This window comes from Papaver somniferum, chromosome 4 (genome assembly GCF_003573695.1).
Source record: "Papaver somniferum cultivar HN1 chromosome 4, ASM357369v1, whole genome shotgun sequence".
Lineage (NCBI taxonomy): Eukaryota > Viridiplantae > Streptophyta > Magnoliopsida > Ranunculales > Papaveraceae > Papaver > Papaver somniferum.
In genome coordinates this window covers 83,542,834-83,614,922 of record NC_039361.1, presented here as the reverse complement: position 1 = coordinate 83,614,922, position 72,089 = coordinate 83,542,834, and the positions used below count along the sequence as shown (strand labels likewise).

General features: G+C 38.8%; 2 protein-coding genes across 6 annotated transcripts; one reads left to right on the top strand and one right to left on the bottom strand.

Moving 5' to 3' along the window:
- The first annotated feature begins 32,034 nt into the window (after window positions 1-32,034).
- LOC113276054 lies at window positions 32,035-40,594 on the top strand. Of its 3 annotated transcripts, none has more exons than XM_026525648.1 (5): window positions 32,035-32,866; window positions 36,121-36,171; window positions 38,151-38,786; window positions 39,206-39,503; window positions 40,327-40,594. In XM_026525648.1, the coding sequence occupies exons 1-5, from the start codon at window positions 32,288-32,290 to the stop codon at window positions 40,356-40,358; spliced, it is 1,596 nt and encodes a 531-aa protein (XP_026381433.1). In that variant the 5' UTR covers window positions 32,035-32,287; the 3' UTR covers window positions 40,359-40,594. The 3 variants fall into 3 exon arrangements, with proteins under 3 accessions (XP_026381433.1, XP_026381434.1, XP_026381435.1); XM_026525650.1 differs by lacking the exon at window positions 32,035-32,866 and adding an exon at window positions 33,865-34,638; XM_026525649.1 differs by lacking the exon at window positions 36,121-36,171 and having other exon boundaries at window positions 32,036-32,866.
- Window positions 40,595-40,656: 62 nt separating this feature from the next.
- On the bottom strand, window positions 40,657-48,579 carry LOC113276053. Of its 3 annotated transcripts, none has more exons than XM_026525644.1 (14): window positions 45,478-48,579; window positions 45,278-45,406; window positions 44,978-45,166; window positions 44,831-44,880; window positions 44,048-44,721; window positions 43,642-43,854; window positions 43,345-43,458; window positions 43,066-43,205; window positions 42,752-42,967; window positions 42,292-42,567; window positions 41,999-42,149; window positions 41,764-41,897; window positions 41,426-41,512; window positions 40,657-41,323 (listed from the first exon to the last, which is right to left on the bottom strand). In XM_026525644.1, exons 1-14 carry the CDS (start codon window positions 48,193-48,195, stop codon window positions 41,237-41,239), a joined length of 5,178 nt encoding a protein of 1,725 aa, XP_026381429.1. In that variant the 5' UTR covers window positions 48,196-48,579; the 3' UTR covers window positions 40,657-41,236. The 3 variants fall into 3 exon arrangements, with proteins under 3 accessions (XP_026381429.1, XP_026381430.1, XP_026381432.1); XM_026525645.1 differs by having other exon boundaries at window positions 41,999-42,146; XM_026525647.1 differs by having other exon boundaries at window positions 43,066-43,199.
- Window positions 48,580-72,089: the final 23,510 nt, after the last annotated feature.

Sequence of the window (72,089 nt, the reverse complement as noted above, 5' to 3'; positions counted from 1 at the left end):
GCCTGGAAAAACAGTACTGGTGTTTCGGAATTTGCACGTCTCAATACCAAGAGGAAGGATGTGTTGAGGCAGTATGCCTAGAAACACAGCTGTGGTGTTGAAGAATTTGCACGTCTCAACACTAAGAGGAAAACGTGTTGAGGCAGTATGCCTGACAACACAATAGTGAGTGTTGAGGAATTTGAATGTCTCAACACTAAGAGAAAAAATGTGTTGAGGCAGTTTGCCTGGCAACACAATGGGGAGTGTTGAGGATTTTTCACGTCTCAACACTAAGAGGAAAAATGTGTTGAGGCAGTTCGCCTGGAAACACAATGGTGAGTGTTGAGGAATTTGAACATCTCAACACTAAGAGAAAGGATGTGTTGAGGCAGCATGCCTGGCAACATAGTATTGGTGTTGAGGAATTTGCACGTCTCAACACCAAGAGGAGGTACGTGTTGAGGCAGTTTTCCTGGCAACATAATGGTGAGTGTTGAGGAATTTAAACGTCTCAACACTAAGAGGAGATATGTGTTGAGGAATTATGCCTGGAAACACAATGGTGAGTGTTGAGTAATTTGAACATCTCAACACTAAGAGGAAAATGTGTTGAGGCAGTATGCCAGACAACATAATAGTGAGTGTTGAGGAATTTGAACGTCTCAACACTAAAAGAAATGATGTGTTGAGGCAGCATGCCTGGCAACACAGTAGTGGTGTTGAGGAATTTGCACGTCTCAACACCAAGAGGGGGATGTGTAGAGGAAGTTTTTCTGTCAACACAATGGTGAGTGTTGAGGAATTTGAACGTCTCAACACTAAGAGAAAGGATGTGTTGAGGCATCATGCCTAGCAACACAGCAGTGGTGTTGAGGAGTTTGCACGTCTCAACACTAAGAGGAGGGATGTGTTGAGGCAGTTTGTCTGGAAACACAATGATGAGTGTTGAGGAATTTGAACGTCTCAACACTAAGAGGAGAGATGTGTTGAGGCATTCTGCCTGGCAACACAATGGAAAGTGTTGGGGAATTTGAACATCTCAACACTAAGAGGAAAATGTGTTGAGGAAGTATGCCTGAAAATAAAATGGTGTGTGTTGAGGAATTTGAACGTCTCAACACTAAGAGAAAGGATGTGTTGAGGAAGAATACCTGGCAACACAGTAGTGGTGTTGAGGAATTTGCACGTATCAACACCAGTAGGGGGATGTGTTGAGGAAGTTTTCCTGGAAACACAATGGTGAGTGTTGAGGAATTTGAACGTCTCAACACCAAGAGAAAGGATGTGTTGAGGCAGCATGCCTGGAAACACACAGTAGTGGTGTTGAGGAATTTGCACGTCTCAACACCAAGAGGGGGATGTGTTGAGGAAGTTTGACTGGCAACACAATGGTGAGTGTTGAGGAATTTGAACGTCTCAACACTAAGAGAAAGGATGTGTTGAGGCAGCATGCCTGGCAGCATAGTATTGGTGTTGAGGAATTTGCACATCTCAACACCAAGAGGAGGTTTGTGTTGAGGATGTTTTCCTGGCAACATAATGGTGAGTGTTGAGGAATTAGAATGTCTCAACACCAAAAGGAGAGATGTGTTGAGGAATTATGCCTGGAAACACAATGGTGAGTGTTGAGTAATTTGAACATCTTAACACTAAGGGGAAAATGTGTTGAGGCAGTATGCCAGACAACATAATAGTGAGTGTTGAGGAATTTGAACGTATCAACACTAAAAGAAAGGATGTGTTGAGGCAGCATGCCTGGCAACACAGTAGTGCTGTTGAGGAATTTGTACGTCTCAACACCAAGAGGGGGATGTGTAGAGGAAGTTTTTCTGTCAACACAATGGTGAGTGTTGAGGAATTTGATCGTCTCAACACTAAGAGAAAAGATGTGTTGAGGTATCATGCCTAACAACACAACAGTGGTGTTGAGGAATTTGCACGTCTCAACACTAAGAGGAGGGATGTGTTGAGGCAGTTTTCCCGGAAACACTATGATGAGTGTTGAGGAATTTGAACGTCTCAACACTAAGAGGAGAGATGTGTTGAGGCATTCTGCCTGGCAACACAATGAAAAGTGTTGGGGAATTTGAACATCTCAACACTAAGAGGAAAATGTGTTGAGGAAGTATGCCTGAAAATACAATGGTGTGTGTTGAGGAATTTGAACGTTTCAACACTAAAAGAAAGGATGTGTTGAGGCAGCATGCCTGGAAACACAGTACTGGAGTTGAGGAATTTGCACGTCTCAACACCAAGAGGAGGAATGTGTTGAGGCAGTATGCCTGGCAACACAGCTGTGGTGTTGAGGAATTTGCACGTCTCAACACTAAGAGGAAAACATGTTGAGGCAGTATGCCTCACAACACAATGGTGAGTGTTGAGGAATTTGAACGTCTCAACACTAAGAGGAAAAATGTGTTGAGGCAGTTTCCCTGGCAACATAATGGGGAGTGTTGAGGATTTTTCACGTCTCAACACTAAGAGGAAAAATGTGTTGAGGCAGTTCGCCTGGCAACACAATGGTGAGTGTTGAGGAATTTGAACGTCTCAACACTAAGAGAAAGGATGTGTTGAGGCAGCATGCCTGGAAAAACAGTACTGGTGTTTCGGAATTTGCACGTCTCAATACCAAGAGGAAGGATGTGTTGAGGCAGTATGCCTAGAAACACAGCTGTGGTGTTGAAGAATTTGCACGTCTCAACACTAAGAGGAAAACGTGTTGAGGCAGTATGCCTGACAACACAATAGTGAGTGTTGAGGAATTTGAATGTCTCAACACTAAGAGAAAAAATGTGTTGAGGCAGTTTGCCTGGCAACACAATGGGGAGTGTTGAGGATTTTTCACGTCTCAACACTAAGAGGAAAAATGTGTTGAGGCAGTTCGCCTGGAAACACAATGGTGAGTGTTGAGGAATTTGAACATCTCAACACTAAGAGAAAGGATGTGTTGAGGCAGCATGCCTGGCAACATAGTATTGGTGTTGAGGAATTTGCACGTCTCAACACCAAGAGGAGGTATGTGTTGAGGCAGTTTTCCTGGCAACATAATGGTGAGTGTTGAGGAATTTAAACGTCTCAACACTAAGAGGAGATATGTGTTGAGGAATTATGCCTGGAAACACAATGGTGAGTGTTGAGTAATTTGAACATCTCAACACTAAGAGGAAAATGTGTTGAGGCAGTATGCCAGACAACATAATAGTGAGTGTTGAGGAATTTGAACGTCTCAACACTAAAAGAAATGATGTGTTGAGGCAGCATGCCTGGCAACACAGTAGTGGTGTTGAGGAATTTGCACGTCTCAACACCAAGAGGGGGATGTGTAGAGGAAGTTTTTCTGTCAACACAATGGTGAGTGTTGAGGAATTTGAACGTCTCAACACTAAGAGAAAGGATGTGTTGAGGCATCATGCCTAGCAACACAGCAGTGGTGTTGAGGAGTTTGCACGTCTCAACACTAAGAGGAGGGATGTGTTGAGGCAGTTTGTCTGGAAACACAATGATGAGTGTTGAGGAATTTGAACGTCTCAACACTAAGAGGAGAGATGTGTTGAGGCATTCTGCCTGGCAACACAATGGAAAGTGTTGGGGAATTTGAACATCTCAACACTAAGAGGAAAATGTGTTGAGGAAGTATGCCTGAAAATAAAATGGTGTGTGTTGAGGAATTTGAACGTCTCAACACTAAGAGAAAGGATGTGTTGAGGAAGAATACCTGGCAACACAGTAGTGGTGTTGAGGAATTTGCACGTATCAACACCAGTAGGGGGATGTGTTGAGGAAGTTTTCCTGGAAACACAATGGTGAGTGTTGAGGAATTTGAACGTCTCAACACCAAGAGAAAGGATGTGTTGAGGCAGCATGCCTGGAAACACACAGTAGTGGTGTTGAGGAATTTGCACGTCTCAACACCAAGAGGGGGATGTGTTGAGGAAGTTTGACTGGCAACACAATGGTGAGTGTTGAGGAATTTGAACGTCTCAACACTAAGAGAAAGGATGTGTTGAGGCAGCATGCCTGGCAGCATAGTATTGGTGTTGAGGAATTTGCACATCTCAACACCAAGAGGAGGTTTGTGTTGAGGATGTTTTCCTGGCAACATAATGGTGAGTGTTGAGGAATTAGAATGTCTCAACACCAAAAGGAGAGATGTGTTGAGGAATTATGCCTGGAAACACAATGGTGAGTGTTGAGTAATTTGAACATCTTAACACTAAGGGGAAAATGTGTTGAGGCAGTATGCCAGACAACATAATAGTGAGTGTTGAGGAATTTGAACGTATCAACACTAAAATAAAGGATGTGTTGAGGCAGCATGCCTGGCAACACAGTAGTGCTGTTGAGGAATTTGTACGTCTCAACACCAAGAGGGGGATGTGTAGAGGAAGTTTTTCTGTCAACACAATGGTGAGTGTTGAGGAATTTGATCGTCTCAACACTAAGAGAAAAGATGTGTTGAGGTATCATGCCTAACAACACAACAGTGGTGTTGAGGAATTTGCACGTCTCAACACTAAGAGGAGGGATGTGTTGAGGCAGTTTTCCCGGAAACACTATGATGAGTGTTGAGGAATTTGAACGTCTCAACACTAAGAGGAGAGATGTGTTGAGGCATTCTGCCTGGCAACACAATGAAAAGTGTTGGGGAATTTGAACATCTCAACACTAAGAGGAAAATGTGTTGAGGAAGTATGCCTGAAAATACAATGGTGTGTGTTGAGGAATTTGAACGTTTCAACACTAAGAGAAAGGATGTGTTGAGGCAGTATGCCTGGCAATACAGTAGTGGTGTTGAGGAATTTGCACGTATCAACACCAATAGGGGGATGTGTTGAGGAAGTTTGCCTGGAAACACAATGGTGAGTGTTGAGGAATTTGAACGTCTCAACACTAAGAGAAGGGATGTGTTGAGGCAGCATGCCTGGCAACATAGTATTGGTGTTGAGGAATTTTCACGTCTCAACACCAAGAGGAGGTATGTGTTGAGGAAGTTTTACTGGCAACATAATGGTGAGTGTTGAGGAATTTGAACGTCTCAACACTAAAAGGAGAGATGTGTTGAGGAATTATGCCTGGAAACACTATGGTGAGTGTTGAGTAATTTGAACATCTTAACACTAAGAGGAAAATATGTTGAGGCAGTATGCCAGACAACATAATAGTGAGTGTTGAGGAATTTGAACGTCTCAACACTAAAGAAAGGATGTGTTGACGCAGCATGCCTGGCAACACAGTAGTGGTGTTGAGGAATTTGCACGTCTCAACACCAAGAGGGGGATGTGTAGAGGAAGTTTTTCTGTAAACACAATGGTGAGTGTTGAGGAATTTGAACGTCTCAACACTAAGAGAAAGGATGTGTTGAGGTATCATGCCTAGCAACACAACAGTGGTGTTGAGGAATTTTCACGTCTCAACACTAAGAGGAGGGATGTGTTGAGGCAGTTTTCCTGGAAACACAATGATGAGTGTTGAGGAATTTGAACGTCTCAACACTAAGAGGAGAGATGTGTTGAGGCATTCTGCCTGGCAACACAATGGAAAGTGTTGGGGAATTTGAACATCTCAACACTAAGAGGAAAATGTGTTGAGGAAGTATGCCTGAAAATAAAATGGTGTGTGTTGAGGAATTTGAACGTCTCAACACTAAGAGAAAGGATGTGTTGAGGAAGCATGCCTGGCAACACAGTAGTGGTGTTGAGGAATTTGCACGTATCAACACCAATTGGGGGATGTGTTGAGGAAGTTTGGCTGGAAACACAATGGTGAGTGTTGAGGAATTTGAACGTCTCAACACTAAGGGAAAGGATGTGTTGAGGCAGCATGCCTGGAAACACACAGTAGTGGTGTTGAGGAATTTGCACGTCTCAACACCAAGAGGGGGATGTGTTGAGGAAGTTTGACTGGAAACACAATGGTGAGTGTTGAGGAATTTGAACGTCTCAACACTAAGAGAAAGGATGTGTTGAGGCAGCATGCCTGGAAGCATAGTATTGGTGTTGAGGAATTTGCACGTCTCAACACCAAGAGGAGGTATGTGTTGAGGAAGTTTTCCTGGCAACATAATGGTGAGTGTTGAGGAATTTGAACGTCTCAACACTAAAAGGAGAGATGTGTTGAGGAATTATGCCTGGAAACACAATGGTGAGTGTTGAGTAATTTGAACATCTTAACACTAAGGGGAAAATGTGTTGAGGCAGTATGCCAGACAACATAATAGTGAGTGTTGAGGAATTTGAACGTCTCAACACTAAAAGAAAGGATGTGTTGAGGCAGCATGCCTGGCAACACAGTAGTGGTGTTGAGGAATTTGCACGTCTCAACACCAAGAGGGGGATGTGTATAGGAAGTTTTTCTGTCAACACAATGGTGAGTGTTGAGGAATTTGAACGTCTCAACACTAAGAGAAAGGATGTGTTGAGGTATCATGCCTAGCAACACAACAGTGGTGTTGAGGAATTTGCACGTCTCAACACTAAGAGGAGGGATGTGTTGAGGCAGTTTTCCTGGAAACACAATGATGAGTGTTGAGGAATTTGAACGTCTCAACACTAAGAGGAGAGATGTGTTGAGGCATTCTTCCTGGCAACACAATGGAAAGTGTTGGGGAATTTGAACATCTCAACACTAAGAGGAAAATGTGTTGAGGAAGTATGCCTGAAAATAAAATGGTGTGTGTTGAGGAATTTGAACGTCTCAACACTAAGAGAAAGGATGTGTTGAGGAAGCATGCCTGGCAACACAGTAGTGGTGTTGAGGAATTTGCACGTATCAACACCAATTGGGGGATGTGTTGAGGAAGTTTGGCTGGAAACACAATGGTGAGTGTTGAGGAATTTGAACGTCTCAACACTAAGGGAAAGGATGTGTTGAGGCAGCATGCCTGGAAACACACAGTAGTGGTGTTGAGGAATTTGCACGTCTCAACACCAAGAGGGGGATGTGTTGAGGAAGTTTGACTGGAAACACAATGGTGAGTGTTGAGGAATTTGAACGTCTCAACACTAAGAGAAAGGATGTGTTGAGGCAGCATGCCTGGAAGCATAGTATTGGTGTTGAGGAATTTGCACGTCTCAACACCAAGAGGAGGTATGTGTTGAGGAAGTTTTCCTGGCAACATAATGGTGAGTGTTGAGGAATTTGAACGTCTCAACACTAAAAGGAGAGATGTGTTGAGGAATTATGCCTGGAAACACAATGGTGAGTGTTGAGTAATTTGAACATCTTAACACTAAGGGGAAAATGTGTTGAGGCAGTATGCCAGACAACATAATAGTGAGTGTTGAGGAATTTGAACGTCTCAACACTAAAAGAAAGGATGTGTTGAGGCAGCATGCCTGGCAACACAGTAGTGGTGTTGAGGAATTTGCACGTCTCAACACCAAGAGGGGGATGTGTATAGGAAGTTTTTCTGTCAACACAATGGTGAGTGTTGAGGAATTTGAACGTCTCAACACTAAGAGAAAGGATGTGTTGAGGTATCATGCCTAGCAACACAACAGTGGTGTTGAGGAATTTGCACGTCTCAACACTAAGAGGAGGGATGTGTTGAGGCAGTTTTCCTGGAAACACAATGATGAGTGTTGAGGAATTTGAACGTCTCAACACTAAGAGGAGAGATGTGTTGAGGCATTCTTCCTGGCAACACAATGGAAAGTGTTGGGGAATTTGAACATCTCAACACTAAGAGGAAAATGTGTTGAGGAAGTATGCCTGAAAATACAATGGTGTGTGTTGAGGAATTTGAACGTCTCAACACTAAGAGAAAGGATGTGTTGAGGCAGCATGCCTGGAAACACAGTAGTGGTGTTGAGGAATTTGCACGTATCAACACCAATAGGGGGATGTGTTGAGGAAGTTTGCCTGGAAACACAATGGTGAGTGTTGAGGAATTTGAACGTCTCAACACGAAGAGAAAGGATGTGTTGAGGCAGCATGCCTGGCAACATAGTATTGGTGTTGAGGAATTTGCACGTCTCAACACCAAGAGGAGGTATGTGTTGAGGCAGTTTTCCTGGTAACATAATGGTGAGTGTTGAGGAATTTGAACGTCTCAACACTAAGAGGAGAGATGTGTTGAGGAATTATGCCTGGAAACACAATGGTGAGTGTTGAGTAATTTGAACATCTCAACACTAAGAGGAAAATGTGTTGAGGAAGTATGCCAGACAACATAATAGTGAGTGTTGAGGAATTTGAACGTCTCAATACTAAAAGAAAGGATGTCTTGAGGCAGCATGCCTGGCAACACAGTAGTGGTGTTGAGGTATTTGCACGTCTCAACACCAAGAGGGGGATGTGTAGAGGAAGTTTTTCTGTCAACACAATGGTGAGTGTTGAGGAATTTGAACGTCTCAACACTAAGAGAAAGGATGCGTTGAGGCATCATGCCTAGCAACACAGCAGTGGTGTTGAGGATTTTGCACGTCTCAACACTAAGAGGAGGGATGTGTTGAGGCAGTTTGCCTGGAAACACAATGATGAGTGTTGAGGAATTTGAACGTCTCAACACTAAGATGAGAGATGTGTTGAGGCATTCTGCCTGGCAATACAATGGAAAGTGTTGGGGAATTTGAACATCTCAACACTAAAAGAAAAATGTGTTGAGGCAGTATGCCTTAAAATACAATTGTGTGTGTTGGGGAATTTGAACGTCTCAACACTAAGAGAAAGGATGTGTTGAGGCAGCATGCCTGGCAACACAGTAGTGGTGTTGGGGAATTTGCACGTATCAACACCAATAGGGGGGATGTGTTGAGGAAGTTTTCCTGGAAACACCATGGTGAGTGTTGAGAAATTTGAACGTCTCAACACTAAGAGAAAGGATGTGTTGAGTCAGCATGCCTGGAAACAAAGTAGTGGTGTTGAGGAATTTGCACGTCTCAACACCAAGAGGGGGATGTGTTGAGGAAGTTTGACTGGCAACACAATGGTGAGTGTTGAGGAATTTGAACGTCTCAACACTAAGACAAAGGATGTGTTGAGGCAGCATGCCTGGCAACATAGTATTGGTGTTGAGGAATTTGCACGTCTCAACACCAAGAGGAGGTATGTGTTGAGGCAGTTTTCCTGGCAACATAATGGTGAGTGTTGATGAATTTGAACGTCTCAACACTAAGAGGAGAGATGTGTTGAGGAATTATTCCTGGAAACACAATGGTGAGTGTTGAGTAATTTGAACATCTCAACACTAAGAGGAAAATGTGTTGAGGCAGTATGCCAGACAACATAATAGTGAGTGTTGAGGAATTTGAACGTCTCAACACTAAAAGAAAGGATGTGTTGAGGCAGCATGCCTGGCAACACAGTAGTGGTGTTGAGGAATTTGCACGTCTCAACACCATGAGAGGGATGTGTAGAGGAAGTTTTTCTGTCAACACAATGGTGAGTGTTGAGGAATTTGAACGTCTCAACACTAAGAGAAAGAATGTGTTGAGGCATCATGCCTAGCAACACAACAGTGATGTTGAGGAGTTTGCACGTATCAACACTAAGAGGAGGGATGTGTTGAGGGAGTTTTCCTGGAAACACAATGATGAGTGTTGAGGCATTTGAACGTCTCAACACTAAGAGGAGAGATGTGTTGAGGCATTCTGCCTGGCAACACAATGGAAAGTGTTGGGGAATTTGAACATCTCAACACTAAGAGGAAAATGTGTTGAGGAAGTATGCCTGAAAATACAATGGTGTGTGTTGAGGAATTTGAACGTCTCAACACTAAGAGAAAGGATGTGTTGAGGAAGCATGCCTGGCAACACAGTAGTGGTGTTGAGGAATTTGCACGTATCAACACCAATAGGGGGATGTGCTGAGGAAGTTTGCCTGGAAACACAATGGTGAGTGTTGAGGAATTTGAACGTCTCAACACTAAGAGAAAGGATGTGTTGAGGCAGCATGCCTGGAAACGCAGTAGTGGTGTTGAGGAATTTGCACGTCTCAACACCAAGAGGGGGATGTGTTGAGGAAGTTTGACTGGCAACAAAATGGTGAATGCTGAGGAATTTGAACGTCTTAACACTAAAAGAAAGGATGTGTATAGGCAGCATGACTGGAAACACCGTAGTGGTGTTGAGGAATTTGCACGTCTCAACACCATTAGGAGGGATGTGTTGAGGCAGTTTGCCTGGAAACACAATGGTGAGTGTTGAGGAATTTAAATGTCTCAACAATAAGAGGAGAGATGTGTTGAGGCAGTCTGCCTGGCAACACAGTGGTGAGTGTTGAGGAATTTGAACGTCTCAACACTAAGAGTAAAATGTGTTGAGGCAGTATGCCTGACAACACAATGGTGAGTGTTGAGGAATTTGAACATCTCAACGCTAAGAGAAAGGATATGTTGAGGAAGCATGCCTGGCAACATAGTAGTGGTGTTGAGGAATTTACACGTCTCAACATCAAGAGGGGGATGTGTTGAGGCAGTTTTCCTGGAAACAAAATGATGAGCGTTGAGGAATTTGAACGTCTCAACACTAAGAGGAGAGATGTGTTGAGGCATTCTGCCTGGCAACACAATGGAAAGTGTTGGGGAATTTGAACATCTCAACACTAAGAGGAAAATGTGTTGAGGCAGTATGCCTGAAAATACAATGGTGTGTGTTGAGGAATTTGAACGTCTCAACACTAAGAGAAATGATGTGTTGAGGCAGTATGCTTGACAACACAATGGTGAGTTTTGAGGAATTTGAACGTCTCAACACAAAGAGAAAGGATGTGTTGAGGAAGCATGCCTGGCAACACAATAGTGGTGTTGAGGAATTTGCACGTCTCAACACCAAGAGGGGGATGTGTTGAGGAAGTTTGCCTGGCAACACATTGGTCAGTGTTGAGGAATTTGAACATCTCAACACTAAGAGGTAAATGTGTTGAGGAAGTATGTCAGACAAGACAATGGTGAATGTTGGGGAATTTGAACGTCTCAACACTAAGATAAAGGATGCGTTGAGGTAGCATGCCTGGCAACACAGTAGTGGTGTTGAGGAATTTGCACGTATCAACACCAAGAGGAGGATGTGTTGAGGCAGTTTGCCTAGCAACACAATGGTGAGTGTTGAGGAATTTGAACGTCTCAACACTAAGAGAAAGGATGTGTTGAGGAAGCATGCCTGGAAACACAGTACTGGTGTTGTGTAATTTGCACGTTTTAATACCAAGAGGAGGGATGAGTAGATGCAGTATGCCTGGAAACACAGCTGTGGTGTTGAGGAATTTGCACGTCTCAACACCTAGAGGAAAACGTGTTGAGGCAGTATGCCTGACAACACAATAGTGAGTGTTGAGGAATTTGAACGTCTCAACACTAAGAGAAAAAAATGTGTTGAGACAGTTTTCCTGGCAACACAATGGGGAGTGTTGAGGATTTTTCACGTCTCAACACTAAGAGGAAAAATGTGTTGAGGCAGTTCGCCTGGCAACACAATGGTGAGTGTTGAGGAATTTGAACGTCTTAACACTAAGAGAAAGGATGTGTTGAGGCAGCATGCCTGGCAACATAGTATTGGTGTTGAGGATTTGCACGTCTCAACACCAAGAGGAGGGATGTGTTGAGGCAGTTTTCCTGGCAACACAATGGTGAGTGTTGAGGAATTTGAACGTCGCAACACTAAGAGGAGAGATGTGTTGAGGAATTATTCCTGGAAACACAATGGTGAGTGTTGAGTAATTTGAACGTCTCAACACTAAGAGGAAAATGTGTTGAGGCAGTATGCCAGATAACATAGTGATGAGTGTTGAGGAATCTTAACGTGTCAACACTAAGAGAAAGGATGTGTTGAGGGAGCATGCCTGAAAACACAGTAGTGGTGTTGAGGAATTTGCACGTCTCAACACTAAGAGAGGGATGTGTTGAGGAAGTTTTTCTGTCAACACAATGGTGAGTGTTGAGGAATTTGAACATCTCAACACTAAGAGAAGGATGTGTTGAGGCAACATGCCTAGCAACACAGTAGTGGTGTTGAGGAATTTGCACGTCTCAATACCAAGAGGAGGGATGTGTTGAGGCAGTTTTCCTAGAAACACAATGATGAGTGTTGAGGAATTTGAACGTCTCAACACTAAGAGGAGAGATGTGTTGAGGCAGTCTGCCTGGCAACACAATGGTGAGTGTTGAGGAACTTGAACGTCTCAACACTAAGAGGAAAATGTGTTGAGGCAGTATGCCTGAAAATACAATGGTGTGTGTTGAGGAATTTGAACGTATCAACACTAAGAGAAAGGATGTGTTGAGGCAGCATGCCTGGCAACACAGTAGTGGTGTTGAGGAATTTGCACGTATCAACACCAATAGGGGGATGTGTTGAGGTAGTTTTCCTGGCAACACAATGGTGAGTGTTATGGAATTTGAACGTCTCAACACTAAGAGAAAGGATTTGTTTAGGCAGCATGCCTGGAAACACAATAGTGGTGTTGAGGAATTTGCACGTCTCAACACCAAGATGGGGATGTGTTTAGGAATTTGACTGGCAACACAATGGTGATTATTGAGGAATTTGAACGTCTTAACACTAAAATAAAGGATGTGTTGAGGAAGCATGCCTGGCAACACCGTAGTGGTGTTGAGGAATTTTCACGTCTCAACACCATTAGGAGGGATGTGTTGATACAGTTTGCCTGGAAACACAATGATGAGTGCTGAGGAATTTAAACGTCTCAACGCTAAGAGGAGAGATGTGTTGAGGCAGTATTCCTGGAAACACAGTGGTGAGTGTTGAGGAATTTGAACGTCTCAAAACTAAGAGGAAAATGTGTTGAGGCAGTATGCCTGACAACACAATGGTGAGTGTTGAGGAATTTGAACATCTCAACGCTAAGAGAAAGGATATGTTGAGGAAGCATGTCTGGCAACATAGTAGTGGTGTTGAGGAATTTGCACGTCTCAACACCAAGATGGGGATGTGTTGAGGCAGTTTGTCTTGCAACACAATGGTGAGTGTTGAGGAATTTGAACGTCTCAACACTAATAGAAAGGATGTGTTGAGGCAGTATGCCTGACTACACAATGGTGAGTGTTGAGGAATTTGAACGACTCAACACAAAGAGAAAGGATGTGTTGAGGCAGCATGCCTGGAAACACAATAGTGGTGTTGAGGAATTTGCACGTCTCAACAGCAAGAGGGGGATGTGTTGAGGCAGTTTTCTTGGCAACACAATGGTGAGTATTGAGGAATTTGAACGTCCCCCTCTTGGTGCCTGGAAACATAGTAAGTGTGTTGAGTAATTTGCACGTCTCAACACCAAGAGGAGGGATGTGTTGAGGCAGTTTTCCTGGAAACATAATGGTCAGTGTTGAGGAATTTGAACGTCTCAACACTAAGAGGAAAATTTGTTGAGTCAGTATGTCAGCCAAAACAATGGTGAGTGTTGGGGAATTTGAACGTCTCAACACAAAGAGAAAGGATATGTTGAGGTAGCATGCCTGGAAACACAGTAGTGGTGTTGAGGAATTTGCACGTATCAACACCAAGAGGGGGATGTGTTGAGGCAGTTTGCCTAGCAACACAATGGTGAGTGTTGAGGAATTTGAACGTCTCAACACTAAGAGAAAGGATGTGTTTAGGCAGCATACCTGGCAACACGGTAGTAGTGTTGAGGAATTTGCACGTCTCAATACCAAGAGGAGGGATGTGTTGAGGCAGTTTTCCTGGAAACACAATGGTGAGTGTTGAGGAATTTGAACGTCTCAACACTAAGAGGAGAGATGTGTTGAGGCAGTCTGCCTGGCAACACAATGGTGAGTGTTTAGGAATTTGAACGTCTCAACACTAAGAGGAAAAATGTGTTGAGGCAGTACGCCTAACAACACAATGGTGATTGTTGAGGAATTTGAACATCTCAACACTAAGAGAAAGGATGTGTTGATGTAGCATGCTTGGCAACACAGTAGTGGTGTTGAGGAATTTGAGCATCTCAACACCAAGAAGGGGATGTGTTGAGGCTGTTTTCCTGGTAACGCAATGGTGAGTGTTGAGGAATTTGAACATGTCAACACTAAGAGAAAGGATGTTTTGAGGCAGCATGCCTGGAAATACAGTAGTGGTATTGAGGAACTTGCACGTCTCAACACCAAGAGAAGGGATGTGTTGAGGCAGTATGCCTGGCAACACAGCTGTGGTGTTGAGGAATTTACACGTCTCAACAGTAAGAGGAAAACATGATGACGCAGTATGCCTGACAACACAATGGTGAATGTTGAGGAATTTGCACGTCTCAACACTAAGAGGAAAAATGTGTTGAGGCAGTTTGCCTGGCAACACAATGGGGAGTGTTGAGGATTTTTCACGTCTCAACACTAAGAGGAAAAATGTGTTGAGACAGTTCGCCTGGCAACACAATGGTGAGTGTTGAGGAATTTGAACGTCTCAACACTAAGAGATTTAAAATTTATTTGATATTCCTAATATATATAAAACATTTATTTTAAGGATAGTTACTTAGATCTGTCTCCGCTAGGCATGTCCTTCGCGCATGATTGGGATTTGGGTGTATCAGGATCTCCCGTGAATAAGCAGCGTGACAAAAGTCCCCATGTGTAATTATCCTGAGCTTATTTTATCGTTGAAGATGTGCTTCAATTGTATCCGCTGGTAAGGCGGTGACTCCGTTTAAACTTCTAAACCTGAAGGAGGCTTCAGTCCTCAAGTGTAGCTTGCTTTGGTTGTACCACCTTGAATCCATGCCTATGTGACTTGATACAAGCTTATTGTACTTTCCTGGATGGGATGCTTGGAACATCATATGGACGAAATATTCTTTGTAGTGGTTGTTGCTATGGTGAAGCTCTGGATGGTATCAACGGACGAACAGCAACGGTTCTTGGCAGAAGCTGTGATCAGAAGAGACTTGGATGGTTGCGATCACAATCCTTGATAGGGAGGAGTGGCGACTACGGGAACGAACCTTGGCAGGAAGGAGTGGCGGCTTCTGGAGAGAACGTTGAAGTGGCTTCTGGAGCGAAACGTTGAAGCGGATTCTAGAGCAAAGGTCGAAGCGCCAACACAACATGGTTGAGGGATGAAAATATATCTCGGCGCTGCACCTTGGAGAAATAGAGAATATTACACATGCCCCGTCATAGATTACATGGTTTTGTGAACAGAGTCCCCAGAACGCATTAATGCACAACACCATTTATGTTCAGTCACATTTGGTTTATGACAATCTAACACCCGAATCTGAATCCCTTGACTAATCATTCAGATGTTCATTTTTTCTCTTCTTTTGAGTTGTGGCCATGTCCGTCTGAGCCTTAGCAAGAACTTATCGTCCTTCCATCAAATCAACAATGGTAATAGGGGTTTGGATTCCTCCATCCCCTCCGGTATCTCGTCCTGATGGTGAAGTGACAACAGCTCTTGTGACAACTGAGAGCGTCACACTTGAAGAAACAATGAGGGTGGCGGCAGCGACTCTGGCTCTGATGATCGGATATGTAACGCATGATGGAGTATCTTCTGCACCGCTGGTGTTGGTGGTTGAGGATGTGGTACCTCGAGATGCATTGATCGTGCTGGTAGGCGGTACATTGGTGTTACCGGTAGGAATATGGACACAAAGGGTGTTGTCAGCGCCAGTAACATCAGAATTTGTCGCGGATCCAGACCTAAGATCCACCATCTTGAATTTTGAGGAAATTGAAATGAAATCGAAAATTGATCTTGCAACCGATAGATTAACCTCCCACTGTGGTCGCCAATTGTTTATGGGTGAAAACTGTTTATACTGGTTTTGGTAAATTTGTTGAAACTAAGAAAACTTCATAAGATGAAGGAAAAATAATAATAAAATGAAGGAATCATGAAGTGTGGGACTGGTTATGGCTAAGGCATGGTCGGCCGCCCAATGAGCCCAATCCCATGGCACTTTTTCTAATTTTATATTATTTTCATAATTTTAGAGAAATATCATGAAATTAAGGAGTTTGTTGAAATCAAGGAGTTTCCTTGAAGTGAAGGAGTTTCCATGAGATGAGGGAAACAAATAATATTAATAATAATAAAATAAGGGCGTGTGGGACCGGCTTGGGCATGGTCGACCGACTAGGTCCCGGTCCCGTGAGTCTTCCCTAATTTTATATCATTTTCATTATTTGAAGGCAATATCATGAAATAAAGGGATTTCCATGAGATGATGGAAATAACTAATAAAATAAGGAATTACAAGGTGTGGACCGGTCACGTCTAGGGCATGGCCGTCCGGCTAGTGACCACGGTCCCGTGACACCTTTCCTAATTTTATGTAATTTTACACAATTTCCTTGATGTGAAGGAAATATCATGAAACTAAGGAGTTTCATAAGATTAAGGAATTTCCATGAGACGATGGAAATAATAATTAATAAAATAAGGAATTACAAGGTGTGGGACCGGTCAGGGCATGGCCGGCCGGCTAGTGACCACGGTCTCGTGACACCTTTCCTAATTTTATGTAATTTTACACAATTTCCTTGATATGAATAAAATATCATGAAACTAAGGAGTTTCATAAGATTAAGGAATTTCTATGAGATGATGGAAATAATAATTAATAAAATAAGGAATTACAAGGTGTGGGACAGGTCACGGCTAGGGCATGGCCGACCGGCTAGTGACCACGGTCCCGAGACACCTTTCCTAATTTTATTTAATTTTTACATAATTCCTTAATGTGAAGGAAATACCATGAAACAAAAGGAGTTTCATAAATTGAAAGTATTTTCATGGTATCAAGGAAAATAATAAAATATGATGAAATAAAGGGAGAAGCGTGAGACCGACCACGGCGGCATGACCGGCTGGCCGGTGGGCTTGGTCCCCTTAGACGCCTCCTTTAAATATTTTACTATTATTATTTTCTCCATGGTTTGATCGTTCCTCCGTGTTATTAAATGTTCGTTCATGCATTCAAGTGTTCGTTAATGCATTTATTGCTGAATACACTTGCACCATTTCCTTGGGGTTTACTCGATGGTGGCTCAGATGCCCGTACGTTGAATATTTATTACTAACCCATGGAATTCTGCTGGAAATAACCATAAATTGAAGTAACGAAATATTATACAGAACGTATAATATTTTCTAGGAATTCAATTGATGAATCTTGCGACTAGAAATAATTAATTGATGGTTCTATACTAGCAGGCATGCTGTCTATGAGCATTATAATTATTCGGAAATTTAGGTATGAGCTAGCTGGAGCAGAACGCTCGATTTGAATGTTTATCTTGTAAAGTCAGGGAAAATTGCAACTTCCTGAAGACGTAGTGCTATATACTAGTGAGTAATACATCTAGGAGCCGTCCAATCATTTCGATTCTTTATAGAAGTGATTACTGAAATTGCTCAGTTAATGGAATATGATGTGGTCTCAGTTGAGAGATTGCATATATATACTATGAGAAGTAACATACTCGATCAGAGACTTTTAAAGATATTCTGAGAGGTAATAAACTCGATCAGAGGTGTGGCATGAGCTTTCACGCTTTAATGAGAGACATGAGCCTCAATACTCATCTGATTGCTGGATCAGGAGCATGTATAATTATGGTTTTATGATTTTACCCTTTTTCGAAAATCCACCATCTACATTAAGTCCCCCTTCTTAGTGAGGGAAAGTCATGTTCATCGGTCAGCACTGAATGGTGATTTTCTTGTTACAGTTACAGACGAAAATAAGTAGTTGAACTTAGTCGTAAAATAAGATGTTACCAGATTTTTGATTGCATGAACGGACCATGGATTGAACGAAGATCCCAGTTGAAGATAGAGCACCCTTTGAAGAGCAAGAATTGGTGTAGCACCGCTTATTCGGTGATGGAATCTTGGACGGTTTAGGATTCACGGGCCCGGGCCCAAAAAAGAAATCCTTATGGAATTAGGTTTTGGAAATAAAATTTGGTATAAAAGGGATAAAACACCTTATTTTTTTTATTTCTCCTTCATAGCCGACCATCACATTCACCCCTTCACCACCTTCACGTCAGCATCAGGAGGAGTAGCAGAAATTTTCGCTGGAGCTTCCACCGTCCAGCCGGAGCAGCCACTGTCCGGCCAACTTCCGGTCGTCGCCGACATGTACGTGATTTTTTTTTCATAGTTTGTTGTTTGTTCATGAGTTGTTCATCATAAAAATCAAATGTGTATATACATGATTTTGGACGTGAGTTTTATGAAAAAACCCTTGTTTTAGGAACGTACGTTCGTTCGATCGTTAGTTTAAGAAACTAGCAATAATCCCTGATTTAGAAGAGATTTTATTTTAATATGTATAGACCTGTGTCTAGTGATAAATTTTGTTTATGATCTTTCATGGAAATCAAAACTTCATCTTAAAAGATGTGAGCTTTCACAAAATTAGCATAAACCTTCGTCTCAAAGACAAACGATCGTACGAAGGAAAAAAAAAATTATTATGAAACCGTGACATGTTGCATGAAAAATATATGACATATTTTGTTCACATGAGTTTTCTCACGCTAAAGAAAAAGTTTTGAAAAAATTTTACGTAAATGATTCACGTCTTTATTATTTTGTTAAAATCAAAATATAGGTTTGAGCAACTCTGGAAGTTAGACAAATTATTTATGATGAAATATTGCCTTGGTGTGAGTTTTATAACTCAGTTGTGGCTGTGCACACTATGAAAATTATGTTCACGATTTTATGAAAACCTGAGTTTTGCTCGTCTTTTGTAGATTTCAAAGAAACGAGCAAGTTTTGAAGTGTTAACACTTGCATCACAATCACTACTGTTAGTAGAATCGTAAAAAGGTAAGAGTTTAAGAATTACCATTTTGTTGCAAAATTGACATTGGCACATTCATGATTCTGTGTCCCTGGTTCCATACAATGGTGTCTTCCAGAAGTGATTATTCTTCTAGCTCCTCTGAGGAGGATTCCAGGACCTTTACGGCTAAAGTGCGTGCCAATACGGATCATGATAAGAAGGTGATAAATAACATGCCTCTCAACAAGATAAAAGTTTCTCGTGATGATCTCTTGAAGAGGAAAGCCATGGAGGAGGCAATTGCTGAGTATCGAGAGAACAGACGTAGAATTCAGCGAAAGACACAGGAAGCCGAGGAGAGATTCCGATCCCGTCCTTATGGTGTATCCTCAGACTCGGATACTGAAGAAGAGGAACCGGTATGGGAGCCGATGGAACGTAAAAATAGGCCATATCCACCGCACAAAGAGATTGAGCGACATGTTAAAGCTGATCTTCAAGCTGAATGCGAAGAAGACAACTGGAATGCAATAAATGGTGATATCGTCGAGGAAGAATTCTCTAGTTCGGACAGTGATTCTAAGAAAGAGTCTGATGAGGATTCTTCATAGGATGATGATGATGACGAATCGGATGACTCTGAGGATTAGTCTTGCCCATAATCTTATTTGAACATTTGAATGTTTTTTTCTTCTTTCTTAGTCTTCATGGTAGATATTTCTTTGATTATTTGAACAACTTCACTTCAGGATTAGGATTTTCTTTTTGAATGAGAAACCCTTTTATTAATATTAATTCCTTCTGATTGAATCAAATGAAATGGACCAATGTTCATGCGCCAAAATCTATGATGATCCCTTTGACTTGCCCTGATGATTTCCATCTGTGAAAATGTTAGAATGTGCCATGTGTGACGTCCACAAGGTCGTGTGGGTATTCTCTGACCATGTACGGCTTTGGCCATTGTCAGTCCCCAGTATTGTCGCACTTCTTCTATGTTACCAGATATACTCTGATTTGATAATTAGGGTTTCAACAAAAACCGTAACATATTTGACTATCCGCAATAGGATAAGCATCCAGACCTTCAATGTTTAGGCTTTTCTATTTAAACGGCATATCGTCTTCTGCCCCTGTGTATTATCGGAAGAAGTTTTGATGATGACCATACCTATCATCACCATGGCTAGCAGTAGTGCTTCTTCTCAAAATGAATGTCGGGAAAACCATGATGCAGAAGTGTCCGTCTCGGTAAGTTGAACGTTTTCTTCCATCTCCATTTGATCAGGATGACTGATCAAAGAAAATAATTTGTTGCAGGATAATCAGAGAAATCATCCTTCATCTTGTAGCTTGAGACCCAAGCGGACTGTTAAGGCTCCTTCCCGGTGCAGGTCAGCTCGTGAAGCCGGAACATCCGTAAGTAATTCCATGACCTCTTGACTGAAGCTTTATCACACTATCCAATCTTTATTGAAATTGAAAACTTCTTCATCGCAGGTTGATGTTCATGTTGTTGTCGATGCTAGGAAGAGGAAGAATAGGAAGTTCGTGACCGTGTCTGATGATGGCAGCAATCATGTTGATGAGAGCTCTACTAATTCCGTAGGGGATGGAGTTAGAGTTCGCTCTCTTGAGTACCCAACAGCTGGACTCCCGTTTGAAACTCCCATGACCAATACTTGCCCGAACAACGAGGTAGTTGGTGGATTCATCATTCCCAAATGTCATTCCTCTCTATACACAAAGATTTGGAGAAAGTACGGGCACATTGCTACAACCGAAGTGTGGAGAGACTTTCTGCCGACCCTCTTGACTACCGTCGCTGGATTATTACTGATAATTGAAAAGATGAGCAAGATGAATCTGCAAGACGTCAAGAATCATGAGTTGCATAGATGGGATGTCTTGATTTCGGAATTGTGAGAACTTGCGATTCAACATAGGAAGTCTTCGTCATCATCTTGAGATGTTCAAAATTGACAGGGCAGCGGCTGCTGCTGACGCGATTTTCGCTACAATTGCTATCTTGGAGAAGGAGAAGGCACTTTCCTTGTAGTCGGCATGGGTTGAGAAAGTTGTTCAGGACTTGAAAGTGAAGACTAAAAATTTTCACAAGAGGCTTGACATGGCTTTCTATAAGAATTAATCTCAAGACAATCCTTACGATTGTACTTAGTACGATAGAAACAACAAGATCAGATCACACAACTACGAGAAAGTATTATCTGTCTGGCTTCACAATCCCAATGAAGTCTTCAAGTCGTTAACCTACAGGGTCTCGGTAGAAACCTAAGGTTAAAGGAGAATCGACTCTAGCTAATACAACTAATATCACACAGGAGGTGTGGGGATTAGGTTTCCCAGTTGCTAGAGTTCTCCTTATATAGTCTTTCAAATCAGGGTTTTCAATCAATGTTAGCTTAGTATTAAATCATTCAATATTCACCGTTAGATGAAAACCTGATTAGATTCAAGCTAATATCTTTCAACCGTTAGATCGAAACTTAGCTTGTTACACACAAATGAAATGCACGTTTATCTAGGTTCATGTAACCGTACCCAAACATGTACATCTAGTTGGTTCAACAGTAGTTAACCAAATGTTTAGCCATATGAGCACTTTCATATCAACCATATTCTTCTTTACCACAACTAGTTCAAATGACTCAAATGAACTAGTTAGAGAGTTGTTCAATTGCTTAGATCTTTATAATAGACACAATTGAAACAAAAACGATTTGATTCACTCGAATTGATTCATGAACTTTATAGCCACGGTTTGCAAACTTGCATTCCTTAGTTTATATAAGTTTAAGTTCACGGATAACCGTTTTTAGAAAATAACCAACTTAAGTACGCGGACTGGTACGCGGACTTAAGTACCCAGAATAAGTTTGTAAACAGTTCACAAACTTCGGCAGATTTTCTCGGGAAGAGAACCTCTGACAGTAGGCGAACTGGGTTCGCGGACTCTGTTCTGATTTTCCTGAGCAGCAAAGTACGCATACTTTGGTTCAAGTAATAAGGACTTATACATGTATGAGTTACCACACAATGCTTATATCCAATAATGGTTATATAATCTAAACTCTCATTTCAATCATTGAAACATTCTTAGAGGACGTTATATAGTTGTTCACAAACCATTTTTCGTCAAAGCCATTTTCAAGTGATTGAAATATAATATGACTTTCGTCACTAGTAAAGATGAACTTGGACAAAGAGAAAGCTTACCAACACATATTTCGAGAAATAGATAAGCGAGATAAACTCTGCTCGAAATAGAAAATATGTATAATCAAAGTATATGTAGCAAAACGAATTTTGTCTCAAGATAGGAGATAGAGTAGATAGACTTTTGAGTGATAAATAAGTTCAAGTCTCCACATATCTTTTAGTCGATTAAGTTCCACCAATTCCTTGAGGAGTTATTCGTATTTGTATGATGATCGCCATGGAGTCTTGAGCTTAACTACACTTTCTATCCTAGTCCGAGACTTAGCTATAAGTAGACTAGAAATCAAGACTTATAGTTGTGATCACTAACATTGACAAACATGCTTGAGATAGCAACGCATGCGAGTTCGATCGAGCAGTGCTCTAACAAGACTAATCATATGGCTAACCTCGGTTAACTATTTGTGAACCAACATGGTGTACACATTTGGGTACGGTTACATAAACCTAAATGAGGGTACATTTCATTTGTGTGTAACAATCTAAGTTCGATCTAACGGTTGAAAGATATTAGCTTGGTTGAATCAGGTTTTTCATCTAATGGTAATTATTGAATGCTTTGTTACCAAGGTAACTTGGATTGCAAACCCTGATTTGAAAACTATATAAAGTAGAACTCTAGCAAATGGGAAACCTAATCCCCACACCTCCTTTCTGTTACTAGTTGCATAACTAGAGTCGATTCTCCTTTAACCTTAGGTTTCTTCTCGAGACCTTGTAGGTTAACAAATTGAAGACTTCATTGGGATTATGAAGCCAGGCCCAACTATTATCTTTTTAGTTACATGATCTGATCTTGCTGTTTCTATCGTGATTGAGTGCAATTGTAAAATTGTCTTGAGATTTATATCTCCAATAGTCAAGATAGAAAAGTAATCACAAACACCTTCGTCTCATCGTTTGTGATTCCACAATAACTTGTTTTGCTAGTCGATTAAGTTTATTGTGAGGTGATTGATAATACTAGGTTGTTCTTCGGGAATATAAGTCCGGTTTATAAATTGGTTCCTGTTCACCTTGATTTATCAAAAGACGGAACAAAAACTCTTGGGTACTTCTGTGGGAGACAGATTTATTCAATCCTAAAGATTTGTCTGTGTGAGACAGATTTGTTTATCAAATGTTCGACTTTGGGTCGTAGCAACTCTTAGTTGTAGGTGAGATCAGCTAAGGGAATCAAGTGCGTAGTATCCTTCTGGGATCATAGACATAAGGAGCGCAACTGTACCTTGAATCAGTGTGAGATTGATTAGGGTTCAACTACAGTCCAGTCCGAAGTTAATTGGTAGTAAGCTAGTATCTGTAGCGGCTTAATACAGTGTGGTGTTCAAACTGGACTAGGTCCCGGGGTTTTTCTGCATTTGGGGTTTCCTCGTTAACAAAATTCTGGTGTCTGTGTTATTTATTTTTCGCATTATATTTTGTTATATAATTGAAATATCACAGGTTGTGCGTTAAGAACAATCAATTAGAATATCCAACCTTTGGTTGTTGATTTACATTGATTGACACTTGAACAATTGTCTTTGGTACCATTCAAGTAATTCCTATTATATTCAATCGGGATCGCGGATTTCTATTTGCTGATTGTGGATTGAATTAAGAGTTAGAGATATTAAACTCTTTGATATACTTTATTCTAGATTGAGTCTGACCGTCTAGTTGATTCTCTAGAAAGTGTACTGGAGTAAGTCCTCTCAGATTTCCAAACGAATTGTTGGGTGTGGTTGTTAGACCCCCTCATTTTCACCAAGTACACCATAATATTTTGCTAATACAACATATTTAACAAGAGTTTTTCTTTAAATAATTTGTTTTATCAAGGTTGTAGTTGATCTTGAAAAGACCTTAGTGATGAAACTACACAAACTCTTGTCATATTTGTCATATCAGTTTTAACATTTTAGTTCTTCCTTTGATGTTGCTGCTGTAAGTTGAGCTACTTTATGTTCGTAATGATTAAAATGTTCTAGTATTGCGTATGTTTTAAATAATCTGTTTTGTCAAAGAGCTGAGTTTAACAACAGCTTCTTGAAAACTTAAGTTCAAGAAGAGGAAGATCGAGTCTGATAAGAGAAAAAATCTTGGAGAAAAACTCATTTCCCACATAACAAATAACATGGTTGTAAAAGTTATAATCCGTGGCTGGTTGAGATTTTTTTTTAAGATCTAAGGAAAGTTGTCTGGGGAAAACCCAACTAAACGTCGGCTCGACTCCGACGAAATAACCAGAGTTAAGTCATAAAATATTGTCTTCTTACCAGGAGTTAGTTTTAGTAAGTTGCTTCAACCTAATATCGGTAGGGACTATCCAAAGAATGAGGATACTGAAACAGGCGCAGAACAGAGCTAGTAATTCAAAATTAGTTACAAACTCGTTGATTCCCTAAGAAAAAAGATTGTAGAGAAGAGGTGATTATTCGGACTCCAGACGAACCGACAATGAATAAAAATATCATAATCAATAAACTCAACAAATTTAATGCAAATATAATAATTTTATTAATCAAAAAGGTCCACTTAATTTTGTTTTTAGAGCTTCTTACACAGATAAGTCCTACTAAATAAGTCTGGCGTCATTAGGGGCGACCCTGAAAGAATTAGGGGCGACGGAATAAGACAAAATATGTTGAAAATACTTATATGTCCCTTCATAATCGGTAGTTTAGTATTTTTTTTATCTACCGATTGTGACTATGTTCTTCTCTTCTTTGAGAAATTCAAAAGTCCATTGGTTTTGAAAATTTTGAATTTTGGCCTACTACCACAATCGGTAGATAAATAACATCACGAAACAACCGATTGTGCAAATAGAGAAATTTAAAAATTCCATTGGTTTTTGAAAATTTCGAATTTGGGACTACTAGCACAATAGGTAGATAAAGAACATCACGAGACTACCGACTGTATAATCGGTAGATAATAAACATCACGATTCTACTGATTGTGAAAATAGAGAAACTCAAAATTCCATTGGTTTTTGAAAATTTCAAATTTGGGACTACTAGCACAATCGGTAGATAAAGAACATCACGAGACTACCGATTGTAATCGATTGATAATAAACATCACGAAACAACCGATTGTGCAAATAGAGAAATTTAAAATTCAATTGGTTTTTAAAAATCTCTAATTTGGGACTACTAGCACAATCGGTAGATAATGACCATCACGAGACTACCGATTGTAGAATCGGTAGATAATAAACATCACGAGTCTACCGATTGTGAAAATAGAGAAACTCAAAATTCCATTGGTTTTTGAAAATTTCGAATTTGGGACTACTAGCACAATCGGTAGATAATGAACGTCACGAGACTACTATTTTAACTACCGATTGTAATTTTCATAACACAAACCAAAATACATCAAACTAAACTACCGATTGTAGTTTATCTACCGATTATGGAGGGTATAGTTGTCATTTAGAAAAATCACCGATAAGGGATGACTTAATTTTACGCTTGGGTGACCTGTTTTGTCTTTTTGTGTCTCCCCTAATTCTTTCAGATATCCTCTAATGACGCCAGGTAAATAATTCCTAAACTTTTCAGAAATCTAAAACTTGTTTCTCAGGGTATCTACTAGATGTTGCAGTTGATACTACCTCCTCAAGCCTCAACATCCCTTGCAAGTTGCAAGTGAGTAGGCTGCTGGCCCAACAGTTTCTCTAGCATCTTCCGTTGGATAAACTCAAGAAGCCACTTGTAGAAAGTCCTAGTAACTACAGCCAGCAAGCCCGGTCGGATAATTTTTGTATTCTAGAGTTTAAGGTGGTATTATCCATACGGGTGCTCCGTTGAAATGCACTAACTTTGTGGGGGGGGGGGGGGGGGGGGGGGGGGGGGAAGGATAAAGATTGTACGTTTTATTTAAGAGGAAACATGCAGAGGCTTCCTTAGAAGTATAGAGTTTATCCATGGTGAAAAATCCATGAACTCTTCAACACAAAGCTTGTCTTTTCTCATTCTCTTTGAAATACTATCAACTACATTATTTAGATCTCTTTTGACATGAGATATCTTGCAAAAAACTAAAAGAATAAATCAATGTTTTGATCTTACTAATAAGATTTTTACTTTCCCATCTGACTAAACTAATATCAGATGTGATAGTCTTCACAACTAACTCTGCATCAGCTATAAGGTGCACTTCAGTGATGCGTTGCTCCTTAATCCAGCTGAGAGCCTCCATAATAGCCATGCACTCAGCAGCTCCGGGGTCGATCACTCCGTCTGCATAGGATCATTTGACACCTGAGTAGGTACCTGCAGTAGATAAAAGCACAATACCAGTGCCAGCAGTATTAGTTACATGATCAAAAGATACATCAACAAAGACTATATGTGTATTGGCAGGTGCACATTCAGTGATGTTCAATATATCATAACAGGGATGTGTAGTATGTTTCAAAGACAAAGCAAAGTTTTGTAAATGGAAGCGTATTCTAGATGCAGTTGAGATAGGGTTTAGGGTTTTATCCTCAAAGATGTTTTCACATCTTTCTTTCCATATAATCCAGCATCCCACCATCAAAGTCAGCTTCCAAGTATTCTGCTCTTCTAAACCATTTATATGACCAAGAAATCATCCACTCTTTGATACTCCCACAATTTTCTGCAACTCTGTCAATGTTTACATTCAGGTGCATCCAGACAGATCGAGCAAAACTACACTCAAGTAGGAGATGATATAGAGATTCAACTTGACAGCTGCAGATGTTACATTGAAAGCCAATACTGCTATTCTAACGAGCTGTTTTATCTTTTGTATGCACTATATCCTTAAGACACTTCCAGATGAAGAGCTTGATTCTATGAGTAATTTTCGTTTTCCAAAGGGCTTTCCAAACTTCTTTAGGTACAGTATTAAGTGTAGCTTGTTGAGAGACAGTATTCTCTACAAGCTTGTTATAAGCACTTTTAACTGTGAATAATCCATCCTTTGTAGGCCTCCATCTGACAACATCTTCTTTTTCCATGTTGATCCGCATTCTTATGATTTTATCTGTAACTTCCGGAGTGAAAAGAATATGTAATAGACATACGTATAGCTCTCATGACTTGAACAAGAAGGAACTGGTATTTCTTGCAGATTGATAATCCAACGATCCTTCCATATTCGAGTCTTCTTTCCATTTTTGATCTCCATGCACACATGTCTTTGTAGAATTTTGAGACCATCTTCAATATCCTTCCAAATCCATGAAGAGTTATTTCTATCATTCTGAATATGTAGAAATTCTTCACCTCTAAAATATTTAGCTCTTAACACTTTGACACAGAGCAGATCTGGTTGTGTGCTGATTTTCCAAGCCATTTTGGTCAGGGGAGCTTGATTCAGCATCTCAAGATCCCTAAAAGCTATCCCTCCAAATTCTTTTGGAATGCACATATTACTCCAAGAGATAGGGTTGTTACCTCTGTTAGATTTGTAATCCCAAAAGAACTTTCTATGCAATGTATCTAGCTGCTTAATCAGTTTTTTTGGAATCTTAAAAGTACTCATCTGATATAAAGGAACTGCATTGAGAACAACTTTCACCATTGTACCTCTACCAACTTGACACATTGATTCACCTTGCCAATTATCAATCCTCCTTTCAAAAGCAGTTTTGATTTCTTCAAAGGACTGTACTTTAGATTTCCCTATGATAAGTGGAGATCCCAGATATTTCTCATTATTGTCCATATTCTTTATACCAAGAATGTGACTAAGAGAGTCACAGTATGAAAGATCCAAGTTACTACTATATAAAATGGATGATTTATCAAAATTAATGACCTGAACAGATTGAGAACCAAAATCTTCAAGAACTTGTAAGAGATTGGTGACGCTGGTTAAATTAGCATGTGTAAAGATAATACAATCATCTACAAAGAGAAAATGATTAATGGGAGGAGCACCTCTAGCTGCTTTGATGCCTGGTATTCTCTTTATTTGATGAGATGAAGTAAGAGTTCTAGAAAACCATTCCATTGCCATGATAAATAGATAGGGAGATAGGGGATCTCCCTGTCTAATTCCCCTTGAAGGATTAAACTATGCACATGGAAAACCATTAAGAAGAACAGATAATGATGTTGTGCTAATACATTGTTGAATAAGATGAATCCAATCCTCACAAAAACCAAAACTTCTCATTACTTTAAGAATAAAACACCATTCAATCCTGTCAAATACTTTTGACATATCTACTTTAAGAGCTAACCATCCACTCTCACCTTCCTTATTCTTCATCGAATGAATGATTTCATGAGCTATGATAGTGTTATTATTGATTAATCTTCCAGACACATAGGCAGATTGATAGGGTGAAATGATACGATCCATCAAAGGTTTCATTCTTGAGACTAAGATCTTGGAGGCAATCTTATAAGAGGTGTTACATAAGATTATAGGTCTGAATTCAGATGGTGTAGTAGGCTTCTTAGTTTTAGGAATTAGAGAAATATAAGTCTTGTTAAGCGAATGTGACATATTCTTGGTGCTGAAGAAATCCTTAACCATGTTGCAAACATCTTATCCCATGACATGCCATTGAGACTTATAAAAACCATCTTGAAATCCTTCTGGTCCTGGTGCAGACCAATTTTCCATGTTCTTTAGAATACTTAATATCTCTTCATTTGTTGGTATGGAAGTAAGCAAATTGTTATCTTCATCAGTGATGACAGTAGGGAGATGATTATAAAATATTTCTTCAATAACAGGATTAAAATAAGTACATATATCCTGAAAATTCTCAGTAAGAAGATTTGACACTTGCTCTCTTGTATGAACCCAGATCCCATTTCTATCTTTTAATGAATCAATATTGTTTCTTGCTCTTTTCCTCTTGTAAAGAGAATGGAAATACTTAGTATTATTATCCATGTCTTTTAAAAAGTTGTCTCTTGAATTCTGTTTATTAAATCCATGTTGAATGTGATGCCATTTTTGAAGTTCTTCATTCACCTGGAAAGTTTTTGAAGTATTTTCTTGAGAGAAAGGAAGAGCTTGTAATGCAGAGAGTTCCTTGTTAAGACTGTCTATCTTCATATTGATATCACCAAAATGCTTCTTATTCCATTTAGCAAGTGCAATTCTAGTAACTACAGTTTTTTATTTAGCTTGAAAGCAGCATACCCTTGAACATGGATGCTCCAAGCTTTAGCAACTTCAACAGCACATCTCTTGTCATTTAACCATGTCTGAAAAAACTTGAAAGGCTTCCACAATTTAGGCTGATTGTAATCAGTAATGAGCATTATTGGAAAGTGATCACTGCCAATTTGATTAAGATGATGAACTTTTGAAGAAGGAAAATTTACATTCCAGGAAGGATTACCAAGAGCTGGATCAATTCTTGAACGTTTTTTCCCAGTGCCAAGATTATTATTGGTCCATGTATGTTCATGACCAATAAAACCCAAGTCTTCTAAACCAATATCTTGAAGCATCGCATTAATACCACCATCACTTGAAGTAGACATAGAAGTATTGGAATTAGAAAGATGGATATTTAAGTCGCCTATTAAGCACCACGGACCGGAGATGTTTTTTCCCGTTTCATTGATGAAATCCCATTGTTCCTGTTTTTTATGACCTTTCCCATAACCATACATACATGATAATAACCATTCAGGCTGACTAGGATCATCTTGGATGAGAAGATCATATTATTTTCACAGGTCAAAACTTCACAAGAAAAACCATTCTTCCACATGATAACTAGGCCCCCAGATAAACCAACTGAAGATAGATATCTCACATTTGGGAAATGATATGGAGCAACTAGAGGTTTCATCTTAGCTTCATTTAATTTAGTTTCATATAAAAAGATAATATCAGGGTTTTGTGTCCTAATTATGTCTTTGATATGATCTCTAGTGTTAGTTGCTTTCAGCCCTTAAACATTCCAGGAAACGATTTTCATTATCAAAAAAGAAGTAATGAAACACAAGAAACCTACAAATACTAACTCAATGAAAGAATAAGTTGATGCTCCTGATTTCAAGTTCCTAATATGACTATAAAAATTACTATGTTTTTTCATGTAATAAATGCATGCAAGAAATAACAGGCAATATAAATGACATAAATCAAACTTTTCAAAATAAGAAAAAAGATAATTAACTTTAACAAAAAAGGGAGGAATTACCTGACTCCTCTTATCAGTGATAGAAGTTTGTTTATCTCCCATTGTGAGCATGTGAGTATTTTGGTTCATCGTGTTGGTATCAGTGATGGTAACATGGGAAGAAGACTCAAACTCCGTGATACTGCTGTTTCCTTCCTCATTAGATCTGAGCCTATTTCCAAGTCTTAAATCTTCTGTTTCTTCCGTAGCTTTCCTCTTGAGTAAAAAATCCATGTTAATGATCCTTCCATCCTTAGGAGGGACGAAAATAGCACTCTTAACAAACTTATTTTGTTTTTTTTTTTGGTTCGGGAGCTGAAGAAGAATTCATGGTAGTGATAATTTTCCTGACACTATTAGCTTTCCCAAAGAAGTAAGTCTTTTCATGTGCCTTTGCCAAATAATTTGTTGCATCCTTGCAAGCTCCACTGCAACGGTTAATTATGTAGCACTCTGTACAGATACTAGGAGGTTGTCTTTCGTAGAATTTTTTTGCCAACGAAAGACACCTGCATTTGTTACAGCTTTAACACCTATCCTCATTGGCATCGATAAATCCACGTTCACACATACTTTAACTGGGTCACTGCCATTATGAATGGCATCTTTTGGCTCTATGCTTGTTACCTCACCCAACAACTTCCTCAATCTTGGTCACAGATGCAACATTCATGTGTTCTGGCAAAAGAAATTTCAACTGGATCCAGAATTGCTGAAAGCCTCAATGCTTGTCAGTATAAACCATCTCAGGAATGTAATCATGTACCACCAATAAATGCTTGTTGATGTGCCAAGGTCTTTTCTCAATCACCATGTTTAATAAATTCCAACCACTAAATTTGAAGATCATCATATTGGGTTCAACCTCCACAATTCTTAGTTGATCTTGTGTTAACAACGGCCAGGTAAACTTAATGAATCTTGCAACAGTGTCATAATTCATTCTTCCCTCTGTAATAACTTTTCCAATAGCACTTGCTTCCCAGTTCGATTCTTCTTCAACACTCTCATTATTCTCCTTCTGAAAAAAAACAATATCATTCGTATCACCCAAATCCAATATAGTGTTGCTTGTTTGAATTTGTTAACCAGATCACCTACAATACTTGCATTTTTCTCTTCCATGATTACTCTTTTTTTTGGTTTGTGATGAGAAAATAGTCTTGATGGTTATTAGGTTTTATAAAAATATCATAATCGTGTAACTGAGGATAATTTAGAATTGAATTGTTGAGATATTCAGGCTTGAAATAAGATAACAGAATTGAGCGCAGGAGCAGAAAAAGGAAACTAATTCTCCTAAGGTGTTTGACTTTATAAATTTTGAAATTTTTTGAACTATCTTGAAGGCGGGATGAAACCGTGATTTGAGTTGCCGAGTTGAGACGGACGTGATTCCTCTTCCTCCACACATAAATGAAACCAAAGATACTACCACAGATGAAACCTGCAAGCAAACGCTTATAAAAATACTCAGCAAAAGCTTCAACATCACAATATGAATATAGACAAAAGCCATTAGAGATTAAACAAACTGCATAAACAATAAGAAGAATACGAAAAAGATTAGTTCCTCATTAAAAAAAGAAGATGAAAAAAGAAAACAAAAATTAGCTAGATCAGTAGAACATTAACATATAAGAATCTAACAGAAACCGTTTGTAAAAACCAAAGTTTTAGAAATATTAAGCTTTAGAGAATGACATTGCAATAGAAAAAATGAACTGAGTTAACTCAGAAAAGGAAACCGATACTCGTAGAAGAGAGAGAAAACTTGATATAAGGTGTTTTACGTGTGAGCTAACTTTTGAAAATAGTTTCTGATGTTATATGCCTCAATGGATCGTCAAAGTCAACATATATTTAGGTTGCTTCCGCTGAAGTCTTCTTCCCCATGTTACATAGGACTTGGTCCAGAGGGCAAACAAGTCCACGTAGCTTTAGAGAAATGGAGTGCAATTTGTTTGCAAGAAGGGTCAGAATGTAAAAAGTCTCCGGTGAAAGATTCTCCATCCTCTCTGTACTACAGTACAATACCAAATAAACAGCAAGAAATAACTCTCAAATTATCTCTGATTCTCTTTCCTTATATATTCCAAGTATCAAATACAAAACCCCATCTTTGAGCTTGTGTCAATCTCCTTATTTACAGAAAGGGTATATAAAGGGAATTCCATATTTCATTGAACAACCGGACAACCTTAAGTTGCATTTCTGTTCTTTAGACTAGATTCGTTGGGCAACACAAAAATGGAGTTTTTCACAACCGTTAAGGCTGTTAGATTAAGAAGCCATCTCCGAAAATACTTAGTTGCGGAAGAAAACGAGAAATCAATTCGGCAAAGTCGTCAGGGATCGTGTAGCCAAGCTAAATGGACTGTCGAGTTGGTCGAAGGAGACAGTCGAGTAATTCGTCTAAAAAGTTGTTATGGTAAGTACTTAAGTGCAACAGATAAAGACTATGTTCTTGGCATGACAGGTAAAAGAGTTATTCAAGCTGAATCAAAGAGCAAATTCGATTCATCAATTGAATGGGAACCATCAACCGATGGTTTCCAAATGAAACTAAAATCATGGTCTGGGAAATATTTGAGAGCTAACGGAACTGCACTGAGAGGTGCTATTACTCACGATGCTTTGCACGAATCATCTAATAATCATGCGCACCATTGGTTAATTGAGAAGGTTGATGAGTTAACAGAGAATAATCAGAGTTTTTCGTATGAATGTGAATCTCCAACGTTATCATCTCATTCTTCTTTTTCTGAAGTTGATTCGCCAAAATCTCCTTGGTCAACTATGGCTACTCCAAAATTCTCTTCCGCACAGGTTTGGATCCAAACTTGTTCTATATTTCTTTCTTTCTGTTCTCTAATTGCTAGCTTTTTATTTAATATTCAATGAACACCGCTAGGAAATTAATTTTTTGAAATAATCATAGACAAATAAAACAATGCAGATGGGCTGTACTGGCTGGTTACAAAGTTGCACGTAGTATTCAGGATGGCTAGGCTTTTAATAAGTATTCAATGCCCCCATTTCAAAAAATTTGTGAATATCACCATTGCATAGGTTCACATACGCGAATGATCTATATAGGATAATAAAACAGAACGGTGTACGTGTTTGTCACACCCAGTAGATATGCCATGGGTTTACCTAACAAAAATATATGGGAGGCAACTCGCAACATCATCGACTTAGTCCACCAACTTCATTTTAATGTAAACAAATTCCACGAGGCCACGGATACAAATCCTTTTCAGGAAAAGTCTTCACCAGAATCAAAGGTTCTTGAATGTATTCTTTGAAAGAACATGGCATGATTTCTTTGGTGAGAAGCGCGTGATCGTGTTGATTATTATTTGATTAGCATGCATAATGTTTGATCTGGTGGTCACCAAATCATTTTGTCACTGCCATATTCCAACCATGGATAATCTAAAGCTCTGAACTTGTTACTTCTACTAGGTATAGTTGATGTTATTTTTTTTGTTTGTTTTCTTAAAGCCAACTGTCTATTTTTCAGCATAATAGAAGAAATTATGGTCGTATTAATGTGATCCTTCTAGTAAGTCACAAGACATAGGAGGCTTACATTTAACTAGAATTTCCGTTTTCTCCTTGCATTAAAGCTAAAGCTTATTCCACAAATCATCATTGCTCATGCTGAGAATCTTCTGAACCTGTCTGACTCGACTCGGAATTCAATGCCGCGTTTAGAAGAATCCAAGGAATTTTATAAGGCGAAGAATAATTGAACGTACACTATTACAAATCACCACCTTGATAGTGAGAGACCGAGTTTGTTAAGTCAAAACTCAGAATCCTACGCCATCCCGAAGTTTCCTCTTTTTAAAACTCAGAAATCTTCTGTCCCTCTCTGCTCTTTCTCTTTCTCTTTCTCTCTAGTGTAGACACAAAACAAGAAGAAACAAACAGACACCATTTTCCCTTAAACCCAAGAATCAAAATCCAAAATCCACCTTTCTAATCCATTTTTTTAATGGAGTTTTTCAGAAAAGCAAAAGCAGTTAGATTAAGAAGTCACTTAGACAAATACTTAGTATCAGACGAAAACAAAGAAAACATAAGACAGAGTCGGAGACAGAAATCATCATCAAAATCAAAATGGTTTGTTGAATTTGTAGAAGACAATAGCCAAGCAATACATCTTAGGAATATCTATGGCAATTATCTAACAGCAAGTGATAAACCGTTTCTACTTGGTATGACTGGAAAAAAAAGTGTTACAAGCTGAATCGAAAAATAAATTTGATTTGTCAATTCAATGGTTTCGAATTAGAGATGGGTTTCAAGTTAAGTTAAAATCATTTGAAGGGAAATTCTTGAGAGCTAATGGTGCTACACCACCTTGGAGAAATACTGTTACTACTGATATCATTTCAGATAATTCTGCTACTAAAGATTGGGTTTTATTCGATATTGAGACCGTTGATGGTGATGAGAATGATTTAGGATCAAACTTTTCTGATTTGCAATCTCAGTTATCAAGTCTATCATCATTTTCCGAAGATTTTACTGATTCACCTAAATCACCCTGGTCTACTATGGCTACTCCAAAACTTTCTTCTTCTCAGGTTTGATTAATCTTAATTTTATTTTAAATTTTTGATTAGTCTTGATCATAACTAAGAGAACCCCATTAGAGCTTATCATAGAATGGAAATTAGAAAGTAGAAAATCTTAAACTATATTGCATTAATGATTTTTATTTTATTTTTCTAATAAATAGTTTTAATTGATTAATTAAGACTAGATATCTTGAAATATACTAATATGATGCTGTTGAGATGAAGTTTGGACCAGCATTACATTGAAGATTATGATAGTAGTTTTTTAATGATCAATTGGGATTATGTCAGCTTGATTGAAGGAAAATACTGTTTAGAGGTTGGACCCAACAAATGCATGATATCTCAGTATGTGGAGCCTACATGAACAATATTCTCTACTAGAAAAATCGATAATCCTTCTGTCTTGGGACATGCATGTCTTGTGTTCAAACTAGAGAGTGTTAGGAGGGATTAACTTAAGAATAGACACGAATTCGTGTCTTGTCTTAAAAACTAATCCTATGTTTTGGGAGGAATTAGGCAGAAGACAGGGGCGTTTCTATAATCCTTTGGTGCATTCCGTTTAGAATTTTAGATTAAAGGTATTTTGCCAGAAGCTGGAGTACATAATCGAGCACTATAGGGAGAGATTAATCTAATTTTGCTCAGTTTAGTGGCCAAGTCATGTTTCCACAAAAGTTAGGCGTTATCCAAAAAGAACCCTACTATGCTCAAGTACTTCTACTTTGTGTACGAGTGGATTCCAACATTTACAGTTGAACATTCTTAACCAAATGATTTATTAGTGAATAGTCCTCTGAGATCTTGCATTCTCGCCCAGGATCGTATATCAATGGTTGGTTAGTCGTTAGAAATGTTTGCCGTTCACTTAATACTAATTTGCTTTACTTAGGAATGAGTAAACCTAAATTGTAAGGTGTTACTAATATGTAATGGAGTAATACCGAGATTAGAGTATAACTTTATCTAACATCCAATAACAAGTTTAGCACAGCACATGAACCACTTGACTATGATATTTCCTAGGTTGGTTTCCTAAATCATTCTAGGATAATGGTGTCGCGGCAATAATTGAAAGTGCCAAAATTAGATATGCATTGCAGTAGCATCTTTGACACTATTATTGGAACATTTAGACGTTCACATTCAACAACCACTAACATGGTTATCACATGTGCTGATGATCCAAAAACTGGGATTCGTGATATTGCGTGCGTAATCTTCTAAAAATGTGACCAGACAAACCACATCCGTCCATCAACAATGCATCCAAACGTCTGGTGTTGGCATTAACTTTTTTCTAGTTTAACGTCCCTATCGTTCCTCTGTACTCCCTTTGATTTCAACTTTAGGAAATATTTACTGTATTTTATTGAGTTTACGATTACAGTTACTCTCTTTTAAACTGTTTCTTCATTTCTTAGAACTTCTCTTTGCATTTCTTTCTCGGTAACAAACAACAATGTTTTTTTTTTTTTTTTTTAGACGATGGACCCAAAGATAAACTTCAACACTTTTACACCGACGTCGAAGAAGGTAAGATATCTCAAACACGATACTCAGAAGCCCCAATATTGGCTTTGGATTACACGTCGGTGTTCACTCAGTCGATTATAAAACTAAAAATAGCTTAGTTTATTAATCAAAAGCTTATCAAACCCAATTGGTATCATGATTTTGTCAAGAAAGAAAAGACCCGCAGTCCACCATTTACTTTCTTTATGGTTTCTTTCACTTGTCTCACTTTCTCACCTCCTTCTCATTTTAACATATTTTTCTCTTTTTATTTCCCCACGGTATAATCTCACTCATATATAACCATTAGATTTCCTCGAACTCAACATTACTAAGATAAACATGAGAGGAAACAAAGTGGAAAGTAAAAATCTTCCATAAATGAAGACTTTTCTTTGTACTATTCTGACTAGGGCTGAACATGGTGTCGGTTAACAACCGTTGGAAACCGACCAAACCAGACCAATAAGCAAGAAACCGAACCAAACCATTTAGATTTGGATTGGTTTGGTAAAAAAAGTTGAAAAACCGACATTACTGGTTTGGTTTTGGTTTGACCTGAAAACCGAACCAAAAACCATTGGGGAACCGATTAATTTTTAAACTTAGTTTCTACCGTCGATTTAAAAGTATTAGATTCTACCCATTGATTTAGAGGATAAATAGAAACCCTAAATCTAATATTTCATTATGATACTCTCCCTCTTTCTCTTTATCCTTCTCTCAGCCGCCTGCCTTCTCCACCCCCAACAACAGCTGCTGCTACTCGACTTTTTTCTTCCCGTCTTCCTTCTTTTTTATTTGTCAATAACTAAATTAAGATATATTATATATCTTCTATTGATCTCTAGAATTAGAGTAAGCTTTAACTATTCTTGATTTTTTTTTTTGTCTGTTTATTTGTGTAAACCAATACTATCGGCAACTACGATTTTTTTATCTGTAAATTTGTGTATTTTTTTTTTGGTTTGACATAATTATTGGTTAACCAAAAACCACTGGGACAAACCGAAACCCACTGGAGCCATTTGGAAACCGAACCAATGGTTAATGGATTGGTTTGGTTTAGATTTTTAGAAACCAATAATATTGGTTTCGGTTTTGGTTTGGCTAGAAACCGAACCAAAACCGACCATGAACAGCCCTAATTCTGACCATACGTCATCACACATTCAACAGCCCTTGTCCTCCCGGCCCTACTACCTTCTTCAATCCACTCGTTTTAGACCCTAGTTAGTAACTCCGGATACGCAGTGGAGTTCGGGGCGACATAGTATGGGAATTATACGGATTCGGATGAATCGGATTCGGTTAAAATCCGGTCAACGGTTCGTTATTCAGCAGTAGTTCGGAACGGTATACATACGCGTGAAATTCGTTTTATAAATGCGAGTTCGGTATCGAAAATTCGGCATGTATAAAATTGATAAATAATACATTTTTAAGGTGATTTGTAGTAGAAAATATAATTACGCAAACTATTATGATTATATCTATAATACAGTACGAATACATCAGCAACAATTGAGCAGCTCCTTGGTTGGAGCCTTAGTTTGGACGTCTGGTGTCATGGGTTCAATTCCTTTTGACATCATCTTTTTAGTTTCATCTCTACAAGAGAAGCGAATGGGCCCTATCACTGGATCGGTTGTTGACTCAGTCAGTGGCTCGAGTTCACTGATCCGACAGCTGTCCGAACTAGTTGACCGAACAGTACGTGGATCCGAATAATTCGCATATAATCCGTTATTCCCATATAGTGCGCGAACCCTGTTCGGTGTTGGGATAGTTCGGCCGAATAGAACGCTGTTCGGTGATACGTTCGAATTCGGGAATGATTCGCGAATCATTCGCCGAATTACTAACTAGGTTAATCTAGACCCTGCCTTTAAATCCCCATAAATTAAATTATTCATTCCATAGAAAACAAATCAAAAATATCTCTGATTTCTGAAAAAGGTATAAAATTTGGTGATCCTCTTGTTCTTTTGTATTCGCAGTTCGGAATGGAATTATTTCACAACGCAAAAGCAGTGAGATTACGAAGCCACCACGAGAAATACTTAATAGCAGAAGAAGATGAAGAAACAGTAACACAAGACAGAAACGGATCAACAAAAACAGCAAGATGGGTTATAGAATTCATAGATGGAGGTGATTACATAAGATTAAAAAGTTGTTACGGCAAATATTTAACGGCATCAAACGAACCATTTTTATTAGGTATGACTGGCAGAAAAGTGACACAGAGCTTACCGAGGAGACTAGAGTCATCTATTGAATGGGAACCGATAAGAGATGGATATCAGATTAAATTGAAAACTAGGTACGGGAATTTCTTGAGAGCTAATGGTAGTGTGCCTCCATGGAGAAATTCAGTTACTCATGATATTCCTAAAAGAAGTAAATCTCAGGAGTTGTTGTTATGGGATGTGGATATTCTTGAGATTCAAGTGTTGCCTAAACCTATTCAATCAGTATCAGTTATACCGAAACAAGAATATCATCAACAGCAACAGCAGAATCATCTTGATGATGTTGTGCCTTCTCAACAACCTCCTGATTCTCCAGTCAAATCTACCCCTGATTCTCCACCTTCTCCAGTCAAATCTACCCATAAAGTTTCTAGACTTGAGGTAAATTTCTGATTCTTGGTATAGCTGCTTTTAGCTTATATTCATTTATATATATATTTTTTTTATTATGAGCATGCTTAATTGGCTTGCTACCTGAAAATGCCGTCCCAGACAAAGATTACTAATTAAATACTCTGGTGCAAATGGGATTCGGACCCAGAACTTGTGGTAACACTCTGGTGCAAGTGGGATTTAAAACTCAGGCCTCTTAATAGAACTGCCAAGTGCTTGACTTACATAAAACTGTTGGACACTTTTTCTCTATTTTTTTTTTTGCTTTTAATATGATTTGAGCATGTGGATTAGGTGGTCTTTTCATTCTAAGTTTATGATTATGGGTATTGGTTATTTGTTGTTTGATTTTGAGATAGGGTTTAATGATTTTATACCTTTTTTGTGTTCTTTGTTTTTTTGAGCAGTCAAATGATTCATCTGTGAGTTCTTCGGCTTCAGTGCACGTGAAATCAGATGGTAGAATGATATGTTTTCGTATAGCTAATGAAGATGGTGATGACATTGAAGAAGAAGAAGGTTCATTTACTTTTAAGGGTAATGGAGTTGAGGAATTAACTCTAAGGTTAGAAGAAGAAACAGGACTTGAAGATATAATGGTGTGCACTAAAAGTGTATTGAATGGAAGACTTTATCCTATGCGATTACATCTGCCTCCTAATAATGCTACCATGCATGTTGTGGTTGTTCAAGCTTCATCAAAAGGTAAATAATGAACTTATTTTCGAGTTAAAACAATGTCAGTGAGAAGAATTTTTGCTTGCTAAAACATTTGACTTTCGCTGCATGGATGCATTTGATCTAAAATTTCTGGCTGTGATAAAAGAACTTGGGATCGTCGATCTCTTCCTTCGAGATTAGGATAAGTCGATGTGTCGATGATATACTTCCCGATGTCGAGTTCCAAACTTTTGTAGGCTTATAATGCATTTCTACTCCCTGTACATTAGACCTCTGCAAACAATGCTATAATTACAAAAGGTGGGTTAGAATCCATGTATTATGGATGGTAAGGCAGTCCCCAATTCACTGTTTAACGAACACTACTTGCATCTATATCGCTCTAGTGAAATTGAGTTCATGTTATTGTGATTAGTCTTCCATGGTTGATATTGTTGAGATTTTGTACTGAATTTACTCTATGATGCACTTTAATGAGGAAATGAACTGCAAAGCATTTACAAGTTCTGTAGTCGCGTCTTTATTTCTTCACTGAGTTGATCGAACTGGTTTCTGAATGTATGCCTTTCTGAACCTTTACTGAGATATACTTCTATTCTGCCAGTGAAAGTCACTCCACTACCATATGTAGTCTAACTTCAAGACAATTTGAAAGATTGTGTGGTTGAGTATCTTTTTCATTTTTAAGACTTTTAAATATTAGAACTCGTTCGGCATGCCATATGAATAGACATCAGGTTCTATGAAAAATGTTGCTCATAAATTTTGGCTGGCAAACATAGACTGAATTATGTTTTGGCTGACCTACTAGTTTCTGATCTTTTTTTTATTTTCTTTTTTGTAACAGCTGCAAGAGATATTAAGCCAGGCCTACTATGAAAACATGTGATCAAGTTTCCACTTTGTTCAAGGCTTGCTAAAGAAAAATGAGAAGAAGTATTGGTGTTTGTTAGGTTAAGAGTTTTTTACTCTTTTGAGCTGTACACTTGTATAATCTTAGTCTTGATTGTTTTCCCATTAGATTTTGTTCAACTGTGTGGTAGTGAATTTATAAGAGTTTCAATGATCATGTGGATACCGATACCGATCTTTATAAATATGATATATTTTCAGTACTTGGCTTTCCTTTCATGTGCCCAGAAATGCCTGTTACGAACTTGCAATGAGAGACCATATATGCTCAAAAAAGTAATGCTTATATTGTCTGCAGTACATACTAAACGTAAAGTTTAAGAACCAAAACAATACATTTTGGCATTATCATCATCATCCAACATTTGAACTTACAGTATTCAGACCCCCTAAAGATGAGCCCTAATAATCTCTATGCACAGATCCAGCTCCAGCAGAGGACTAGGATTTCTTCTTTTGACTGTTTGTATATGACTGACGTAATCAGCCACAATTTCAGAAGTATATATCTCGTTGCAAATCCACAAGCTGCTGCTAACCATTATAATATTATTGCTTCTTATTCTTCTCTGAATCATATTCATCAGCTTATACCTGTACTCTAACGACTGACAATTTTTGAAGAGAAAGACCTATTTTGCTATATTGGCTTTCAAATCTCCAACACCTACTACTACCTTTTTCAAAATTGTAGACTGCTTTCAGCGAACATTGCAAGTCCTGGGTAAGTGATTACAACTGAGGATTGGGATCACCATGTTTGACAGAATGAGTACTAGCACAGTGAACTACACAGTAACAGCAACCCCAGTAGAGAGTATAATGAGAGATTCTCTAGGTATAAGCTAGTTCATAGCTTCAAAGAAAAGAACCTGAGGTTGTAAGTGCCCTCTTTCACACATGAGAATAACATCATCCCATCCACCAATTACCTGAACAAAAATTATAGTAGACGTAGACGATGAAAATGTGATACCTGAAACTCTTAATTCAATTAAAAGAAACAAAAAAGGAAATGGAACACGAAACTATACCTTGACAGTTCTGTCATCATACATTGTCCACCGGTCTTGCTCAATACTGTATGCAAAGCAGTGATAATGTTGGCCATAATAACATACCTACAGAAGACATGACAATTTCATGAACCCAATATGAAGTAGCTTCTTATCTAGAAATGTGTAGAGATAGGTGCTAGGAAAGGACACAAGTTCGAGCTCAGCAAAGAGATCTAGAAAAATAGGGCAGCAAGGAACTTCGAATTTGCAAGGATGCAGAGATGATCAGAATGGTCAACAAAAAGCTTTCATTTTGTTTTTGTTTTATAATTATTCATTGTTTTGATGCGTTAAACAAAATTTGCTACTCATACCACTGAAACTAGACGGTGTTTGTTCCCTGGATCCAGCCCCCGAAATAGGACAGCAACATCTAACTCAGTGGTTAGAGCTGCCACCGTTGCCTTTATGTCATCTGCGCTCTCAGACGTATCCTGCCAACCAAGCACTGAGACCGTGGAAATAACTTAAACTCGAGGTTGCATAGCAAGAAATCAAAAACAAAATTTCAAGGAGCAACTGATCACTTCACAGTTTTGATTTACTAACCTGCTGTAAACACATGAGGTGGAGTTGAAAGAAAGTGATGGATGTAATTAGGTTTTCCACAGCCACCAGACTCTGGGTCACATGCTAACTGGTGATTCATCTCTCCGATATTCAAAAGCTCATCAAGAGAGCTGTCCGCACACATAATCTGCTGAAATAAAGTTTGCTTATTAATTAACCTTTAGAGACCTATAAAATTTTGAAAAATATATTAATAATCTTTAACTTATTCACCAATGAAATGACAAGTTTTCTATATAAGGGCGAAGCACATCTAAGAGACTAAGGGATACCTTTGCTGTTCGAAGAGCACTAGCATTGACGTTGTGAAAGAATGAAGTGTACTTCATATGTTTCGACTCCAACTTACAATTGTAGCAACTCATCTGCTCAAAGATGTTCATCCCAAAAAGAGAATGTGCAATGCAAGCTTTGGTTGCACAGTCCCAAGACCCATTGCAATTGCTTTCTTCACATTCAACATCAAATTCACTAGAATCAGATGTAAATGACCTATGAAGGCAGTTAAAGATTACTGCCAATACTTCAGAGGCATCATTCATCTGTGCCTGTAAGTTGTCAATAAGTGTATCAGCTCTATTTTGATTAAATAGAAAACAATGGTTTAACGATCTTCAGTCTTAATTTCAGATTTCTACGACTGCAAAATGAGTGATGGAGTCATTGATACAAGTAGAAAAACAATCTCGGTACAATGGATAGACATATTATTACATAATAATTGGCATTTACCTCTTGAAAGAAATTACTATCTGGATACAAGTTGCTAAGAGCAACTCTCAAAGAGGTAGGAGCAACTGCTTCAGTTCGCTTATCGGTAGATGCCGTGCTTAAAGCCATAAAAATTTCATATAGTGCACATACAGCACAAGGATCCCCAACATGAAGATGTGATAAAATTGATTTTCCTAAGAACTCTTCGCGAAACCGTTTTAAATGCCATAGTGACTGCATTTTCACAACAAAAATCTTAAGTGCAAGGTAAATATAGAAGCGGAAAATTACATGAAAGAAAGTCGAAAGGGTAACTTCTGGAATGTGCTGACCTGTATGATGACATTCAAAAAACAATTGTATTCACCAGCTTCATTTTTTAATCCTGTTCCCAATACATCCGTTCCATTTAAGCTGCCAAAAATGATTTCACCTTGTGAAACTCTTAACTCATCTGATGCTGTGGCTGTTTCTGGAAGCAACACTCTTGGTCAGTGAGACTGTTCAACAAACATCAAACAAGTCTTCCACCCTTCCAGATAGGTACAAAACCGAAAGCTTAACAAGAAAAAGCATGAAAGGGAAGGGACGTGTCTCGGACTATAAAATACCAAGACTTTGACGGACGGCTTTCTTAAGGTCGGCCTGGAACCTTTCCTCGTCATCTTCTTCAGCATGCAGTTCCCTCAGTGATTTTGCTCCAGTATCTACAAAACATGGATCACCTAATGGAAAGCATAAAAGTATCAGATTTTTTATTAAAAAAAGAAGAAGATGATGTTGGCGTCATAAACGAGATGAAGATCTATAAGCTCAACCTTAGATACTGCACTGTTGCTAAAGTTTGAGAGGTTAAAGCAATTTAAAAACAACACATGTACAAAACACAGAAGTTCAATACTACTTACCATTACCAACATGAGTCCTCTGATCCCCTGCACCAGCATTATCTTTGATGCAACCTTCATTTTGCGAACTTGTGTCACGAATACCTTTATCAGAAGACAAGGATCGGGAACTTCCTTCAACAACACTGGTAGAGCTGTTACGCCGTCTACGTTGTCTTCCCACCCGGCGCTCAGAAGGCAGAAAACCATTGTTGGGAGATCCACTGTTGAGGACTGCAAAAATGAAAACAACCAATCGCAAATACTTCAAGTAAATGAACTTACTTCACGAATAAAAAATAATCCAAATTAAATCAAATCATGAATGCCACATAATAATAATAATAATAATAATAATAATAATAATAATAATAATAACAATAATAATAATAAGCCACAATCTACACTTAATTGAAGGGGTGTTAACCTTGCTCAACTCTGATTTGAGATTGATTATTTGTTCTTTTAATAGTGTGGGCAACTGAGCTGGCAGAGGCTTCTGTAGAAACCATGGTCCCATTTGTACTGCTTATAGAGACACCTAATGAATCTATTGCTAAATAAGGAATGCCCACCGAGGGCTCTTCAGAAGGTTCACGCAAATTTTCAGGCTTGCTATCAGAGACAACCCAACTTTCAGAAGTTAGGACCATGTCACACCCCATGGAATTCTCTCTGGGATTACTATGTTCAAGTTCCTGATTATCCACAGAGAAGGGACCAGAAGAAGATGCCCCATGGTCAACCCTGCCCCAACTATCACCGGAACCACCATTGCACGGAAAGCTTACTGGCTTACGGTTTCCCAACTTCTCGGAAGCATCTAAATCATAGACAATAGGGTTCAATTCAACAGAGAATTCCGCTGCCACACTATCTAGCATTCTTCCACTTTCCTTCTTATTTAATTCAGCCAAGTGCTTCTGTTTGGCCTCATTCTCGATTCTCCTTTGATACTCCAGAGTTTCTTCAAGCTTTCTTTCCTCCGCTTCAAGCTCAAGTTGACGCCTATAATCTTCTTCTTCTTGTGATAAGCCATCACCAACAACACCAACTACGATCTCTGAATCCGGTTGACTATCATTGGTAACAGGGAAGTGACTGCATCAACATACAAAACAGTAAAAACAAGGAGAAAGACGACCAACTAACAAGTAAACGATGAAAGAACTTTGCATTTATTGAGATGGTAGGAGTAAAAATTACGCACGTCTTCTCCGCAGTTATTTTGTGGGGAAGCTGCTCACTACCACTACTTGCCTACAAAATTAAAGAAGCAATTAGCCACCATATAAAAACAGACACAAAGGGTTAATATGAACCCCCAAAAGGATATAGAGCCAGACCCAATAATAACCTTTAGATTCTTAGCTTTTCTGTGATCCCTGTTCTTTTTCTTATCCTTCATCTTCTCTTGGTTATGTTTAGAATCACCGCCTTTGTGATTACCCTTTTTAGAATCAAGTGCAAGTTCAGCTAAAAATGCTTCTCTTGCAACTTCAGATCTCTCGGTAGCATCTTTGTCAACTAGTTCTTCCAAATGTGCCTGGAAAAAGAGAGATGGAAATGGAAATATGTTAGCTACGTCGATCCTGGAAAGATGATGACAAATGAGGGTAAAACTTAAGGGATCAACAGACTGGTACTGCGTACAGACCCGCATGAATGACTTAACAAGAGGCAGAATAATCGCCCGAAAATCGTAGGAAGACAAGGGTCCAAGCTTAAGCTCTAACTGTTGCATGCCTGTGACATTTCGCATGATCCTGGCATCAATTTTGCTGAGCTGCAGAAGAAGAACCAAATGAGATTAAAATGATGAGTTTAGCTGAAATGTACACCTAGTTACACACCCACCTCCACAGATAATTGTTCCTTCTGTCTCCGTAGTGCTACTTGAATGCAATTATCTGCTTGATGAAGAACATCGTACATTCTCCAGTCATCATCTTCTCCATAATCTGTATCACATAAACGAGTAGTAACACCAGAGAGAGTTTCTTCGTACCCAAATGGTGCAATACTCAAAGACTGTGCTTCTTTGAGAACACTTGATAGAGCCTCCAACTCGAACCCACTACCGACGGACATAACATCACTTTCTCTTTCAGTAAGTTCTTCTTGACGCTTGCGAACGACGGCCTCCAAACTACGAGAGGCAAATCTAGTAACATGCTCTCTTTTTTTAAGCTCTTTGAAAATGAGACTCTCAACTGCTTGTAAAGCTTCATCATAGCTCAAATGCTCACATTTCCTCTCACACAAGCCTTGTAAGAGGTAATGTTCCTTTTCAAGCATCTGAAGAAATTGTAATCCACGATGGGAGTTTTCTTCCCTCAGACGGATCCATGATGCAAGCTTTTCCCCACTCGAAGGGCCTGAGAAAATCCAGGATAACAGAGCACTGCTATCGAGTGGAAGACAATCGTCATTATCACTAAAGGGAAAAGGAGTGGCTGCTGCATCACCATAACTCATGGAGCAACCTTTCTCATAACCACTGCTAGTGATTTCGCTTCTAAATAAACGCTCCCCTAAAAAAAGAAATGATGAATCCCTGCTCAGAACAACTATTTCTTTGATTTCAGGTTCTTTAGCATCACTTGGTTTCTCATATGTTAAGCTGGCCTTATCAGGATATCTACTTAATCCGCAAGAATGAGAAAGTTCCTGCAAAAATTTGAGGACCTTGCTAAGTTGGGAAGCTCCCAAGAAACAAATACAGCGGGGTGTTTGGTCCAAACCAAGGTTTGAAAGCTGTGAACCAGGAACAAGTCTTTGAAGCTCGTCCATTGTGTATTGAATGACTTTACTAAGATGGCTTGCGGCGAGACATTTATGTCTAATAAGAGACTGGAACATAACGTGGATATTCTCAAGGAGTTTTGCGCGTTCAGTATCCTCGCATGTTGGCCAAGATTTTGTGACGGGGAATGATTTCAACCACCTAGTGTTGTCATATTCCTCCCAGCTGGAAACATTTTCATGCCCTCCGCTTTCAACTAAGCTTCCATTACAACACATTGCCGTCTGGTCACCATCCATTGTCAACTCCTTCTCCTCATCGGAATCCCATGTGTCTCTTGAGTACCAATTGTCAGTTGTACTGGCATTCCTCCTCTCGTCATCATCAACATCATCATCATCATTCCTGCTATAGTAACCACTCAAGAGTTTAGAAGATCGGCAATTTGATCGATCTTCAGCCATTTTGAAAGCAACAGAAGAATCAACGGGTTTCCATGAGCCATATTGAAGCATCCTAGTCCAATCAGTGTCAACTTCTTGAGGCAATACCGACTGCAAATTTGGAGAGAGGCTACCCATATGCTCCCTCACCACATGTTGCATATGTGAATCACCATCAGTAAACTTCTCACTGCAGCAGCAGCACACCCGGAACTTCCATGTCTTCTTATCCTGCGCAAATAACAGGGCTTCTAACAAAGTCTCTAGCATCAAACTATCCTTTGATGACCTGAAATGGGACTTGAGATCCTCAATATTCACATGGAGCAAACTTTGCTTCTTCTCAAGGGCCATTGAATCCCAAAAAGATTTAACATGATTCATCCTGTCTGAGAAGGATGCAATCTTCCGCAAATTTAAATGCTTACGTCGCACAACCACTTTGTGAGTCCCCAAAGATGAATCTATGTCTCTACCTTCATCATTCTCCGCAGGAAGCAAATCAGGTTTCTGTTGCAACAGCCTAGCAGCAGCTACACGTACTTCAATTTCCTTCCTTCTCTCCTCAGGTGTCTTAGTTGCTTTTTTGATCTCATTAGGCCGTCTAGCCTGAGCTAAACTAGCCTCCATAGGATCTTCGGTTATCCGTCTCACTGGAATCAACTGAAACTTTTCGCCCGTCCCGTTATTTAGATTCTTCATCCAATTTGAAATTGACGCAATGTTGGCTCTCTGAATAAGATTACGAAGTTCCTGTTGAACATAGTCTATCCGTTCCTCGGGTGTTAGTAATTTGTGCTGGTTCTCATCCTGCAAACTCTCCTTCACTGGGTCGATAGGATTCTGAATAGAGAGTGCCCTATCACACTCATGAATAATCTCATCATACCCTACCTTACTATCATTTACAGATTCTAACAGCAAATTAGCATAAAAATGAGCAAACTCAATTGAGTTGGGCGACAATGAAACAGCTCTTCTAGCAGACTCGATCGCATTCTTAATATGTCTTTGTTTCACATTTGGATCTTCAATTAAAGCAGCAACTTTAACACAAATAGTCCCTTGAATTCGATGAATTAAACCAATACTCTCATACCGAAGACTAGCCTCCTTCATAAGTCTTAAAGCCTTCGTATGATTCCCTCTTCGTAGTGCTGTTAGGGCTTTTTCACATTCAACTTTAATACAAGAAAACAATGAATCATCCATAACATTATAATTCTGCTCATTAGGATAACCTAGTGTTAACAACTTCTCATCTTCAATAACACCATCTTCAACTACCTCCTCTGCCGTTACTGAAACTACTGTTGTGGCAGAGGCAGAGGGCGCAGCTGAAGCGGGTTTGTGTCGTAAACCAGGGTTCCGTTTCTTATGCCCCATTTTGTGATTTTATACTAAAACCCTATCATTCTAACTCAAATTTCTTTGGATATATAGTAACAATTAAACTAAACAGAAGGAAAAAAAATACTTATCAAGTAATGGTGAGGAAAATCAAACCCATTGATGAATCTGTTTTTCTTGTCTCAATTTCTTCTCTGTCTTTGCTTGTTTCTCTCTCTCTCTAAAACCCTTAACTTCTTTTCTTTCTCTCTACCTAACAATAAGGTGAGATTGTTTTGGAAGTAAAGAATGAGAATGATATGTATTTTGATATTCCTTAATTAAATCCCATCATTAATGGAGTTTGAAGATTTGATAGAAGAAGAGAAGATACATAATCAACCTACAACACCCCCTTCCTCTCTGTAAAAGTTTTTGAGAGAGAAGAAGCCCAAAAGAGTGAAAATAATTTTTTTTATTTTCATTTATAGTAATTAAATGACGTATTTGTATACCCACCTTTTTATTGTTTTTTAAGATATACCCAATGCTAGGCTTGCCTATGCATTCTAGGGTCCACTAAGGGCACAAAAGAAAAAAAAAACCTCGGATTTGGCCGGCCGGTTTTTTCTCTCTTCTTTTTTTTTCTCTTTACGTTTTCTGTGCACATTGATTTGGCGTCAATTCATGGCGCTGAATTAAACAATTCCGCCTGATTTAGACAATCAATCACATCAACAACGACATGATCGTGTTTTAAACAGGAATAACAATAGGAATCGATCATGTTCAAGATTAAGAAAAGTTTATGTTCCAAAAACAGGGAATACTAATTCGACTGAAACCGGAAACCCTAGTGGCGTAGGTGCAACTCAGGAAGGAAACCGTTCTTATGCTAATATTGTTAAGAAACGAACTCATGTGATGTCTAGTATTGATGTGGATTCTTTCTCACATCCTCCAGTTTGTTCTTCTACAAGTGATATTGTTATTAAAATTACAAAGGATGCTATTACACGATCAAAAGAAGTTTGGAAGTTTAGTCTTGTTGGTCGTTTTGATTTTAAAATTCTTGGTGTGAAGTTTGAAGAAGTTAAGCATATTTTGTGCAATCAATGGAAGCTAACTGGACATGTCCAGTTTATTCCATGGATTAAAGGCTATTTTGTTATTAAAATATTTAATGAAGTTGATAGAAAATGAGTAAGCTATGAAGATCCGTGGAAAGTTAAGGAGCAAAATCTGAAGGTGATATGGACGCCTATGTTTGATCCTGAATCGGAGAAGGTTACCAGGGCTGCTGTTTGGGTGCGTTTTAAGCAACTTCGTCTTTAATATTGGGATGAAGAAATTTTATTTAGGATAGCTCGTGGTCTTGGTAAACCAGTTGCAGTTGATCCGAGAACCCTAAAGCATGAATATGGTTATTTTGCGACGGTTCTCATTGATATAGATTTTTCAAAACCACTTGGTAACATTGTTATTAATGATGAAGATTTGCCTGAAGGTTTTTACCTTGATTATGATATTTTGAATGAGACGGTTTTTTGTGATCATTGTAAATCAATTGATCACGTTGAGGATGATTGTAGAACTAAAAAATATAATGATTTGAAGAAGAAACATGATATTGAAGCTGATCCGGGGAGCGTGCGGCTCTTCACATGGAGATGGATGAGTTATAAAAACGTTTAGAGCACAATGAGATACAATAAAACTGATCCACCAAAGGATCCACCTGAAACATAAGTTGATAAGGCAAACAATACGCCACCGGAGAATCCAAAAGAAAATGAATTATTGATTGGTGGTGTAAAGGTTGCTGGTACCCGCACACTAATTCCAATCCCTTCGAACAATATTGTGGGAGATGATGCTCGTGTTGAAGATGCGGCACAAGATAAGTTCACGCCTGATTATGTTGGCACAAATGGTGCAGTTGCCTCAGTGCAGAATTTATGCGAAGTGGATGATGATGCTGCCACCACCAATGATGTTAGTTTGCATAAAGAAGAAGAAGAGTTGTTTGCATACTATGATGAGCAAAAAAGGATTGTGGATGAGTTTTCTAAGGCTGCTGATTTAGCAAGATTGAGCAAGGTTTGGCATTGCAAAAACTTCAAAAGGCGAGAGCTTTAATAATGGAGAAAAAAGATTCGAGGAGGAGAACCGTATTAGTATGGAAGCAAATACAGCTCAGACACAAGATGAGATGCAACAAGCCGTGGCACAGAGTACAGCTATAAATGTTGAGGTTGTAGCCACTGGTGATCTACCTACAACATACATTATGGAGCCAGCAGATGAAGATGGTTTTAGCTCCTCTGCTAAAACAGCAAGAAGGAATACGCCAACCAACATATCGGAGCCTCTTGAGACTTCCAATATGTTTGATACTAGCACTAAGGAGAATGAAGAAGACGTTGAAAACATAGTTATGGAGAACCCACCAAATAGCTTACATTCTATGAGTACTACTAATACGGTTGAGACCGAAGCTGAAAATTTGGAGTGGAGTGCTACTAAAGATGAGGAAGAGATATTAAATAAGTAACAAGCTGGAAAAAATAAGTTGGATAATTTGGCCAAGAAGGGTGCTTCTAAAACAATGCCAAAAAAGAAACTTAAACCTGGGCCAAGCCGGTCGAGGAATAAGGGCAGCTTTTTAGAAGAGGTAGAAGCCAGACGCGTAAAGAGGATGATAAGGATTCGGAAAGCCCTTCAGGAGACGTGGTTAAATAATGCGTTTCTTATATTGGAATGATCAAGGTTTGGCTAAGGATGGTTCAAGGGCCAAGTTGACTGAGTTATATTACTTGCACAAATCTGACGTAATTTGTATTGCAGAGCCGCAAGTTTTCTGCACTACACGTTTTGTTAGGAAGTTAAGATTAGATGATTTTTGTGAAGACGTTATTACAAATTAAGTTGATGGAGAAAAGGGTAACATTTGTATTTTATGGAGGAACTCTTTATTGAGGCCGGATGTTTTATCTTCTTCAAAACAAGCAATCACTTTGAATTTTTCGAGTGATTTTATCACGGCAGTGCACGCTTCTTATGATCCGGCGGCACGGAAAAAACTTTGGCGTCAATTGGGTTTAGGTTTTATATCTATTCCTTGGTTGGTGTTGGGAGATTTTAATTGTGTCTTACGCTTGTATGAAAAGAAGGGTGGAAGGCCGATCAAAGAAGTTTATATGAATGAGTTTAGAAGTTGGATTTTTGACAATGACTTGGTGGAAGCTGATGCAATTGGGAAAAAATATACTAGGTCTAATTGTCGGAGAGGAACGCATAGAATTGTTTCTAAACATGATAGAGCGGTTATAAATGATGCTTGGTACTATAAATATGTGAATTGGAGATGTAAGGCCCTGCCTAGGATTTGCTCGGATCACTCCCCTCTTTTTGGGTTTGCCTTTGAGAATCCAAGGTCGGCTAGAGTAGCTTTCAGATTTCAAAAGATGTGGTTGTCCCATCCAGGTTTTATGCACCTAGTGTAGGACAATTGGAATTTGGAGCTTTGTGGTGCACTTCCTTTAGTTTTTACCGCTAAGCTAAAGAGATTGAAGGAGGCGTTGAAGATTTGGAATAAAATGGTTTTTGGTGACGTGCAGTTTCGTTTGAAACAATCTGAATTGAAGCTTGAAACTGAAACTGATCTTTTCTGATTACGACCCGGCAGATGAGTTTCAATTTTTGAAAGTTGCGGATGCTAAGAAGACTGTTGACGACGTGAGAATAGAGTTGGCAGTTATGCTTAAGATAGAGTCTAGAGTAACTTGGTTGGAAGATGGAGACCAAAACACTCGTTTTTTTCATAATAGCATTCGCATGAGGAGGAGTCAAAACACAATTTTAGAACTTAAGGTTTCCACCGACACTACTTTGTTTTTGCAGGATGAGATAAAGGATTACATTGTAAACCATTATCAAGCCAAATTCAATGGTGGTGATGTTAATATTGATCCAAGGCTGTTTGATAATGAACATGATTGCATTTCAGATGCTGAAAGTGTTTTCATGGATGCCATTCCATCTTTGGAAGAGATTAAAGCGGCTGTTTTTGATTTTGGAGCTGATTCAGCGCCTGGACCTGATGGTTTTACAGGTTCCTTCTTTAGACAATGTTGGAATATTATATCTAGCGATATTTTTAATGCCATTGCAAATTGTTGGTCGATGCGTAAAATTCCAAATGGCATTAATTCTAGTTTTATCGTGCTCATTCCAAAGAATAATAAATCAGATGCAATCAAGGATTATAGGCCAATTGGTTTGAGTAATTTTTTATTCAAAATCATTACAAAGATTATGGCTACCAGGCTTGGTACTGTTCTTAACAAATTGATTTCTGAAGAGCAAGTGGCGTTTATGAAGGGAAAAAGCATTCATGAGAATATAGCTTTGGTGTCTGAGTTGATTAATGAAATCAATACGGAAAGGAAGCATGGAAATGTTGGCCTCAAACTGGATATTGCCCAAGCTTTTGATACGGTCAGTTGGGATTTCATAGCTGAAGTTTTTCGTCATTATGGTTTCTCCGAGAATTGGTGCAAGTGGATACTTAGTATTCTTAATTCAGCTCGGATTTCTGTTATGATTAATGGCAGCCCTGAAGGTTTTTTTAGTATATCTAGAGGTTTGAGGCAAGGTGATCCTCTTTCACCTTTGATTTTTGTTCTTATTGAAGATGTTTTAAGCCGCAATCTCTTTAAGTTGTTTGCAAGGCGAAGCATGCATGTTATGGTTAGTAAGAAAGGTGTGGCGCCTACACATCTTCTTTTTGCGGATGATATTCTTATTTTCTGCATGGGTAACTTACATAGTCTGCAAAATTTGAAAAATATGTTGGGTATGTATCAACGTGCTTCTGGCCAATGCGTAAGTTATGACAAGAGTAAGTTTTATTATGGGGGTGGCACAGGCTCTCGTGCTATTTCTATATATAATTATTTAGGCATGGAAAGAGCTTTATTTCCGGATAAATATTTGGGAATTCAATTGAAGCCGGGAATTGTTCGCCACATTCATGTTCGTCAAGTGGTGGAGAAGATTATGGATAAACTGGCCGGATGGAAGGGTAAGATTTTATCTTTTCAAGCTAGACTTGTTTTGATTCGTTCTGTGATTTCTAGCTATGTTATTCATTCTATGGCTATTTACAAATGGCCATGCACGGTTATTAAGCAAATAAAGAGGGCCATTAGAAATTTTCTTTGGTCTGGTGATGCTGAGAAACATAAATATTTTACGGTTCTTTATGATGATCTGTGTCTCTCAAGGCGTGAAGGTGGCCTTGGTATTAAGAAATTGAATGATATTAACAGGGACATGCTAATGAAGTTGTACGTTTCTATTCGGGACTCAAACAAGATTTGGGCCAGATTTTTGAGGGCAAATTACTTCAAAATAAATGGCAATTTGATTGATTATAAACTGGGTTCTTCGGTTTTTCCAGGAATCCGATTGGTTTACAATTTTATGCAGAAACATACGCGCTCGATTATAGGTAATGGTGCAAATACTTCCTTATTTTTTGATAATTGGTGTGGTGATTTTTCGATTGCAAAGAGGCTTGGAATCACTTCCAAAGGCCCGAATGATTTTACGGCTAAGGTAAGTGATATTATTGATGATGGTGCTTGGACCATTCCTCAGAGAACAAGAGATTTGATGTTAAGCTGCAATATTGATGTTGATAATTTGCTTCTTATTGCTGGTGGTGAAGATTATTAAATTTGGGATTTAGATAGCGAAGGTGTTTTTTCAGTCAAATCGGCTAAGGCTGCACTTAAAGCGCCAGCGGAAGTTCTTCATAGTACGGCTCTTTTTACTAGGCAGGTTGTGCACCCTACCTTGAGTGTGCAATACTAGAAGATTTGGACGAAGCAATGTTGTGCTAGTGAAGACAATATTATTAAGAAGACGGGTAGGATCATGCCTACTATGTGTCGCTTGTGCAGGAAGAGTTGCGAAACTATTAGCCACATCACCTGGCATTGCAGAGTTGCTAGGAGGATTTAGGCTTGGGAGGTTGGAATCTTTAATCTGCAACCTAATGAAGATTTGGTGGCCTCTTACAAGGATGCTAAGGGTCGTAGCAGGATGATAAAGGATCTTTGGCTTGTTGCAAATCTTGCAATTGTCACAGAATTATGCAAGCTGCGAAACAAGCTTATTTTGAAGGTATGGCAGTTCAATGGCTTGGTTTTAAAGGTAGATTTTATCAGGTAATTCGTGATAACTCAATTAGAATGAAGGGCCATATGTACAACAATTTAGAAGATTAGCGCATTTTGAATTATTTTAAGGTGCAGCATAGATCATGCAAAACGTCTACTCCGATTGAGGTAAGTTGGTCTCCTCTTAATCATGATGAAATCATGATTTGTTGTGATGGCGCGTAATTCGGAAATCCAGGCCAAGCTGGTTCTGGTGTTACTTTTCGTGATGCCAACTCAGAAGTGCTTGGCGTTCTTTGTGTTGGCCTTGGCTGGCAAACCAATTATTATGCGGAAGTGTGTGCGGTTATTTATTGTGCGATGTTAGCCAAGAGATGGAATTTGAAGAATGGCTGCATTCATTCAGATTCGATGAGTTGCATCCAAGCTTTTCAAAAGGGTGAGCATAAGTGGAGAATGGCGAAGTCTTTCTACAACAACATTCTTTATATTCATAGTTATAGGGAAGTTAATTTCTCAGCTGATGCTTCGGCCAAGCAAGCATGTTTGCTGGCTGAAGATATTTTTGAGTTTTATGAGGGTAGGCCAGGTTTTCTTGTGGATGGCCTCACGGCTAGTCACTAGGAAAGCATAGTCTCTGTACAGTTTTCGCTTTTTTATTTTTAATTGACCGAGTAAAAAAAAAGTCCATTTAGAGCACCATTGGTTTGAGTAATTTTTTCTTCATCAAAATCATTACAAAGATATTAGCTACCAGGCTTGGTACGGTGCTAAACAAGTTGATTTCGGAAGAACAAGTGGCGTTTATGAAGGGGAGGAACATTCATGAGAATATAGCTTTGGCGTCTGAATTAATCAATTAAATAAACACGCCAAGGATGCATGGAAATGTAGGTCTGAAGTTGGACATTGCACAAGCATTTGATAAGGTGAGTTGGGAATTTATAGCTGAGGTTTTTCGTCAATACGGTTTCTTTGAAAACTAGTGTTCTTGGATTCTTAATATTCTTTTCCCAGCTCGGATTTCTGTTATGATAAATGGTAGTACTGAAGGTTTTTTTTGTATATATAGAGGTTTGCGACAAGGTGATCCTCTTTCACCTTTAATTTTTGTGCTAATTGAAGATATTTTAAGTCGTAGTCTTTCTAAGTTATTTGCAAGATGAAGCATGCATGTTATGGTTAGGAAGAAAGGTGTGGCGCCTACTCTCCTTCTTTTTGCGGATGATATCCTTGTTTTTTGTAAAGGTAATCTTCTTAGCCTGCAAAATTTAAGGAGTTTGCTCAACATGTATGAAGCGGCATCTGGCCAGTGCGTTAATTATGCCAAGAGTAAATTTTACTATGGAGGTGACAGAGATTCAAGAGCTATTGTTATTTCGAATTATTTGGGCATGGAAAGAGCTTTATTCCCGGATAGATATTTGGGAATTCAATTGTAGCCTGGCATTGTTTGCCACATTCATGTTAGGGAGGTGGTAGATAAGATTATGGAAAAGTTGGCCGGTTTGAAGGGTAAGTTTTTATCTTTTCAAGCTAGACTTGTTCTGAATAGATCGGTTATTTCTAACTATGTCATTCATTCTATGGTTGTGTACGAGTGGCCATGTAATATTATTAAGTAGGTGGAGAGGACCATTAGAAATTTTCCTTGCTCTGGCGACGCTGAGAAACGTAAGTATTTTACGGCTCTATATGACAACCTTTGTTGTTCAAGGCGTGAAGGCGGCCTAGGTATTAAGAAACTGTTGGATGTCAACAAGGCCATGCTTATGAAGTTGTGGGTTACTATTCGTGACTCTGAAAAGATTTCGGCAAGATTTTTGAAGGAAAAATACTTCAAAATAAAGGGTAATTTGACTGATCATAAACTGGGTTCTTCGGTTTTCCCGGGAATTAGATTGGTATACAATTTTGTGCAGCAACATACAAGATCAATTATAGGTGATGGTGCTAATACTTCCTTATCTTCTAATAATTGGTGTGGTGATTTTTCGATTGCGAAGAGGCTTGGCATCACTTCCAAAGGCCCTAATGATTTTATGGCTAAGGTTAGTAATATTATTGTTGATGGTGCTTGGGTTATTCCTCAACATACGAGGGATTTCATAATTCGGTGTAACATTGATGTTGAAAATCTACCTATTATTGCTGGTGGTAAAGACTATAAGATTTGGAATTTGGATAGTAAAGGCATTTTCCCAGTTAAGTCTACAAAGGCTACTATTAGAATGCATATTGAAGTCGTGCCTAGTGCTGATCTATTTACTAGGCCAGTTGTGCATCCAACTTTGAGTGTACAATACTGGAAGATTTGGGCAAAGCAATGTTGTGCAAGTGAAGATAATATTATTAAGAAGACTGGTAGGAGCATGCCTACGATGTGTCGTCTGTGTAGGAAGAGTTGCGAGACTATTAGCCATATCACTTGGCAATGCAGAGTGGCTAGGCGAATCTGGGCTTGAGCGGCTAATATTTTTAAGATGCAACCAAATGAAGATTTGGTGGCCTCATATAAGGCTTCAAAAGGGCGCAACAGGGTGATAAATGATCTGTAGCTGGTAGCTAATATTGCAATAGTCACGGAATTATGGAGGTTGCGCAATAAATCATTTTTTAAAGATATGCAAGTGCAATAGCTTGGTTTTAAAGGCAGAGTTTATCAGGTGATTCGTGATAATTCAATAAGAATGAAGGGCCATATGTATAATAATATGGATGATTTACGCATCTTGAACTATTTTAAGGTGCAGCATAGATCGTGCAGAGTTTCTACTCCAATAGAGGTTAGTTGGTCTCCTCCTAACTAAGATGAAATTATGACTTGTTGTGATGGCGCTTCACTTGGAAATCCAGGTCAGGCCGGAGCTGGTGTTACTTTTCGTGATGCCAATGCTGCAGTTCTTGGTGTTCTCTGTGTTGGCCTTGGCTGGCAGACTAACTATTATGCGGAATTGTGTGCTGTGATTTACAGTGTTATGCTAGCCAAGAGGTGGAATGTGAAGAATATTTGCATACAATCAGATTCGATGATTTGCATTAACGCTTTTCAGAAAGGAGAGTTTCCTTGTCAACTAATGCCGAAGTGGAGACTGGCGAAGGACTTTTTCCTTAATATTCGTTATATTCATAGCTATAGAGAAGCTAATTTTTCAGCTGATACTTTGTCTAAGCAAGCTTGTTTGCTGGACGGAGATATTTTTGAGTTTTATGAGGGAAGGCCAGGTTTTATTCTATCTGTAGAATGGCCTGACGAGGTATATTACCGCTTCAAATAGGCTAGATTAGAGGATGGCCTAACGGCTAGCTTAGTCTGGTCTAACCCATGTACATTTTTTTCTTTTTAATTTAATTTTATTGACCGAGTAAAAAAAAAAGTCCACTCTGGGCACATATTTTAAACTTTTTATTATTAGATAAATAATATTATTACATTAACCAGTTGGAAGTCTAACAAGCTAAACTGTACTACTGCATAAGTTGAACAGATTGTCGTGCTAGCCTACTAGCGAGCCTCATGAAGAACCATCTAAGGGAGCCGAAGCGGATAGGATAGGGATTGAATATGTCGTAAGGGGGCAAGCAAACTCTACCTTCCATGTCAAATTTTGCAATATTGTGCCATCGAAGACTTGAACCTGGGACCTCCTGGAGCGCATCACCTTTGAGGAATAGGGATGATCCTTTTTTCTTTTCTTTTCTTTTTTTGATAAATCTCTTCTTCCTCGTTGATAATTCATAGTTGAGGACTTAAGGTTACACAAAGTTTAAGCACATCAAATGTTAAGTAATAGCACATATTATTTATTCCTTTTTAGTTTATTGTCTCTGTGTTATAAGTATGCTAATAAAGCGTATGTAATAGTCTTTGTTTTTGTTAGAGCACTGCTCAGTCGAACTCGTGACGTTGTTATCTCAAGCTTGTTTGTCAAGTTTAGTTGTCAAAACTAAAAGTCTTGATTTCTTGTCTACTTATAGCTATGTCCCGGATTAGGAGAGAATGTGTATTTGAGCTTAGACTTCAGGGCGTTCATTGATTGAAGGCGAAGAACTACTAAGGGGAGCTTGTAGAACTTCATCAACAAAAGTTATATGGATATTTGAACTCATTTATCACTCAGAAGTCTTCTATTCTATCTCATATTGAGACAAAAGTCTTACAGCTTACATTATACAAATTTGATATTTCGAGTTGAGTTTAACTCGCTTATATATTTTTCGAAAATATGTGTTGGTAAGCTTTTTGCTTTTAAAAAAGCGGGGGTCTAACAACCTCACCCAATATTTCGCTTATGCAATCTGTATGTGTAGATGGGGAAAAACGATTTGCTGGTTTTTACGGAATTGAGGAGATGACCGTGCGGAGACTCCTTCAACCGAAAAAATGCTCAACCTCACACAGATGCACTGCAAGAAGGGGGTGCTTTAATTTCGAGAGATCAATCTGTGGGACTCCGGCCTAAACCAAGACAATGGCCGTTCCAGAGTCAATTCGGTCACAAGAGATGATGGGTCGATATGTAGGAGAGAAGCTGAGAAATGTGTGAGATCAATGGTGATCGAGATTGTAGGTGTGTTGTGTATTCTGCGTAAAAAAGTTTTAAATGATTGAATTTACTCAGTCTAGAGTGATTGCTCAGACGATGAGTTCGTGTAGACGAAATATTGTCTGTATGAACTTGTCGAGAAATTATTGTCTAGACGAATGTTGTCCTTTTCAATCATGATTCAGAGGTCTTTTATATTGCTGGAATTGTAAACACCATGATCCCATAAAATGTGACAATTACTGGAGTCAGAGAGTGGGGAAGTGGGAAATCATGATCGTGCGGAGACTTGGTTGATTTTCCATCCACTGTTTTGCTAACTCCTCCAACTGATTGCAAGACTTGCTCACATTCTCATCTTGTGTATGAACACACGTGCCGTAGACCTCCGGACCAAAACCCTAATTAATATCCCCCCATGTGACACGATTGATTGATGTCTCATGTGAGTCAGTTGCTGACTTTATGGGACGATGAGTCCTTGTATTGCTGAGTTGAACATAATTTTTCAAATGTTCCGAGACTCATGAATTGAACATGTCTGCTGAGACAAAAATATCATTGTCGAATAAATGTTGAATATTGATAGTTGAACCAATATTCCTTAGTCTGAGCAAATATTGCTGATCTGAGCGACTGTTGCTCGTCTGATGAATTGTTGGTGGCAGGACCAAATAAAATATTAACTTAAGATACTGACTGCTAGGCCGAGTATAATAATGAAAGTGTTGATCAAGGGATCAACGTAAAATTATTAGTATTTGAATCTACTCAGAATTATGTTTTTGTAGAGCTCTGGATTCGAAACCCTAATTTTGATCAATTGCTGATTTATTGAAAATCAACCACAGAGTTAAGGAGGGACCGGCTACATGGGATGATGAGTCGACAATGTAACGTCCAGATGCTCAAGTGAGCAAAATACCAAAGTCTCTGAAGACCACTTGGTGAAAAGATGATTAAATGTTGGTTTAATCATTTATTAAAATATTGCTCGTGTGAGCGTTAGGTAGTAAAACCTAGTTATGAAAAGATGAGGGACCGACCAAGAGAGCATAAGACCGGCCCTTGGTGGTCGCGCGACCAGCTGATGGTAATTTGAGCAAACTCCAAGTTCTTTGAAAAGAGTTTGGACCTAATATGAGAAATTGAGCAAATTAGGTCAAAATTATTAAAACATGCGGGACCGGCTATTCGCAAGCCTTAGGTCCAGCCTTGGTCGGTCAAGGGGATATGCCTGTGTCACCATAATGTTCGTGTCTCAGTTTTAAGAATTTCGATATTTTCCGGTGCGCGCTTGAGCAACATTTTGAGAAAATATGAAGGATCCAGGGTTTTGCTGAAACTAAGAAATAATTCATGAGATGATGAAAAATAATTAATAAAATATGAGATCGTAAGGTGTGGGACCGGCCATGGCTAGGGCATGGCCGTCCAGCTAGCAAGCTCAGTCCCGCAACACTTTTCCCAATTTTATGTAAATTTTATGTATTTTCCCTGATGTGAGGGAAATACCATGAAACTGAAGAATTTCATGAGATTAAGGAATTTCCATGAGATTGGGAAAATAATAATAATAATAATAATAATAATAAAATAGGGAGTGATGAAGTGTGGGACCGGCTATGGCCAGGGCATGGCCGGCCGGCCGATGGGCACAGTCCCAAGGCACTCTTCCCAATTTTATGTAATTTTTCATGATTTTAGATAAATATCATAAAATCAAAAAGGTTTGTTGAAAGCAAGGAATTTTGTTGAAATCGGGGAGTTTCCATAAGATGAGGAAACATAAATAATAATAATAATAATAATAAAGCAATGGGCGTGTGGGATCGGCTAGGGCATCACCGGCCGGTTAGAGCCCGGTCCCACGAGTTTTCCTAATTTTATATTATTTTTCATGGGTTTAGGAAAATATCATGAAATCAGGGAATTTTCATGGGATGAGGAAAATAATAAAAATAATAAGGAACCATGAGGTGTGGGACCGGCCACGGCTAGGACATGGCCGGCCGGCTAGTGAGCTTGGTCCCACGACACCTTTCCTAATTTTTATTATTTCTTTGACATAAGGAAATACCATGAGACCAGGGAATTTCCTTGAGACGAAGGAGATTTGCTCAAATGAAAGGATTTTCATGAGATCAGAGAAAAATAATAAAACATGATAAAATGCGTGGGACTGGCCACGGTGTGATTGGCCAGCCGGTGAGCCCAGTCCCCTAGCGCCTTTGCCAATATTTTATTAATTTTTTTTCTTCCTATTTTGCATAGGTTCATCGTTCCTACATGTTTTGAAATGCTCGTTTGCGCATTCAGGTGCTCCTTTGTGCATTATTGCTGAGTACACTTGCACCATTTTGGTCGGGGCTTATGATAGACACATTTTTGTGTCCGATTTGTCTCGATTCTATATATTGTTAGGGCTCATTTTTGTACTTATTATGGTGTTTTATTTATTTGTAGATATTTTTGGCTAATAAACATTTTTGGAAAAAATTGGCTCGAAAAGTTGTCGGAAAGCACCCGGAGGACATTTTCTATTCGGACCCTCACTTTGGATAAGGGGTAACCTAATTACTAAGGGCATCCCATTTCCAGGCATATGCTAATCGCACCCCTACTCTGGATAAGGGGCAACCATCTTCAACATTCAAAAATCAGGTTTTGGCGGGAAAAAAGTGTAGTTAAAGAGCAGTTTTGGCAATCGTGATTTGGAGGAGTTTGAGGTCGATTAAAACTCTGATTTTCATAGGATAGACTCCTTATGTGTCTAGGAATCTGATATGGGTGTTTAAATCGATTAGATTGGGCTCAAACGACGGATTTTTCTCACAACAAGAAAATATGGAAAGTCACGTGTGTGACCTGTTTTAGGGAATTTTAGAGTGATTAAAACGCCGTAAACCTTCCCAAAGATTTGTATCTATCTAAGGAAGAGTTTAGAATAAAAAGGAAAGCTTAGAAACGCGTAGAAATCTTAAAACAAGAAATTGTCGCAACTTGGCCGTGAAGAGAAGGAAAGAGATTTTGGAAGATTTGGGAGAGATCTAATCGGTATTTTTGATATAAATAGATGTCTTGGGTCATATAGAAGAGGTTTCGAGAGTTTGGGAACCTAAGGAGAGCCAGAGAAGAAGAAATCAGAGCTTTACCAAACTCTGTTTCTGCTGTTGAAGAAGAAGAACAGCTGAAAAACATTGACCCTCGTTAGACGTTCGCAGAAAAGTGTCGCTGTTTAACAGCTGAAGAACATTAAGCTGTTCAGAGCAGTCTTATTCTAGGGTTTTAAAATCAGCGACAAAGCAACAGTTTTTCTGTAACAGTTCCATTTAACAGCTGTTTTGCAACACCAATACACTGTTGCAAACAGTCTGTGTTATTACTTTTCACTCTTTTAATCATCTTTTGAGCAACAAACACATATTTTGAGATCATGATTAATATGAGGAGATAAACCCCAACACTGGGTTGACGGAGGAAGCCATATTTCATATGTGTGGTAATTATATTTAATTCTTTTTATGACTTTTTACATTAATTTAATCGTTTTATGATTTTTCTTAATTAGTTGTGAAGTCTTATGATGATGTATGCTTGGTTTAAGTGCTTTTGATGCATCATGCTAGTGATTTACAATTAATCTTTTTAAAATCTACCATGGCAAAGAACTAGAGTCAATCAACAATAGCTATAATTGTCTAAGAATTGATTTTTGAACCACATGGTATGAGGTTTGGTGGAATCCTGAGTCTCAGTAATCTCTCGACATTGTGACAAACCTTGTGTATATATTTTATTTATTTTTATTGTTTTCTATTATTAAGTCTGAAATTGAGTCTACACAAGTCCGAGTTGAACGAACTTTATTTACCACTTAAAAAACTACATCAATTTTTGGCGCCGCCGACGCAGACTTGTTTTTAGGGTTTTAGATTTATTTTTTTTGTTTTTATTATTTTTGTCTTTTTTTTTATGTTTTTGGGTATTTATCTTGTGTCTACAGGTTCTGGATCATAAAGAAAATTGAGCCAAGGAGTTTGGTGATTTCATAAAGACTTGGAGCTAAAGATTAAAGCAAAAAGAACAGAAAAGAAGACAATTTTATTATTTTTTTTAGACAATTTTAGTTTAGGGTTTGTTTATTTTATTTTAAAAAAAAACTGTATTAGGGTTTATTATTTTTGTAATTTTTCTTTATTTTTTTGGACTTTTGGACTTTGGGACATTATTTTTTTATTACCCTACGGAAGGGTACTTTAAATATAAACTGTTTGCAGAGAAGGAGGACAATTACGATATTGTCTCTGCACCTTGGGTTCGTACACTAGACATCGGAGTCAGTGGCCCGAGTCGACTACAACCGATTTATCCCCCGTCTGGAACGAGAGGTAAGATTCTAAACACTCGTGAATCCCTGTTAGCGAGTTACTGGACTCCTTCGTATGCATATATGTTGAGGACTGAATACGGACATTTATTTTTCTAGTAAAGGGCAAGGCCTGGCCATATAAGATAAGGGTTCGGATTTCATCACCGTTCTCTTCTTGCCGGCTTTAGGAACACGTAACCTACGCGAACCTAAGCTTAAAATTTTGACTAGAACGAGACCGATAGGGTAACGAGCTTAACAGGAAAGTCATTCGAAAAATATTGGTTGCTCTTTTAAGCATACTTCGAAGTTCTTGACGGTTTCTGTAAGTTGAATGCGTGACTGCGCCGCCTTGTAATACCGATGAGGCCTTGGGTATCAAATCTCCACCGAGCTTCCCTCGCCTCTATTCAACTTACGTTAACTCGGATTGATTCCATAGGGGTTTGCTTAAATTGTAACGAATTCCCGTTCGAAGGATTAGAAGCTAGTCTAGAAACAATCTAAGTGGAGCCATCATGCTTTTTGTTTGATATAAATCAATAGGTTTGATTTGGTTGAGTCGGCCTTGATCTGTGTTTGCTTACCCTTCCAATTTAGAAAATTCTATTGTATGCCTGAACGTAAAAGAGACGCACTAGGTAGATTTGTTAAAGAGAAACCTAGTAGTTTGAAGCGTCTCTATTACCTTAATCTAGAAAGTCCGGCTTTTGAAGAGTCTGTTTTTGAACGTTCTTTGACTAGGGAGAGAATCCCTGTTGCTCCGATAGCGCCAGAAATGGCAATTTTGAAAGCTCTGTTGAATCCAACTAGGACTATCCGTCCTTCGTGTATTAAGTTAGCTGAAACGGAGGCACCCTATGAACTGAAACCTGGGACCTTACAGATGCTCCCAATCTTTTTAGGGAAAGAAAATGAAAACCCTTATTACCATGTTAGGGATTTTGAGGAAATTTGTAGTACTCTAAGAATTAGAGGCTTAGATGATGATGCTTTGAAACTTAGGTTATTCCCATTTTCCCTGAAAGATAAGGCCAAGTCGTGGTTGTATAGTTTGGACTCCGAGTCAATTGAGACATATGAACAACTTACATCTGTCTTTTTCAATAAGTATTTCCCTAGGCACAAAACATCGTCTATTAGGATGCAAATATGCACATTTTCACAACAAGAGGGAGATTCTTTATATAGGTATTTGGAAAGGTTCAATGATTTATTATCCCAGTGTCCTCATCATGGTTTAGAAAAGGTTAGGCTAGTTCAGATCCTTTATGAGGGTTTAGATTATTCCACAACGACCATGGTTGAGTCTCTATGCACTGGTGGATTTGAAAACCAAACTGTTGATGCGGCGATGGAATTTTTTAATGAAATCGCCGAAAAAACCCAACAATGGGAAAATAGTAGGAACCCCAGAAAACAATTCTTTTAAGTAGAGGAAACGTTAATAGGGTAGAAGGATGCTATGAATCAGATGCCAAAATTGTTGTTATAGCAAAAAGGTTAGAAGCCTTAGAAGTGGGCCAGACTAGTGGTAGAGTGGAGCCTTTTTGGAAAGGCCAGAATATTGAAGAGCAGGCCAATGCTCTTTATAATAACACTAGATTTGATAACCGTCAAAAGATTGACCCATATTCAGAAACCTATAATCCTGGTTGGAGAAACCATCCGAACCTTTCGTGGTCTAAGGGCCAAAGTCAAGGTCAGTTTAGTAATTCTAATGCTCCCCTAGATTTTGTTATACTAAGAATCCTTCAGGTCTTGCTCAGTTTCAGAATCAGTCAGATAAGAAAATCCTAAGTTTAGAGGAATCTCTCGCCTTGTTAACTCAACAAACTGAAACATTCCAGTTATCCGTAGAACAGAGTCTACAAGCTAGTAACAGGATAGGACAAGAAAATAGTCAGGCTATTTCCGAGTTAAAAACCAAGGTTGGCCTGATAAGTGATTCTTTGAGAGAAAAAGGTAAGTTTCCTAGTCAAACACAACCCAACCCTAGAGGAGTTCATGAATTAGGTGCAAAACCATCGAATCAATTAAATGCTGTTAGAACCCTTAGAAGTGGTAGAGTTGTAGACAATAAGGTAACCATGCCCGATAGTGAACATACTGTAGTTCACCCCTCAGGATCTCACCTTTCAAGACCAGTAGCTGAAGAGACTGATAAAGTTTCTAATTATGTGAATTCGGTTCCTGAAAGGTCTGATTTTAGGCCTAAAGCCCCATTTCCTCAGCTATTAGTACCAACAAAGAAGGGATCGAACTTTAATGACATAGTGGAGGTTTTTAAGCAAGTTACCATAAACCTTCCCTTATTAGATGCAATTAGGCAAATTCCTGCTTATGCCAAGTTCCTTAAGGATATGTGTACGCGAAAGCGAAAACTTAGCGTCCATAAGAAAGCCTTTTTAGCTAGTCACGTAAGTTCAATCATTCAGAATACCACAAGTCCAAAGTACAAAGACCCAGGTTCTCCTACCATTGCTTGCACAATAGGTAACTTCCGGGTAGAAAAAGCTTTACTTGACTTAGGAGCCAGTGTGAACTTACTTCCATTCCATGTATACTTACAGCTAGGACTTGGTGAAATGAAACCTACTCAGATGACACTGCAGTTAGCTGATAGGTCTGTTAAAATCCCTCGAGGTGTTATCGAGGATGTTCTTATTGAGGTCGACAAGTTTATTTATCCATTGGATTTCGTGGTCATAGATACCCAACCTGTCCCTGACCCAGAGAACCAGATACCTATGATTTTAGGTCACCCATTTTTATCTACGTCTAATGCGATCATTAACTGTCGAAATGGTGTGATGAGTTTATCTTTTGGTAATATGACTATGGAGATGAACATTTTTAATGTCAGTAAGCAACCTCATGAGCTAGATAACACATGTGTTGAGGAGGTGAACATGATTGAAGCCTTAGTTCAGGAGTCATTACCAAACATCTTGTCTGAAGACCCATTAGAAAGTTGTCTATCCCATTTTGGTTTAGATTTTAACGACGATAGCACTATTGAACAGGTGAATGCTCTATTAGATTCTACCCCTGTGTTAGACACTGATAGATGGAAAGCTAGGTTCGAACCGTTACCAGTTTCTGAGACTACCCTAATTCCTTCTTTAGAAGAGCCCCCGAAGTTGGACCTTAAACCACTACCATATACTCAAAAGTATGTGTTTTTAGGACCATCTGAGACTTTACCTGTGATTGTAGCTTCCAATTTGGATAGTGATCAGGAAAGTAGGCTAGTAATTTTACTTCAAGACAATAAGGAAGCTTTAGGGTGGACTATATCAGACATTAAGGGTATTAAGTCCTACTGTGTGTATGCATCAGATTCATTTAGAGGAAGACTCGAAACCTTCTAGGGAGATGCAACGTCGACTGAACCCTAACATGAAAGAGATAGTTCGAAAAGAGGTGCTTAAGTTTTTAGATGCGGGTATTATTTACCCAATTTCAGACAGTAAGTGGGTCAGCCCTGTTCAGGTTGTCCCCAAGAAATCAAGTATCATTGTAGTCCAGAATGATAATAATGAATTAATCCCAACCCGAGTGACCACGGGATGGCGTGTGTGTATTGACTATAGGAAATTGAACAAAGTCACAAGGAAGGATCACTTTCCCCTTCCTTTTATCGACCAAATGCTAGAGCGATTAGCTGGACATAGTCACTATTGCTTCTTAGATGGCTACTCCGATTATAATCAGATCGTTATTGCCCCAGAAGACCAAGAGAAAACCACTTTTACCTGTTTAAGTATTATCCGGACCAGATTATTAGGAGATGTGCATCTGAGAGTGACCAGTCTAGTATTATCTCCTTTTGTCATGAACATGCATGTGGGGGTCATTTTAGTGCTAAGAAGACTGCTGCTAAGATTTTGCAGTGTGGATTTTACTGGCCTTCGTTGTTTAAAGATTCCCATAGTCATTGTGTTTCTTGTGAGCGTTGCCAGAAGTTAGGAACCATTTCCCGTAGAAATATGATGCCTTTGAACCCTATTTTAGTGATTGAGGTCTTTGATGTGTGGGGCATTGATTTTATGGGTCCATTTCCTATTTCGTTTGGTTATCTTTACATACTTGTCGCTGTAGACTATGTGTCTAAGTGGGTTGAGGCGGTTTCGTGTAGAACGAATGACCACGGGGTCATAGTCCAGTTTTTGAAAGAGAATATACTTACACGTCTTGGTACGTCGCGAGCTATAATTAGTGATGGAGGTTCACACTTTTGTAATAGACCGTTTTCTATTTTAATGAAACAATACGGTATTACCCATAAAGTAGCAACCCTATATCACCCTCAGACTAGTGGTCAGGTAGAGGTTTCCAATAGGGAAATTCAACGTATTCTAGAGAAAACAATTAATCCAAATAGGAAAGACTGGTCGTCGAGGCTTACTGATGCCTTATGGGATTACCGTACTGCGTTTAAGACACCCATTGGAATGTCACCTTATCGTTTAGTGTTTGGCAAGGCATGTCACCTGCCTGTTGAGTTAGAGCATCGAGCCTATTGGGCTATTTAGAACTTAAACTTTTCACTTGACAAGGCAGGAGCTCAAAGAAAGCTCCAGCTCAATGAGTTGGACGAGATTCGTAGAGATGCATACGATAGTGCTAAGGAGTATAAGAACAAAATGAAACTTGTGCATGATAGGAATATTTTATGAAAGTCATTTTCTCCAGGTCAAAAAGTTCTTCTGTATGACACTCGTTTGCATCTATTCCCCGGGAAGTTGCGCTCTCGGTGGGCCGGTCCTTTTGTGGTCCGTACTGTTTTTCCTCATGGCGCTGTTAAGATTGAGACACCAGATGGTAGTAGTTCTTCGAAGGTTAACGGTCAGCGATTGAAGCCCTTTTCAGAGCCTTTTCCTACAGGTGATGTTGAGGAGGTCCCTCCGGAGGACCCTGTTTACCTTGATTGACCATCGAGGCGATTTTGTATGTTGTATAATATTTTTGTAGGTTTTTGGTTACACTTCACCCAGGTACTATCTTTCCGACTTCTCTCTTTACTATTTCCTCATGTTACTTATATTTTTTTGGTATTCTTTGATTAGAAACATTGAGGACAATGTTAGATTTAGGTTTGGGGTGGGGTAGAACTTTTTGTTACCTTTTCGTTGCAATAATTAAACTCCAGAGCCTAGAAATTTATCCCTATTAAGGATGGCACTAACCAATCTAAGTGGATGGAAGCATTTTGGTTGTAGGAGTTGAGGAACCAATCTGACTAGATGGCAACATATAAAGAGTCTATTCATAAAAGCACAAAGCTCAGGTGTTAGAAATAACATGATAGTTTCACCATATCTCGTTGAGTCCTTTTCACTTCTGTTTTTATTTTGTTTTGTTTTTAAACTATGTTTCTCTAAGTGATTAGGTGGGGCTCACAATTCAAGTTGTTGAATTAGAGTGATTGAGATAAAAAAAAAACCAGACCATCAGACCAACTAGAGTAAATTCAATAAAGTCGACCACTGGAACCCTTGTATATGCCAGTTGTGTTGACCTAGAGTTAGGATTATCAATCACTGGTTCCCTTGTATATGCCAGTGTATTGATATTAGTCAGACTAGTATCTCAGTCTATTAGGATAGGTTCATTTTGGTGGAGGCCTTCAGACAGATATGAGAAACACCGTTCACCTAGTAAACATCAAAACCATCTATGTTTTTCTATATCCATCTTCTTGATCTATCCATGTGATTAGTTTTGACTCCGGATATTGATGTCCATAGTGCGACTATCTGAGTAGAGCTCTGTCACTTCATATGAATTTTAGTATGCTTGAGTGCAAACTCGTGTACAACAATTGGAATTTCGCATCAGGGTACTTCCTCCTGTAGTCAATAAGTATGCTAACCAAGGAGATTCTTTAGTGCCTTTCAAGGTTCTGTGTAGATAGCTAGGGTCTGGAGTAAAAAGGTTTTGTGGGTATACCTCTGGTAAGCCCTCCGGAGACCACACTCCGCCACTATGGACACCTAGGGGTTTAAAGGCTTATTGCATACGCTAAATGCAATCGACGATGCCTGCGACAGTGAGTTAGGATTTTATTTCTATTTTATTTTTGCTCGAGGACTAGCAAATAATAGGTTTGGGGGTATTTGATAGACACATTTTTGTGTCCGATTTGTTTCGATTCTATATATTGTTAGGGCTCATTTCTGTACTTATTATGGTGTTTTATTTATTTGTAGGTATTTTTGGCTAATAAACATTTTTGGAAAAAATTGGCTCGAAAAGTTGTCGGAAAGCACCCGGAGGACATTTTCTATTCGGACCCTCACTTTGGATAAGGGGCAACCTAATTACTAAGGGGCATCCCATTTCCAGGCATATGCTAATCGCACCCCTACTCTGGATAAGGGGCAACCATCTTCAACATTCAAAAATCAGGTTTTGGCGGGAAAAAAGTGTAGTTAAAGAGCAGTTTTGGAAATCGTGATTTGGAGGAGTTTGAGGTCGATTAAACCTCTGATTTTCATAGGATACACTCCTTATGGGTCTAGGAATCTGATATGGGTGTTTAAATCGATTAGATTGGGCTCAAACGACGGATTTTTCTCACAACAAAAAAATATGGAAAGTCACGTGTGTGACCTGTTTTAGGGAATTTTAGAGTGATTAAAACGCCGTAAACCTTCCCAAAGATTTGTATCTATCTAAGGAAGAGTTTAGAATAAAAAGGAAAGCTCAGAAATGCGTAGAAATCCTAAAACAAGAAATTGTCGCAACTTGGCCATGCAGAGAAGGAAAGAGATTTTGGAAGATTTGAGAGACATTTAATCGGTATTTTTGATATAAATAGATGTTTTGGGTCATATAGAAGAGGTGTCGAGAGTTTGGGAACCTAAGGAGAGCAAGAGAAGAAGAAATCAGAGCTTTACCAAACTCTGTTTTTGTTGCTGCTGCTGTTGAAGAAGAAGAACAGCTGAAGAACATTGACCCTCGTTAGACAGTCGCAGAAAAGTGTCGTTGTTTATCAGCTGAAGAACATTAAGTTGTTCAGAGCAGTCTTATTCTAGGGTTTTAAAATCAGCGACAAAGCAACAGTTTTTCTGTAACAATTCCATTGTAACAGCTGTTTTGCAACACCAATACACTGTTGCAAACAGTCTGTGTTATTACTTTTCACTCTTTTAATCATCTTTTGAGCAACAAACACATATTTTGAGATCATGATTAATATGAGGAGCTAAACCCCAACACTGGGATGACGGAGGAAGCCATATTTCATACGTTTGGCAATTATATTTAATTCTTTTTATGACTTTTTGCATTAATTTAATCGTTTTATGATTTTTCTTAATTAGTTGTGAAGTCGTATGATGATGTATGCTTGGTCTAAGTGCTTTTGATGCATCATGCTAGTGATTTACAGTTAATCTTTTTAAAATCTACCCTGGCAAAGAATTAGAGTCAATAAACAAGAGCTATAATTGTCTAAGAATTGATTTTTGAACCACATGGTATGAGGTTTGGTGGAATCCTGAGTCTCAGTAATCTCTCGACATTGTGACAAACCTTGTGTATATATTTTCTTTATTTTTATTGTTTTCTATTATTAAGTCTGAAATTGAGTCTACACAAGTCCGAGTTGAACGAACTTTATTTATCACTTAAAAAAACTACATCAGCTTACTCGAGAGCTGCTCAGATGCCCGTACGTTGAACATTTATCACTAACCTGTGGAATTCTGCTGGGAAGAACCACGAATTGAAGTGAAGAAATATTACGAAGAAACGTAGAATATTGCTGAATATTCAGTTAACGATTAGAGAAAATTAATTGATGGCTCTATACTAGCAGGCATGCTGTCTAGGAGCATTAATTATCTGAGAATTGAGCAATATGAGCTTGTTGAAACGTCGTATTTCTTATGTATAGCATAGTCAGGGAAAACACGTTGTTGCATCCTGAAGACGTTATCGCTCTATACTAGAAGGAAAGCTGTCTAGGAGCCGTCCAATCATAATGATTCGATACACATGTTTTTTATATAGTCAGGGAAAACATTATTACATCTTAAAGACGTTATCGCTCTATACTAGCAGGCAAGTTGTCTAGGAGCCGTCCAATCGTTCGATTCTATATAAAAGTGATTACTGAAATTGCTCAGTATTCATGAGATATGTCGTTGTATCAGTTGAGAGACTGCACATCTGCATATGCTCTGAGAGACAGTATTCTCAGTTAGAGGTTCTTGCGGCATGAACTTGCATGCTTCAATGAGAGACATGAGCCTCAATACTCATCTGATTTCTGGATCAGGAGTATGTACAATTATGGTTTTACGATTTTAACCTTTGTTGAAAATCCACCATCTACATTAAGTCCCCTGCTTAGTGGGGGACAATCATGTTCCTCAGTCAGCACTGGATGGTGATTTTCTAGTCATAAACGAAATAAGTAATTGAACTTAGTCGTAAGATAAGATGTTACCGGATTTTTGATTGTACGAGCGAACCATGGCTTGAACGAAGATCCCAGTGGCATGATATAGCATTGTCTAACGAGCGTAGAGTGGTGTAGCATCGCTGATTTGGTGATGGAACCTTGGTCAGTTTAGGATTCACGGATCCGGGCCCAAGAAAGGAATCCGTTTTAGCGCGGACGTTCGTTCGTTCGTTAGTTTAAGAAACAAACAAAATAAACCTGAGTCTAATGATAAAAATTTTGTCAATGAGATTTCACGAAAAACAAAATTTTATTTTTTAAATACGTGAGATTTCACAAAGTGGAATAAACTCTCATTTCAAAGTTGGATGCTCGTACGAGAGAATTTTTTTTGAACAGACGTGCGTCTGTTAGTAATAAGATTTTGT

What these genes read in the sequence shown, in the direction of transcription:
- LOC113276054 (XM_026525648.1), top strand. Translation starts at nt 32,288, where the DNA reads ATGGAGTTTTTCACAACCGTTAAGGCTGTTAGATTAAGAAGCCATCTC. An exon ending in TTACACCGACGTCGAAGAAG is followed by an intron (nt 36,172 to 38,150) that starts GTAAGATATCTC and finishes TTGTATTCGCAG; the next exon opens with TTCGGAATGGAATTATTTCA. An exon ending in TGTTCAAGCTTCATCAAAAG is followed by an intron (nt 39,504 to 40,326) that starts GTAAATAATGAA and finishes TTTTTGTAACAG; the next exon opens with CTGCAAGAGATATTAAGCCA.
- LOC113276053 (XM_026525644.1), bottom strand. Translation starts at nt 48,195, where the DNA reads ATGGGGCATAAGAAACGGAACCCTGGTTTACGACACAAACCCGCTTCA. An exon ending in AGGAACAATTATCTGTGGAG is followed by an intron (nt 45,407 to 45,477) that starts GTGGGTGTGTAA and finishes CTTCTTCTGCAG; the next exon opens with CTCAGCAAAATTGATGCCAG. An exon ending in TCAAATCAGAGTTGAGCAAG is followed by an intron (nt 43,855 to 44,047) that starts GTTAACACCCCT and finishes TCATTTTTGCAG; the next exon opens with TCCTCAACAGTGGATCTCCC.